The 72,089-nt window shown below is 39.6% G+C and overlaps 3 protein-coding genes across 4 annotated transcripts in view; 2 read left to right on the top strand and 1 right to left on the bottom strand.

The window, feature by feature from the left end:
* LOC104225370 (uncharacterized) overlaps positions 1–7,583 on the bottom strand; it is a 7,877-nt gene extending 294 nt beyond the window's left edge. Inside the window, exons 1-10 of one of the 2 annotated variants that reach the window (XM_009777146.2) lie at positions 6,683–7,583; positions 5,254–6,402; positions 3,972–5,123; positions 3,764–3,805; positions 2,525–2,601; positions 1,540–1,624; positions 1,349–1,432; positions 1,061–1,162; positions 875–973; positions 1–192 (exon numbers count right to left, since the gene is read on the bottom strand). The exon at positions 1–192 is cut by the window's left edge and continues 294 nt beyond it. In XM_009777146.2, the coding sequence (XP_009775448.1) occupies positions 82–192; positions 875–973; positions 1,061–1,162; positions 1,349–1,432; positions 1,540–1,624; positions 2,525–2,601; positions 3,764–3,805; positions 3,972–5,123; positions 5,254–6,402; positions 6,683–7,369 (3,588 nt within the window). In that variant the 5' untranslated portion in view covers positions 7,370–7,583 and the 3' untranslated portion in view covers positions 1–81. The remainder of the gene's footprint in view (positions 193–874; positions 974–1,060; positions 1,163–1,348; positions 1,433–1,539; positions 1,625–2,524; positions 2,602–3,763; positions 3,806–3,971; positions 5,124–5,253; positions 6,403–6,682) is intronic. The other variant, XM_070172318.1, reaches the window with a different exon arrangement.
* Positions 7,584–21,702: 14,119 nt separating this feature from the next.
* LOC138890444 (uncharacterized) lies at positions 21,703–25,182 on the top strand. Its single transcript, XM_070173828.1, has 4 exons — positions 21,703–22,239; positions 22,335–22,490; positions 22,879–23,370; positions 24,910–25,182. The coding sequence occupies exons 1-4, from the start codon at positions 21,703–21,705 to the stop codon at positions 25,180–25,182; spliced, it is 1,458 nt and encodes a 485-aa protein (XP_070029929.1).
* Positions 25,183–29,685: 4,503 nt separating this feature from the next.
* LOC138890443 (uncharacterized) lies at positions 29,686–32,694 on the top strand. Its single transcript, XM_070173827.1, has 5 exons — positions 29,686–29,867; positions 30,122–30,188; positions 30,291–30,436; positions 32,236–32,361; positions 32,415–32,694. The coding sequence occupies exons 1-5, from the start codon at positions 29,686–29,688 to the stop codon at positions 32,692–32,694; spliced, it is 801 nt and encodes a 266-aa protein (XP_070029928.1).
* Positions 32,695–72,089: the final 39,395 nt, after the last annotated feature.

The raw sequence follows: 72,089 nt of genomic DNA, 5'->3' as shown, positions 1-72,089 counted from the left end.
TTACACTATTTGCATGTGGAGAGTGGAGAAAAGGAATGTCAAAACTCCATTATGTCGGTTCTTGTTTATGTACAGCTATCTTCATCTACTAAGAGCTTTCAATTTATGCAAAAATTCTAGTGTCTCTTTATAAGAAGGATCACTTCGGCTCAAAGGCTTGCAGGAATTAATATGATCAGTTGACTCCAAAACCTGCACCAAAATGTGGGCAAAGATGAAAAACTCCACAGGTATAGAAGATAAAGGTCAATGATGGTTAATCAAAACATTGTCTAACACAACTCCATAAGTCAAGATGAATAAAATTGTGCAATAGCCTGGAGGATACATGCTTTCAAACGACTGGCTCATTAGAACAATCTTGCCATCCATTTTCACTATTAAGGACAAGCATCCGACTGTGCCACAGAGATCAGAATCAACTTCCCAATCTCCAAAATTCAGGTTTTATTTTTTTGCTCAACGATTCAAGTTTTATTTTCGCTACTTACAGTAAAACCTTTTCAAAGAGCTTTACTCCCTTTCACCTACTAAAATTTTAGTTACTTCCAAAATAACATAAAGTGACAACCACTTCAATGAGTGGGTCAAATTATCTCTATGAAAGATGAGATAGGAAGTTCCATGTTTTCTTTATCATATTTATTTCTATACTAAACTGCCAAAAAATCGTTAGGCCCCGATAATTGAGAAAAGAATGCTCTAACTAATATGATCGCGTTACCAAAAAAAAATCTAGAAAAGAATAAGAAAAATAACAGCCCCACTGATGTGATCTGTATGCTCAACCACAAAGTGCAAGCAATCGAAATGATAACTGCAAACTATTGCAACAAATATATGTGCCTGGTAATCATCAATTTGAGCAACTTACAACTAATTCTCCAAATCCGGGATATGCCGACTCCAATGGTACAATTTCCATTCGAAAAGCCCAGCCTCCATAGCCTTCAACAATTGGAGTTACCTTGGTCTACGAAAGGATCATCAGTCAATTTTTAGAACGGCAACCACAGAAGTGAATTTTTTCAAAGGCAACTCAAGGGTGGAAAAATATTACCTCACAGAAACTGAGGACCTCAAGCATCCCTTTTTTGTGAAGCTGCCGCATAAAATCATTTAGCTCAACCAATCTTGGAGATCCACTTCTCAGCTCCCCAATCTAGCAATGGCAGGAAGTAGTATTTATCAAATTTCACACCCAAGTGCACCCGCAACAAAAATCTCAAGTCTCATGTGCATATTTCTAAATAAGAATAAGAAACTTAAGTACTCTTGGGAAAAACATAAGTAGAAAAGAGAAATAAGATAACAAGGTAAATAAAGGAAGCAGGAAAATTCTACTAACAGTGGGGGCAGGGCGGAAAACAAGACCCATTCTCCAAGGCATGTCTGCAAGTTTGCTGCCAAAATGAGGACAGCTGTAGAATACCTGACCCAATCATTTTTAAGAAAACTAATGAATAAGTGAATTTAAAAAGTATAAAAATAGGTCAAATGTCTTGTAATTCATCATCTGATAGGAAGCAGCACACATACGACTCCAATTGTATTCTTGACAAGGTCATCCTTCTTTTCTGCTTTTGCTTGATACAACATCTGCTTGACAACCAGGCCGCCCATGCTGCCAAATTGCAACCAAAAGTGTGGTTTCGTGTCAGTAAACATGTATAGCTATGGGGTATCAGCTTGAATAGATGCTTAAACTAGATTTAAGAACTGATGCAAAAGGGTTCTGGTGCCATTACTAATAGGAAGATAAAATAGTTATGACACCATTACTAAGATAATAGTTAACAACTAAGTTGCTCCGACATGGTAGTTTAGGTGCCGTACCCGTGTCGCCATGACACTAGTATGGGTGTGGGTATGGGATCCATATCGGATTTGGTCAAACAATTTTGGATACTTTGACCACATCAGACAGAAAAGTTCAAGGCAAGATACAATTTGATTCCCGAAATCAAAACTAAAACTAGGGTAAATCTAAAGAAAATAGCATACCTTATCTAGAAAATTTATGCTTTACTTATCTACAACTTGACAATAAAGAAATTCATACTTTACAAGCTAAGTATTCCACAAAATTTCTCATAATTTAGAGATTTTTTTATTTTTTTGAATTATTTTTAGCCAGATCCTCCCACCTGTATCCATACGAGGATCCATATCCCCGAATCTTAGAATTTACATCTCGAAGGATCCGACCTCTAGATCCACACCCGTGTCCGTGTCCGAGCAACTTAGGTTAACAATGTATCATATGAGCTAGAGCGAAAATGTGCAGCGCCAAACAAAATAATTTTTGCAATCCTAGGTGGAGGATACAAAAAGAGTTTCTTGAAAAGAGTAACAGAGGATGCTACATAACATGAACTAAAACTTCCTCCCAATGGGAAGTGGTTAATTTTAGAACCACCCAAGAATGGAAAGTATAATGAAGGGAGTTCCAATTAATGGACCAGATAATCACAAGCTCCAAGTAATCTAACAGCAGAGAATATGCGGTTTGATTCGGACCAACCTATGGGAAATGAATACAACTGGTCGATCGCCAATGCCTGCAGCAACAAGCTTCTCCAACAGCATGGCACTTACTTCCTGCGGGTTTAAAGCAATGAAATGAATAATACATCTAATGCCACTGAATTGCATGCACACCAAGTTATTTTTATAAGGAAATGCAGAACAGATTAAAGGACCAAGAGCAACAAAACACGCCCAGGTTCTGCACAATAGAACTCTTCAAGATGAAGAAACCTGTTCTAACTATAAACAGCTGTAATCATCCCATTAGTTAGGATCTTAGTTTTGGAGAAGTTTGGTTTTGAGAGGCTTAGCCTAATTTTAAAGCTTCTATGTGGGGATTGATCTCATCTTCATCTTCTTGAACTTCAACTTGAATTTTTAGGGTAAGATCTTTTGTATGAGTTCATCTCTTCTCCATCATGTTTCTTTTCTTTCTCTTGATTGATATTACATCTCTTCCTTTGTGTTGAGCCTAATTGGATTATTAATTAGTGGGCTCTTGCATATTTATTTGAAATTGACAAATAATATTCTTTATCTAATTCCATTTCAAATAGTATATATATTCTTTATCTAATTCTTTCTTTGATTCTACTACTATTGTCTTTGAGTTGGATCATTGTTAGTGATAACAAGGATTCAAGTTACATTAAATACTTGAGTTTGTGTTATTATATTTCATATAATTCTACCCTATCCTGTATTCTTTCTTATTATTCATTGGCAAATTTGTTTGCTTCCAATATTGCAACGCTATCACCATTCCTTTGCTCCTTTTTTTGGATAATGGTGGGATCCGCGCCATCGTGCATACACCTCGACTAATCCACCGTGTACCTGCTGCCTTCCACCAGCACAATACAGGGTAACTTCTCACCGTTAAAAGCTTAGACAAATGAGAAGAAACTACCTAGCCTTTTCCTCTCTATTGTGATTTGAATTTCAGTTTCTAATGGTCCATTCAGCTTGTAGCGAGTGCTAGGTCATACCCTTGAGTGCAACATCCTTTCTATTTTCTTTTCAGGTGTAGAATGGTATAGAGAAGTTGAATAATCTCACATTCCCTTCATTAGTGGATGAACTATATGTGGCAATGTATAGACATTTCTTGAAAGCTTTAGGATAGATAAACTAGTCTCCAACGATTGAAAAGGGCAGTCCAGTGCTTTGCATGATACTATGACCAACCTCAAACACACACGATAATTTGACAGAAGTTAAGAAAAATGCAAACCTGAAGAGGTAGGCTCGCTCCAGACCACTGGGTTAGATTTGTCTGCATAAAATTCCATGTTTAAAGTCAGACGACAAGGTAAACCTTTTTCATGCAAGACCTCATCATTTGCAAGACCTTTTTTAAAATAAAAAAAGGCTACACATGAGGAGAAAGATGATTGAATATTCGATAAGATTTTAAAAGGATAGACAGATTATGTACCAACCTTGTACTTCAGACTAAACAGACGGGCATGAGGGAAATCAGATGCCAGCCATTCACCAGGCCAAAATGTTCCTTCCCGTCCAGCCTCTTCATCAATTTTCTCAACCAGGCCAGATTTGGTTGATGACTTGTCATCTGACAACCGCCAAGTTTTGAAGGGTCCCCCACGCAAACCATGTATAAAGACAACATCAACTGAAGGTATTTCGGACTCTGATATATTCTCAAATTCACTTGCAGATGTCGATGATATATCATTACTGGTATCTTCATCTGTTGTATGCTCACTCTCAGCAGAATCATTGGCACCTGAAGATGACGACCCATCCAATGACTTTGGCGTTATCTTTTCCATACATTTCCAGTGGGGTAATTCAGGATTTATCAGGAGGATCATATCAGCATAACGAGGGCAAGTATGTGCTTTGTTAGAAGGATTTCCATGAAGTACATCACCATTTACAGAATCTTCACCAGTTTGGTCATCACAGAATATGTTCAACAGTGTTGCCCTCGCATAACTTCGAATTTTAGGGTCATTGCAACCAGGAATCCTTCCACTAGCACATTCTTCAAGCCATTCACACCACTCTTTATCTCCAACTAGTCCTTTCTTGACTTTTGGAAGAACTGAAAGTACAGTTAGCAACCGTGCTGCATGCTTCCGAATATGACCTGTAGGCGGAACACGTAGACTGGATGCATCATTGGAATTCGCAGTAGTAGAAGCTTCGCCATGAACAGTTGGCACCCGTTCCTGTCCCTCCAATGCTCGTGATGCATCATATGCTTCTATTGCAGCAAGCTGTTCATAATCATCATCCAGTAACAAGCGCCTAAGCAAATTGAGGACTCCAAAATCAGCTATTTTGTTCAGACAAAGAGTATCTTCGACACATATTTCTGTCAGCGCTTTGATCCCTTTAAGCGTGGCCACTGCAGAATCTGCAGCATTGATCTTAGGCAGTTTGTCTTTCTTAAGACTTTTTAGCGCCACAGCAAAAGGTTCCAGGGAGAGAAGATCTGCCAAGGGATGTGTATCATCAGCATTGGCAACTCCTCCCAGTTGCATTCCTACTAAATTGACAACTGCTCCTGCCAATTGACTAGCAATTTGTGTGGCAGAAACTACATTTGCTTGATCAACTTGGGTCTGCAAAATTAAGATTCTTCATGAACCACAGAGAAACCAAGGAGACACGAGATGTTTCTACTTACAAATAAAAAAGACTACTTCCACACCATCCCAAAACAAAACAAAAAAAGATTATAGTGTGACAAACCTTCACTTTATCACTGTTTGGTTGGTTATTTCCTTTGCTTAATGCTGTTTTCTTGGATTCCAGAACATCACTTAGCATAATAGTTAACCATCCTTGAGAAATTGGTATGGAGGATGGTCCATAATCTTCAAGAATGCGTGAAAGGATACTTATTGCTGATGATCGTATTGCATCAGAGGATAGCTGTCCAAAGACCCAAGGGAGCAGAACACCAGACCAATGCTGGCTTTCTTCCAGTGACATATGCCATTCCCTAGCACAGAGCAACTCCAAAGCCTTAGCCAATGCTTCTTGCACCGAAGAATGCTTAGTGGTCTGTTTAGCAGCCTCTCTCATCAAATGAAGACCCTTTTCCACTGCTACCTCCTGTGCCGAAGGGCTTCGCTCAAGAGAAACCAAAAATGCAGACAATGCCATCTGAGCTAGGGGGATGTCCTGAGTTTTACTTGCATGCGAAACAGTAGACAGAAGACTAGAAGTCCAATCAGAAACAGAAGTACTTAGCGGCAGATTGTGGTCTTCTAGAAGCAATTTAGCTATCAGACTTCCATGCCATTTCACAGATCTCTCCGGTGCCACTAAAGCGGCCATGACTGCATGCCCCTCTTGATCCAATTCTTGAATATGATACCTATTAACTTCCGAAGCCGTTGCCCAATTTGCTAATGCCCAAGCAGCAAAAGGAACAGCAACTTGTTCAGAATGCAAATCATCCCAAAGGCCAGGAACCACAGCAGAAGACAAATTTGATCGGGCTGACGAACTATCATTTATTTTGTTAAACAAGAGATTACTAGGGGTATATCTGACTGTCTGGCTAGTGTTAGGAGGCCCCATCTCAACAAGCGCATTAGTTCTTGAAAGTCCTATAGCAGTCGTACCTTCAAGAATCTTCATCCCAATACCCTTCATCCCTTCTCCGCCATCATCATCCTCCTCATGTGGCTCATCCCAATGCATACCACCTTCCTCGATTATTTCAATCGCTGCGGCAATATCTCTCATCTCAGCATCTTTGGGTAGTGTAGGCTTGAACAAAACCTTGTCTGCACTTTCACAATGGGACGTGACAATATCCATAATTGCTGCAACCAGCATGCTCCTACCTTTCAAAGAATCAGAATAATCGAATGAACTACGTCTTGTATTCTGCTTCCAACAAAAATTCAACATTTCCATGTCAACAAAAAATAATAATTCTTCCAAAAATGTAAAAAATGATGTAACAATTTAATAAATTTCAATAGCCTGGCCACAAAGAACTTAATCTATCTCATTTCATGCCATTCATAATTTTCTGAGTATCTTCAAGGGCTTGCTTGAGGCACTATTAAGTCCTGAAGTTAAACATTGCACTAAATTTTAACTATTTTATACAATTTCTTCCATACAGTAATTTATTTAAAAATTTAATGGAAAAAGGCCTCACCTTTTTTGATTGTCGAGGCTGAGCAGAGAAAATAAACCTAAGAAGATAGGGAACAGCATGAGGCCTCGCGAGAACATCCTCACACACATTAGAATCAGAGATCAAGTAAGCCAAAGCCCTAGCGGACTCAGCCTGGGTCCCGCAATTCTCCCCTGATGTCCCCACCGTCTCCAGAAGCCAATCAATTACCGCGCCACCGCCTGCGGCAACGAGCGCCGCCCTCCGACTCTCGCTGGCGGCGGCAATGTCAGCTAACAACGCCGCAACCCTAATCTCAAACCCGACCCGAACCTCGTGATTCGCCGAAGACATAACCGACCTCAACGACTTCCATAGCACAGAAGCTGCTGCCCCTGTCTTCTTCATCCTATTTACAATCCTCATCAACGACTCGTTCGATTTTTCCAGCACATTCTCAATTTCATCATCGCGAGTTAAAATTACAGCGCAGGAAGCAACAATGGCGGATAATAGGGTTGCCGATAGAGCAAATACAGAGTAACGAGAGGGGTGGGTGGGTTCGGGAATTGGAGGATAGGTAGGGGAAGGGACAAGATGGGGATTTTTTATATTGTTAAGGATATCGACAGAATCCTCGGGATTACGATTTGAAGATGAAGAGAGGGAGCGACGGCGAGGTAAACGGGTACAACACCGGCGGCTTGTTCTACAAAGAAGGCGAAGCATAATTCAGTTAACTTATTCCAAAAGAAATTGATGTGTTTAACTAATACTAAAAAGAAGATAGTAATAAATTTTTGGATTAGTGGCGAAGGCGAAAATGGAGGAAGAAAGGGGTGGATTATGAATTTGGACTTTGGAGGAACAAGAAGAATGGTGAAGAAAGAGAGGGAATTTTAGAGGTAATAGGCGGAATCTTGAACTAGTTGGTTGACAGGTACGTAATGTCAATTGTCAAACTATAGTCTAATACTCTAATCCATGACTTCAAATGGATATTGATGGTGAAGGTGCAGATTAATAATTAATCTTACTATTATTTAGGTCAAATTAAACAAATGCTCCTAAATACACGTAACGGAATAGTCACGTGCATATAGAGGGAATCTAGGATTTGAAGCTTTAAGAGGTTGTTTGGTATGGTATATAAGAAGAAATAATCATGGTATTGGAAAGTTATGATAGTTATTCAATGTTTGGTATATATATTTCTAGTGATGTATAATTAATCCTTATATAAAGTTATACATCAATTTTGATAAAACTTTCTACCACTATCAATATGGAATAACTAATTCATACTATATAACTTATATATGGATAAATGTGATGACCTGCCATGTCATCATGCCACATAGGCGTCATTTGGCATATATTAATGCCATGTGGAAGCTTACATAGGAAGAAGGCTAGCATTTGTGAGAAGATTCTAGAGAGGTATGAACATTTCCTTAGGAAGAACCTAGATCCTTATGGATTTGCTAAGAAAGTCCTTGGAATCTTCTAGGCTTGTAGAGAATTCTAGAGAAAGCCCTTATCTTGTAAATATCAAGGACTTGTATAATAATTAATATTTACACACTAGCCCCTAGGAGACTAGTATATAAAGGGAGTCATTCATTTGTAATTCATCAAGCAAACAATTCAAGTTCTCTCTAATATAAAGCTTCCTTTAATAATTCTCTTGTGTTCTTTCTTCCATTCTCTTAGCGACCTTGAGTATAGTAAGGGTGACTTGACATAGCTAGAACGTGAGCAAGTTGTGCAAGATCGTGAGCGAATTGTCAAGTGTCGCACGTGTACTTAGTTAACAACTAAGGACGTGACATAAAACACCAAAAGGATAAAACTATCCTTCTGTCTTTCCCCTAGAAGTCTGTGAAAGACAAGTATTCAAAAATATAATTGTAAACTCATAGCATTTTAGTTTAAAAAATAAATAAATATTTTAAATGACATATTGTATATTTAATTTTAGTGCAATGAATGAAACGTATAACAAGAAATGATCTCTGCATTACTAATCCATATATTACTAATTCATGTATTATCAATCCTTGCATTACTAATTTATGTATAATTTTTTTGAACCAAACGACGTCGAAGAGTTTAGAATTCTCATCATTTTAAGTTGTTGGCACTAAATTAATTACTCATACATATTAAATAATTTTTTTACTAAATATAAAGTTTGCGTCAAAGTTATTAGGTTCCGCCAAACCTGTACTTTGTTAGTGAGTCCCTAGTAATGTTTGACCAAAAAGTGTAACTTTCGGCTAAAACAGTTGTATTTATATAATGATAGGTTAAACTTAGTTAATAATAATATCTCTAGGTGTGAGTTCTGAAAACGTGACTAACATTAGGCAGATCTGATGTGGAATGACAACAACATGCATTAACTATTCCAAAAAGTATGAGCAATAATGGAGAAACAACTAGCAATAAATAACAATAAATGACATTTGAGTAAATAGGAGGAGTGGTTCACCCAATAAAAGATGAATTAGATGATTGTCCATCCTGACAATGATGAGTGACAGACAAATCCTAGAATGTTCGAATTATTTTCGGATCTGATGGAAAAGTGTGGAACAATATGAATCAGAATCTTGATGGAAAGGTAGCGTTTGTATCTTCTTAAGAGAGAGAAAGAATCTTTTAACAAAAGTCTATTTTTATTGAACAAGTGTCGCATGCCCTCATTCATTGTCTTTTTTCCTATTTATATGGGACATATTCCTAACAAACCCTAATAATACAAGTGCAGAGAATATTTACTAGAATATTTCTTTTAATATCCTATCTAAAAACTAGCCATTACAGCCCTTTCCGCGGTGCTCGACCTCAACCATTATTGACATCTCGACCATGAGTCTTACTATTTCCTGGTCGCCCTCGACTGATTCTTCCCTCAATGCTTTCTTGTCCTAAATATTCTGGGGCAGCTTTCAAACCATACAGTTAGTCCTCCACTAATTGAGGCGGGCCTCGGACGACCTTGATGAGCGGATTCTGTTTGTTGTGGTCGAGAAGAATGGACGAGTGGGCCGGGTAGTGATGTTTGGGACGAGCTGACAACGTGGCCTTTCGTGAGCCACAATTTTTTGGGGGTTACGTCGTTTCTACACCAAAGTGACATCATGATGCCATGCGTCATTATGGCGCATTTTCCCGATGTTTTGCGTCGTTTCCCATGTATCTGTCAGTTGGATCTGCCGTTTCGATTCCAATGCTGAGTAATAATGGCATAATTTCTTGGATTTGATGCCTAAGTTCTTATAAGTAGGGATGTGAGGGCCTTCATTCGTTCTTTAAGTATTTTTCACATCGAATCCTTATGCCTCCTTCTCCTTACTACATTGTTGTGTGTCTTCTTTCCTGGTTCCAGTGACTCCAGTTGCTTTTAACCCTTCTTTACTTAAATATCCTTTCTTTTGTCAGAACTATGGCTAACGTGTCCTTTGATTCCGGCGAGGGAAATAACCATGTCCCCTTGGCGGTGATTATGCCTCCTCGTGTTGATGGCGTCTCTATTACCATTGAGGATGAGTACTTTCCTATGGTGGAGTAAATAATTCCTCGTGGGGAGAAAGTCAGGTCTGTTACCGAGCAAGCAGAGCTTAGGGATAAATTCAACATTCCCACTCGCATCGATTTGGTCTCTGCAGGGCGGGATGTGGTACAAATCCACTGCCCCGAGTATTGCGCATTCTACTCATACCCCTTCCAGGTTAGCTACGCCCTTCCCCTTCTCCCATTGGCGAAGGAATTTTGTCGTTACTATGATGTCTACCTAGATCAACTCGCCCCATATATCTACAAACGCATCAGGATGCTTACTAAATTTGCGGAATTGGCTAGGGTCGAGATCACACACCAGCATCTGATGCATCTCTTCGCCCCTAGTTTCTATAAGGGGACAATGTTGAACTTTCGCTATCGAGGGGGTAAATGCATGGTTGTTGAAGATGGACGACAAGGCAAACCGTCAGTTCTGGCATAATTGTTTCTTTGTCAGAACCGAAGATGTGATGGCCAACGTGGACGACTTTCCTGAGACTTCGAATTATACACGTAAGTGTCTAATTTTCTTTGTTAAAACATTTGATTTGCCTGTTTTAGTCATAGGTTCTTAACTCTTGTTCCCTTCTTATGCAGCCAAGACTATGCCCCCTTCTTTGGTCGGGGACATTTCTGATTGGGTTGGCCGGGTTTTGCCTCATATCGTGGGAATTTGCGAGTGGCCGGGCTTTTTTAAGAAGTTCAGGCTTGCTCCTTCCTTGACTGGTGAGTTTGTCTGTTTTCTTTTTGTTTTGGCCTCTTAGTCGCCTATTTCTTATAGTTCACCTTTGATGATAGTGATAACCTTCTTTCGATTCTTTCTTTTCCATCTCGAGGATCTTTGAGGAGGCCGATGGCTCCCCCCTGCATTCCGTAAGAGGAAAGTTGCCTCCTCTTCAACATCTATCCCCGCTACGATCATGGCTGGGCCTACTCGTTCATTCATTTTTATTCCTTTCTCGACCACGACTAGGTCCACTCAGTCTTCGGCCCCATCTACTGCTGCCTCAACATCGGTTTCTTCTCTGCCTGTAAATATTTTGACGGTGGAGCTTCCGGCTTCCCCTTTACTCCGTCTTGTGGACGATGAGGAGGAATTGTCACAAAGCGATGGGAATTTGGTTCCCCACAAGAAAAGGTCAGTGGATGTGTTTGACGGGATTGCCGGGTTGTAGATACTGTGGTGGATGATTTTGTCATCCATGAGAAGACAATCATAATACTTGATGATGACATTGAGCTGGGGTTGGAGGTTCTGATATCGGCCGAGGCCGTAGAGGGTGTATCCCTTCCTTCTATGATGACGGAAATCTAAGGGCCATCTACAAGGGTGTCTAATACTTTGCGGCAAGAGGGGCCATCGACCTCGCGACCGACTGACGGTACTTCTTCGCCGGCTGATGGAAGAGATAAAGGTGTGGCCGAAGATGGCTATCATACATGCTCCGATCTTGACGTCGTAGAGCTGAGGATGATGGAAGAAGGATTTACTCAGCTTGAAGTGAGGCTGGAGGGGTCTATGCGGACCATCGCGATCCCCATGGACCGTGATCTATTAAAAGACACAGTGAACATGGTCCCCGCCTTTGGTCCTCTTTTTTCCAACGTGGAGGGTGAGACCCTTGTGTAGCTGGACAATGTCACCTTATCGAGGAGTATAGCCGGCCTCACTCTGAGGGTAAATTTTTCTAGGATTCTTTTTCTTGTCTACTTTATTCAGAGTTTTGATCTTCGTCTTAGCGCTTCCCCTTGTCAATGGAGGTGTTCTTGCGTTTGACTCCTTCTATTTGCGATTGCAGATCGTGATCTTGGAAATCGAAAGAACCCGAAGGGAAGAGAGGCATAATGCTATCTTCACGAATCTTCAGCGTAAATATTTTGAGTATCGTGTCAAGTATCGGGAAATCCACAAGCATTTTGGCAAAGGCGGCAACTTTTAGGTTCTTCGGGACGAGCTAAAGCGAAAAAATGATGAGCTAGTGAAGGTCATCGAGAAATGTAGTATCCTTGAGGGGACGTTAAGAAATAAAGAAGAAGAGCTTGAGGTCAGTAGAGACGTGGAGGTTCAGTGCGGAGACCTTCAGATACAGGTGGTCGAGTTGCATATGCAATTGGAAGATGTTGTCTGCAGATGGAGGTTCTTCATGGTGAGATCACCGAGAAGCAGAACGAGCTGGAGAGGGCAGAGTTAGCTTAGTCAGAGGCTTCGAGGAAGACGGAGGCCCTTGAAGTGATGATTTGGACCCTTCGTTCTAAGTGGGAGAATGACTTGGAAACAGCAAGTTAAAAAGATGAGTGGCTTGATGAGAGGATCAGAGAGTTGGAGAAAGAGAATTGTGACCTCTACAACTGAGTTGCTACCCTTGAGGCCGAGAAGGCCCAATTACTGGCACGACTGTCCTCTTCTCATACTTCAGACTTTCCTAATGTTCCTTAAGAGTTATACGAGGAATGGATTCATGTCAAGGCCCAGTTGGATGTATTTCAAGATTTACATGCGATGTGATATGTTTCTAGGGCCGCCCTTGTAGATGCTCGTGTGAAGGCACGTAAGGCTCGAGTTACTTGCGGGTATGATCCTGATATGCCAGAAGCCGGGGAGGATGAAGGGGACGAATGTGTAGACCGGCTTGAGCAAGATGCCTGGTATGACGCTGCATATCTTGAGGGCGAAGGCGGCAAGGGCAAGGGTGATGGAGGTCACGTGGGCAATGTGGTTGAGGGCCAGGTTGTCGAGGATGCTGTAGGCGATGAAGGTGGTGGCTAGTAGTTTTCTTTTGTGTCTTTTTTGTGTATCTTTGTGTGTAATTGGTGGCGTCTTCATGAGACTTTGTAAAAATGTTCTAAGTATGAAATGCCAACTTTGTTATTTGCATCTGATTTGTTGATTTCATCGCTTGGTTGCTTTGATTTTCTAGCCGTAACCACTCAGTTCGAATAAGGTCGAACATATCTTATGTTTAACTATGGCCGAGGGTCGATAGGTGTTAGTTCGAACAAGGTCGAACCCAAACCTAAGTTTGATTGTGGTCGAGGGCCGGTAGATGTTAATTCGAATGAGGTCGAACATAGCGCATGTTTAACTATAGCCGAGAGTCGATAGGTGTTAGTTCGAACGAGGACGAACATAATGTATGTTATAGGTGTTAGTCCGAGCAAGGACGAACATAATGTATGTTTAACTATGGCCGAGGGGCGATAGGTGTTAGTTCAAACGAGGTCAGACATAACATATGTTTAACTATGGCTGAGGTCCGGTAGGTGTTAGTTCGAACGAGGTCAAACATAACGTATGTTTAACTATGGCCGAGGGCCGATAGGTGTTAGTTCGAACAAGGTCGAACCTAAACCTAAGTTTAATTATGGTCGAGGGCCGATAGGTGCTAGTTCGAACAAGGTCGAACATACCCTATGTTTAGAAATATATGCTTCTAGGTGCGGAGTTTGTCGACATCGTAAAACTTTAGGCAATGTTTCCTTGGTTGTACATTTGGATAAATAGAAATAAACTTCATGCATTGTTGCTTTTTTCTTACACTTGGAGAAATTTACAAATTTTTGGGCGTTGGCTGGTGTTCCAGTCCCAGTCTCAGTCCCAGTCTATCTAGTCCCTTCATTGGTCGACCTAGAGAAGGTTTGAGAGATCAAGCAATAAACTAGACGTCCTATGCCTATGACTTTGCATACTTCGACTTGAAGTGTCCCCTTCGTCGCCTCGTTAAAAACCTTCATGAGAAAACCCAATTCGGACAAAACTCAAGTGAGGGAAAAAAGTACGACTTGAAGGATGTTTTATCTCTTAAAAGTTGAAGTGCTTGAGGTGGGTAATATTCCAGTTGTTTGGTAGTAGCTTTTCTTCCATTGTTTCTAGTTGGAATGACCCTTTGTTTGTTGTTGTCGTGATTTTGTATGAGTCATCCCAATTTGTTCCCAGTTTGCCTTCCCATGGGTCTTTGCTTGCTTGTGTTTTAGCTTTAACCACATAGTCCCCAACTTTGAGCGGCCTAATCTTTGCCTTTTTGTTATAATAGAGCTCTGCTTGTTGTTTTTGGGAGATCATACTTATGTAGGCCCTGTCTCTTCGTTCTTCGGCTTCGTCTAGCTCTTGCCTTTTGTTTTCATCATTCCTCAGCCCGCTCTTGTGGGAGTATCTTAGGATGGGGTCTCCGACTTCGACGGTATTACTGTGTCAGTCCCATAAACTAAAGAATAAGGTGTCTCTCATGTGCTTGTCTTCGGCATTGTTCGGTAAGCCCAGAGTACTTCTAGTAATATTTCCGGCCACAACCCCTTGCGCCTTCAAGTTTTTTCTTCATGATGTTCAATATCGACTTGTTGGAGGACTCTGCTTGTCCGTTGCTCGCGGGGTGATATGGCGTTGAGTATATTCTTTTCATATTCCATTTCTCAAAAAATTTGGTGACCTTATTTCCTATAAATTGGGTCCATTATCGCAGCCGATCTCTTTAGGGAGACCGAAACGACACATGATGTTTTTTCATATGAAGGCGATCACTTTATGTTCACGTATTTGGCGAATGCTTCTGTTTCTACCCACTTAGAAAAATAGTCAGCTAAAACTAAAAAGAATCCTACGTTACCTCGCCCCGCCGGGAGGGGTCCCAGAGGTGACCGAGTGGAGGCGTTTTCCTGCTTGGTGAATCATTGGGGCATACTTTTGGCATTGCTCGTATTTTTTCACAAAGTCTGCAGCCTCTTTTTTCATGGTGGGCCAGTAATACCCGCCCGTATGAGGCATCTGACTAAAGCTCGATTGCCGGAATGAGCTCCACAATAGCCTTCGTGGACCTCTTCAAGGACGCGTCGCGTCTAATTTGGGCCCAAGCATTTTTTCAGAGGGCTACCATACGTTCTCTTGTACAGGTCGTTATGGATGATGTTGTACTTGGATGCTTGCATTCTAAGTTTCTTAGCCTCTTTTCTATCACCTAGGAGTACGTCGTCCTGCAAATATATAACAATATGGTTACGCCAGTCCCAAGTTAGATTTATGGTTCTTACCTCGATCTAGTATTTTTGTAACCTTTGTTCCTTGATTTGGAAAGTTCTTGTGGCTTGGTTGACAAGAGTTGAGAATCACAGCGTAGTCTTAACAGTTTCGCCCCGTATTTGAGTACTAGCCTTAACCCTACAATTACTACCTCATACTCGGCGTCGTTGTTAGCCATGTATGGGCACCTTATGGAATGGCGAATTACTTCGCCGGTACGAGTCCCAATCGTTAGACGCGCCATCAGTGTACAGAACCCAGAGGTCCTGTGTTTGGGGAGAAGTGTGGACGACTTCTCTTTCAACTTTGCGCATTATTGTTGCGCTGAAGTCGGCGACGAAGTCAGCAAGAACTTGTGACTTTATCATTGTTCGTGGCTGATATGTGATATAGTGCTCGCTTAGTTCGATGGCCCATTTGGCCAATCTACCCGATAGCTCAGGTTTATGCAAGATGGTTCTTAGGGGGAAGTCGTGACAACCAAAATGGGGTGGCATTGAAAATACGGTCTAAGCTTTCGTAGAGCTACGACTCAGGCCAGAGCAGTTTTTTGAGGTGAGGGTATCTCATCTCAGCATCGACGAGTATTTTACTAATGTAATAGATGGGAGACTGTGTACCTTTATTTTTTCGGACCAGGATTACGCTCACAGATACCTTGGATACAGCAAGGTAGACAAGGAGACGTTCCCATAGCTCTGATTTTGAAAGCAATGGTGGCGACGACAAATATGCTTTTAATTCCTTCAGGGCTTGGACGTACTCAGAAGTCCATTGGAGGCCGTTATCCTTCTTGAGTACGCCGAAGAATCTATGACACCTATAAGATGATCGCGAAATGAACCTTGAAAGAGCGGTGATACGACCAGTCATCCTATGAACCTATTTTTTGGTGGTTAGATGTTTTGGTATCCCTCCGATGGCTTTAATTTGATCAGGGTTGAACTGGATCCCTCGTTGTGATACTAGGAAACCTAAAAAATTTCCTAAGGCCACGCCGAATGTACACTTTTCAGGATTCAGTTTCATTCTGTACCATCTGATTATGATGAAGGTTTCTCTTAGATGGTTGATGTGATCTTTTTTCCTTTTGGACTTGACCAGCATGTCGTCTATATAGACTTCCATCATTTTGCTGAGTTGATCTTTGAACATCTTCGTTACTAACCTTTGGTAAGTTGCCCATGCGTTTTTCAGCCCGAAGGGCATAACCCTGTAGTAGTATGTCTCTTGATGGGTGATGAAAGTGGTTTTCTCCTGATCCTCTTCTTCTATGAGGATTTGATTATATCCCGAGTAAGCATCCAAGAAGCTCAGGAGTTCATGCCCGGCGTTGCATCGATGAGTTGGTTGATGTGGGGTAATGGAAATGAATTCTTGGGGCATACTCTGTTCAAATCTGTGAAATCTTCGCACATCCGCCATTTCCCATTCTTCTTTTTCAGCATGACCATGTTGGCCACCTATTTAGGGTATTTAGACTCCCTGACAGAGCCATTTTCCAATAGCTTTTCCACCTCTTCGCGTACTGCGTCATTGATCGCGGAGTTGAACTTACGCCGAACCTGCCTTACTAGGGGGTGGAATGGGTAGACATTCAGCTTGTGCGTGGTAATTTCCTTCGGGATACCTGACATATCTACATGGATGAAAGCAAACACGTCCGCATTAATAGTTAAGAATTGACGGAATTTACCTAGTTCCTGAAGTTTGCAGCGGAGGTCTTCTATGGTCGATCCCGCAGCTTCGACCATATCGGGGGTCTCTGATGATATCTTCGCTATTGCTATATATCGACCTCGACCCTATTGATTGTTACGCCTCTTTTTCTTTGTCCTTCGATTGTTAAGTGACTGTGCAATCTAGGAGAATGCGGTAGCATTCTTGGGATGTGCGTTGTTCCCCTCATATGCTGAATATTCCCCATGGAGTTGGAAATTTGATGACTTGATATAAGCTGGAAGGGATGGCTCTCGTGGTGTATACCCATGGTCGCCCTATTATGGCATTGTACGTTATGCCTTGGTCCATGATGTGGAACATGGTTTCCAGAGTAACGCCACTGGGCAGGACATAGAGTGTAATTTTGCCAGACGTTCGTGCAACTGCATTGTTAAAACCAGTTAGCGTGATGCAACACAACACTATCTTATCTTCGAGTTTCATTTGTGTAAGTACTCGAGGGTGGATAATACATGCGCCGCTCCCATCATCTACCATAATGCGTCTCACATCTGTATCTAAAATTCGTAAAGTGATAACAGGGGCATCATAGTGAGGAAAAAACAAACAGTTGATATTTGACTCATCGAAGATGATACTTTCTTCGAGTTCGTCATATTGTTCGTAGGATGATTGATCGTTTGAGCTTGTGGGTTATGGTGAACTTTACACTATTGATGGAAGCATCGTCGCCGCTACCGATGATCATGTGGACGGTGCGGGTTGGCCAGGGCAGTTTCGGCGGTCCTTGATGTTGTTCATGTCCTCTGGCAAAATTGGTCCTTCCCCGGTCGCTCAGCAACTCTTTAAGGTGTCCCTGTCATAGCATGTTTACGACCTCCTATCTTAGGGCGATGCAATCCTCGATTTTGTGCCCTCTCTCTTGGTGGAACTTGTAAAGGGCATCCGATTTTCTGGTACTCGGGTCTGACCTTATCTTTTGTGGTCACTTTACCTTTGATCTGAGCTTCTCTAAGGTGTATAGACTATTTCTATAGGTGACAAACAAAAGTTGTGAGCGGATAATAAAGGAGGCATACCTCTTTCGTTCTGGTGAGTCCTTGTCCTTGATATGGGTGGGCCCTCTTCGTGGTGGCAGGAGGACGTAATTTCCACTCTAACACATGGTAGATGTTGTTCCCTGTTAGGTTGCGGAGCTACGAGGTCCCTTATAGTATCATTTCTTCGAGATCTCTTATGTACCAAGGTCAGTTGATGAGTTGGTCCATTGAGGCCGTCCTCACTGCTCGGACCTCGGCGCAATACATGTTATGTATTTCATCCCAGGTAGTTAGGGGTACTTCATGAATTGACTTAATAGTTTCCTAGTCGCCCTTGACTCGTCCCTGCTCAGCCCATTCTGGAAGGCTGTGACTGCCATCCCTTCCGACATGTTCGACATGGTCATCCTTACTTGATTGAAATGGGTGAAGAAGTCCCTCAATCTCTCTCCCGGAGACTATTTAATGGCAAATATTTCGTTCACTCTTGCTTTATCTTTCTTGGACCCAGCATGGGCCGTTACGAACTTGTCGGCCATTTCTTTGAAAGTTTCAATGAAACGTGCAGGTAGTTGTGAATACTATGTCTGCGCTCCTCTTGTGAGGGTTTCACCAAATTTCTTCAACAAAATAGAGGATACTTATTCCTTGGCGAGATCATTGCCTTTCACGGAGGTGACGTAGTGAGTCACATGATCTTCAAGGTTGGTCATGCTATCATATATTCGTAGGTAGGGCGGCATTTTAAAAGTTATTGGTATGGCATGTGGGGCGGCGTCATCACTGTACGACTGCTCGATGAATCGACCGACATCTCTCTTCAGCAAGAGCTTAGGAGCGCCTGGTATCTTATCGACCCTTTCTTGGTGTTCTCTCATTTGATCCCGGAGTACTTTGTTCTCATTCTCCATTTCCTCCATCCTTTTCAGAATGGTTGCGAGAGCGTTGTCACCTGCACTATTAATAACATTATGAGTAATACTTGTCGTTGGAGGAGGAGGGGGAGGTAATTGGTTGTGTTGCTCGTCTGCTGGTTATATAATGCAAGACCTCGCATTTTCTGTAGCTGTGTCCCGAGCGGGCTTATGGAGGATGCTGGTTCACGTATCAGTCAGCCAAGCCTCAAAGAGATTTTTTATAGCTGGCGGTGTCTCCTCCACCGCAGATATAGAGGCTCTCTTGCCAAGAGATTTTGTGATGCTGCAGTGAGAAGGAGGTGACCCATCTCGTCTAGGGGGGGCATTGTGTGTTGTGTCTCCGTCCGCTATTTCACAGCTCTCATTGATGACATTCATGAGGTTGGTTGGGAGGTCACTTATTATCTCGTCCTTTCTTATCTATTACCTGCCATATGGGATTCGTGCACACAAAGAAAGGAGATATTCTTTTTTTTTTTACGTTAGCGAACGGTGTTAGTTATAGATCTAGAAGAAACTAAAAATTTAACTAGAAAATTTCCACAAACGGCGCTAAATTGTTTGACCAAAAAGTGTAACTTTCGGGTAAAACAGTTGTATTTATATAATGATGGGACAAAATTAATTAATAATAATATCTTTAGGTATGAGTTCTGAAAACATGACTAACGTTAGGCAGATCTAATGTGAAATGACAACAACATGCGTTAACTATTCCAAAAAGTATGAGCAATAATGGAGAAACAACTAGCAATAAATAACAATAAATGACATTTGAGTAAATAGGAGGAGTGGTTCACCCAATAAAAGATGAATTAGATGATTGTCCATCCTGACAATGATGAGTGACAGACAAATCCTAGAATGTTCGAATTATTTTCGGATCTGATGGAAAGTGTGGAACAATATGAATCAGAATCTTGATGGAAAGGTAGCGTTTGTATCTTCTTAAGAGAGAGAAAGAATCTTTTAACAAAAGTCTATTTTTATTGAACAAGTGTCACATGCCCTCATTCATTGTCTTTTTTCCTATTTATATGGGACATATTCCTAACAAACCCTAATAATACAAGTGCAGAGAATATTTACTAGAATATTTCTTTTAATATCATATTCTAAAAACTAGTCGTTATAGTCTTTTTCGCGGGTGCTCGACCTCGACCATTGTTGACATCTCGACCACGAGTCTCTCTATTTCCTGATCGCCCTTGACTGACTCTTTCCTCAATGCTTTCTTGTCTTAAATATTCCGGGGTAGATTTCGACCTATACAAGTAACCCATAGTCTAGATCAGCCATTGTTCGTGATAATCTGTACATATTTAATAAGTTGATTTAATGTATGCTGAATTATGCAATAAATTCGAAATACAAATCTACATAATCGACATTTTCACTTTTATAATTTTCAATATCCAATTCTAGTAGCTAGTTTCTTAAGCTTGTTTTTAAGTTTTATACAGAATAATTTGCATGTATTATATGTTTTATTTACATCTTGAGATGTGTGTGTGTGTTAAGAACTTCACCAACAAAAAACTCTGTTATTTCATTTAGACTCTAGTTTCGTCGTGCCTGAAATATATGAAACCAAAGAAGGTGGTTCCTTTCCATAAATAGATCCAAATGGAGTCCTTTTTGGTTGTGAAATGAAAACTCAATTTGTAGCAGAAATTCTGCCCAAGAGACAATCATTATACATTTCAAGAAGTAATGCTACTACTAATCTACTATTATGTTAGCCTGTCCATACATGATATAAATATGTAAGCTATGACTTATGAGAAAGATTGAGTTTATTAGGCTAGACTCTAAATGGAGGATTCAGCACCTTTTGGGTAACATCTCAAGATGAGATTAAAGATTCAGCACCGAGAAAAATTTTCGGTGTCTCATACTGTATTGGGATCAGACTAAATTTAGATTCACGTGGGAAATATGATATTTGACGTAAAATACTCCTTAGTAAAGACAACTTCATATTACAAGTAATAATATCTTTCAAAGTACTAGCTAAATGAGCTAAAAAAAGAAAATAGAGATAGTAAAATTAGTATTTCACTAAATATGCCACGGGAAATCAATTGAATTTCGATGAAGAATTACATGTTGCACTATGAAGAATACCCAAAAATATACGATCGTACGGGCACTTCAGGATGGGGCTTAATGATCGTTGAATTGGGATGAAATCATGTGAGATTAAGCGACCTACTGCTTATAAATAACAACTTACTAAAGTGCCCACTAACTATCAAAAAATTCTGAAATCATCCCAAACACTTAACCATATACAAATCAGCCCATATTCTGAAAAATTCTATTCAACTGTTTAAAATGGTAAAGAAAAGGGCGGGGGGAAGTAGGTCGATGCTCTACTAACGACCTAATGTTTGAAAAATATTTTACTTACTAAAATTGCCCACTAACTTACTTAAAATTCTAAATTAGGTGACTCTAATACAAGGTATTTTACAACTATGATAAAGGAAAGGGTCCACACGATCACCAGGAACTACATTCACTTGCAGGTTGTAGACTAACTGATCCGAAAGTTATAAAAGTGGAGATTGTTGATTTCTATAAATTACTGATAGGGACTGTTGCTCACTCACTACCTGCAATATACAAGTTGGTAGTGCAAAAGGGACCAAGGCTTTCACAACAACAGAGAATGAAACTTTGTAAAGATGTAACTGAGGAAGAGATCTATAAAGGACTATGCTCCATTGGAGAAGATCACAGGGAATAGATGGCTACAATGCATGTTTTTTCAAGAAGGCATGACCTGTTATCAAATAGGAATTAATAGAAGCTGTGTTAGATTTCTTTTCTACGAGCAGGATGTACAGAGCTATCAATTGCACTATCATCACATTAGTGCCCAAGACTTCCAGTCCCAAAACTATAAAGGAGTTTCGACCAATTGCCTACTGCACTGTGCTATACAAGATCATCTCTAAATTTCCGGCAGCTCGACTACAAGCTGTCATTCCTATTGTTATCAATGAAGCTAAGGATGGATTCATTCCAGGGAGAAGAATTGCAGACAATATAATCCTAGCTCATGAACTAGTGAAGGCCTACTCTAGAAAACATATTTCACCTCGATGCACAATCAAGCTAGACCTTCAGAAAGCTTATGAATTTGTGGAATGGCTATATATAAGACAAGTCATGGAAGAGATGGGGTTCCCTCAGTTATTTTTCTCATGGATAATGGAATGTATTCAAACTGTCAACTACTCCATCATTGTTAGTAGGGAGCCAACAACTCCCTTTAATGCTGCTAAAGGATTAAGACAAGGTGATCCAATATCACCTTTTTTATTTGCGATTGTAATGGAGTTCCTGAGCAAAAATCTTAATTATCTTAAGGAAGTTAGAGATTTCAAATATCACCCTAGATGTGTTAAGTTAGAGATAACTCACCTTAACTTCGCTGATGACAACAGAGATTTCTACAATTCACTCAGGTATCTAGATTGCAGGCAAACATGAACAAGAATGAAGTCTATTTTGGTGGAGTTCCTACAGTGCATAAGCAACAGATTTTGCAGCATTTAGGATTCACAGCTGGAGAATTATCCTTCAAGTATCTTGGAGTTCCATTATCTACAAAGAAACTCAATGTACTGCAGTGGTAACCCTTTATAGACAAAATGACTGCAAGGATCACTTCTTGGACTGCAAAGATATTGTCCTATGCAGGGAGGGTATACTTAGTATATAGTGTATTATTTAGAACTCAGGTTTTCTAGGCTCAACTGTTTGTGATGCCCACCAAGGTAGTTAAGTTGATTGAAGGAATATGCAAATCACATATCTGGTAAGGTGGTAATTTAATCACAAAAAAGTTTTGGTTGTATGGGATAGAATAGGTCTGCTCAAGGCTGGAGGTGGACTCAATATCACCAACCTAAGGATTTGGAATCGTGCAGCAAAGCCAAAACTTGTTGGGACTTGGCACATAAGCAGGATAAACTGTGGATTCGATGGATTCCCACATACTATATCCAGGGGCAGAAGTTCACCAATTGGACAATACCACAACAAGCTTGTTGGATGGTCAGAAAAGTATTTGAGGCTAACGAAGTTCTAGAAAATCAACAGTATATGCAGTCACACAAGAAAAGTTTAATCAGACAAATATACTTGACCCTGATTGGTGATTACAGTCGAGTGGAATGGAAAGGCTTATTGTTTAGCAATGCAGAGCGACCAAAAGCTAAATTCTCAATGTGGCTCATGATGCATGAAAAGCTATTAATTTCTGATAGGTTGTATAAATGGGGACTCAATTTGGATACACAATGTGTACTTTGTCAAAGACAGGAGGAAAATAGAGAACACTTATTTACGAAGTGTGAGTACACTAAAAAAGTGTTTGAAACAAACTACTTCAATGGATGCAAATTCAATGCCTTAGAACCAGAGATTAGGCAACAACATAACCAGTGGATCATCACATGTTCAAAACGCAAATCTCAGCAGGCACAAGTATTCAAGATGGTATTTGCAGAAGATGGTATTTGTTTCAGATTTGAATTATTGCGAAGGAGGTGGCTTATATATGCAGCGCACGAGTGCTACCTGGATCCAGAACCTATCTACATAGTCTCCAGTTTGAATAGGTTATTTTGTCTTTCTAGCAATTTTTTAGTAGATAGTTGTTAGAACCTAGTTGATAATAGATGTGTAGTATCATGTAGTGACTTAATGAGACAGCTAGCTGTGTGAGCTTAGCTATGAGAATGTAAATATTTTTTTGGTGATTAATAATATTAAGTTAGTTACCAAATTTTATTTTTAAAATTTGGCCCAAACTTTCCACCATATGTAAGTCGGCCTATAATTCTAAAATTTCTTTCGGGAAAAGGGGACATCAAAGTAGGTCGTCGATTCTATAGCCTACATAATGTTAACCACTAACTAACTAAAAATTTAAATTCGGCCCAAAATTTCAAAAAATCTATTCAAATGTTTAAAACAAAAATTAAAAAAAGAGAGAGCGGAACAGAAGAGCGCCTTTCCAATTGGCGGCCTACTGTTCACTAAAAAACAACTTAGTAAAAGTGTCCACTGACTTACTAAAAATTGTAAATTCTACCCAAACTTTTCCACCACATGATATAACTCAAAAAGCCCTTTTACTATATCCGTTCGCTGTCTGATTTAGACAAAAAAGAGATGACACACATAAAAGAGTGTGTGTGAGGGAGAGACAGAGGAATGCGGTGGAACAGAGAGCAAATCGATTCGGTAACGTTAAATTCAATTATGAGTTATTGGTATTTTTGTCTTTAAATACTAGTTTAATCATGCATTACTAATACACATAGTCTTATTTTATATTCTATTGTTACACCCCGTAAGTTTAACAACCGTGATACCGTTATATATATATATATATATATATATATTTGATATGATATTTTGAGTGGAACATTTTTGTAAAAAAATAGTTTGAAAAATATAATTTTATATAGTTATTAATATTACTACTTTCGAATATGCTCTAAATTATACATATAATATGAGAAAGTTTATGAAATTTTCTTTATTGCAAGGATATAAATTATTTTTTTTTCACAAGAAAAGAAGGTTATCTTTTTACCATTTTAAGAATTAAGTGTACCAAAATTTGTACTCTTTAGATGAGATTAGGAAAATTAGAAGTTAAGAAAATATATGTATTTTTTTACACAAATATTTTAACGAAATAATAGTGTATATATTAATTTTATATGGTACCACATAATCATAATAGTAAGGTGTATAAAGTGTATTACAAATGAGTAGTATTTTAAGTAATTTGAGACAATTCTTAATTAGGCGGGTAATTGATTAATTATCGATAACGAAATATTATCTAATTAACTAATAAATTGGATAAGATTAAAATTTCTCTTCCCCTCCCCTATCCCCACGTGGCAGCACCCCTCTAATCCTATGAATGACTCTTAAGTCATTAGTCTAGGTGGCATGATCAAATGGATCTCGGTACTTGATGAGTTTTACGCAATTGTGATCTATATAAATTCAATGTAGGAAAATACTCCAGAATTTTCCAAACAACATACTAATCTTCAAGATGGGCCTATCACTGCTGCTGTGGAAGAACGTGAGATGAAAGTAACTGTTGAAAGGGAACTTGCGTCTCAAGCAGAGAAAGAAGACATGGAGGCTCTTTTAGGCACGTATGTGACCTCTTTTCTTTCTTGTATTGACATTGGATTATCTAAGCTTTGGCTCAAAGTGCTTATGTCTGCATTAACAAGCCATCATCGGCACAATTATGAGAACATTTGGATTATGCAGTAGTAATTAGGGGCTTTAGGAGTGTTAACAACTGAAAAAGATCGATTTCCCGCGGACTCGAGTAGGAGCAATGTTTTTAAGAGAGAATATCATAAGGATTTTTTTCTTATTTTGATCCGGTGTTATGTGTTCTTCGTAAAAGACGTGTGCTAGAAAGATTGTCAAGAGAACTGGTCCTGGTATGTTAAGGTTATCCCTTCTTTCTTTTGGCATGATCCAAGTAACATAATGTTATTTCATAAGTATTTCTAATCTTAGAAGTTAAGGATGCCTATGTTATTCATTCCCGTAAAGTGATATTCAAGCATGTCTAAGTATGTATCAAATTCCCTATTGAGGTATTTGATAAAGACGTTAATGTTTATAATATAGTAATAATGCATCTTCATGCATATTCATTTACCACCGAGCTACAACCGATCGGGAAGTCATGCATTTACCACCGAGCTATGGCCAGTTGGAAGGTTACATATTTACCACCGTGCTACGGCCGGTTGGGCAGACATGCATTTACCATCGGGCTATGGTCGGTCGGGTAGTTACCACCGATTAGCAGTTATGTATCATTATTTACCACTAGTTGGGCAGTCATACATTTACCACCGTGCGACGGCCGGTCAGGCAGTTACTCATAACTAAGGATTATGATGCATTTTACACTCCTTCTTACTTGAGTTTTGATTAGAAATGTGTAAAAAAATAGTCCCAAAGGCTTACATGTTGTACTTGATAGCAGGATTTGGTCAACAAGGTGACAATTCATAAAAACCAGCTCAAAAAGGAGTGAAAAATGCACAAGTACCAAGGACAAGTCCAAGCACAGTGTAACAGGACCAATGCGTCTGCACTCCATTCTGTGCGGTCCGCAAAGAGGAAGTTCAGAGAGGTGATATTTTGGAGACTCAAGCATTGCGGCCGCAAAGCAATTTGTGCGGATCGCAATGGACTTAATGCGACCGCACTTGATATTGTGCTATCCGCAAAAGCTGGAGTTCAGAGAGCTGCAAATTTGGGGAATATTGCCAATGCGGTCCGCGGTCCTTTTTGTGCGGACCGCAATAGAAGCCATCGCGGCCGCTGTGCATTTTGTGCGGCCCACGGTGGCCAAGTTCAGAGAGCAGAAGTTTTAAGCCAAGAGCCTCAGTGCGGCTGCACTTGATTTTGTGCGGACCGCACAACCCCGCAGGGGTATTTTTGTCTAGAAAATTTGGCATAGTATAAATAGTTTCTTTTCCCATTTTTAGGTCATCAATTGTAGTTTTAAGCAAAGCTGCGCTCGTGAATAGTGTCCCTTTACTATTTTGAGTCATTTTACAATAGTTTTATCATTGAATTTTCAAGTTTTAGCTTGTAATTAAATATTATGGGTTTTTTTCATCTATTTCTTTATTTTCTTCTATTATCATGAGTAGCTAAACCCATTAGCTAGGGTTGTGGCTCAACCCTAGTGTGGGTATTTGATTGGTCTTGTGTTTTAAGGCTTGAATGTCTATGGGTGTTTGATATTTGGACTAATTTATGGTTTAATGTTGAATTAGTGGTTGCAAACACTAATTTGTACCTATTTGACTTGGGCTCTTCTTGAGAAAGAGAGCCTAAGTCTAGGAAAATTAGTCTATCAAGGAATTGGGACATATTCAAGAGATTGATAGCCCCAATTAAAGGGTTAAACCTAGAGATAGTAATACCTGACTTGAACCTCAATTGCTTGCAAAAATTATCATACCCAATTGGTCTTTAGAAAATCAATTAGGGCAATCACTCAAACTACCGAGAGGTATAAAGTGAGTAGTATCATGCAATGGTTATATCGTAATCACCAACATGACAACCTAGCTTTAGACTCGAGAACCCGTCAAGTGTCCACCTAGGAGAAAGTCACTTCCCTAGTGCCTTTTAACTATTTAGATAACCTTCAATAGTTTACTCTTAGCTTAATTTAGCATTTTATTAGTATATATTTATAATTAATATCAAAACCAATTATGATTAGAAGTGCAATTAGGAGCAATTACGCATCTCTAATTTAGATAGAAACTCAATTCCTATTTCTAGCTCCCAGTGGAAATCGATCCCGATCTTCTCGGGTAAAAGCTGCTTCGACCACTCTCGCTACTTTGTAGTAGTGCAGAGTTGGCTTTGATCATTTTTTGGCACCGTTGTTGGGGAGCTAACGGTCTTGGCTATCTATCTAAATAGTTTTGTGTATTGTTCTTCTTTCCTTCTGTATTACTAATTTGTGTGTGTCACAACTTCAGGTACTAAATGGCAGCAAACAACGCACCTCTTGGAGATATTCCGCCGGGGGAGGAGGTAGATGACAATATTGATGATGAGGTTCTTGTAGTACCTCAATCTCAAAGGAGAGGCCGACAGGCCAATGATAATATACCAGACCCTCCCTCGCCACCTCCAAGAGTGGCTCCTCGAGTGCTTCCAAACCAAGGCTAGGCAAGTGCAATTGTCTCACCCCAGATCCGGGCGGAAAATTTTCAAATTACCAATGTGATGCTAAGATTGGTGGAGCACCGTGGGTATTTTACGAGCGCGGCCAATCAAAATGCTTACAAACATCTCAACGGTTTCGTGGATACCTGTTAGGGGAGCAAGCAAATAAATGTGTCTGAGGATGCACTTCGGTTGAGACTCTTCCCTTTCTCACTTAGAGGGAAAACATTGGATTGGATCGAGCGACTTCCCAACCATTCCATCACTATTTGGGATGAGTTGTAAGACAAGTTCATTGCAAAGTTTTTCTCACCGGGGCACATGGCAACATTGAGAAATGAAATCTTAGCTTTCAAGCAGGAGCCCACCGAACCATTACATGAGATTTGGGAGCGATATAGAATAATGGTCAAAGAATGCCCCAACAATGATATGACTGAGGCAATGATCCAACAGACTTTCTACCAGGGCACTAACACAACAAACCAATTCATAGTGAACCAACTTGCTGGGGCAATTTTATGAAGCTGTCATATGATGAGGCTTGTGCCAATCTTGACGAGATAGTTGACACTTCCTTCGCTTGGCAAAGTAGAGCCAATGTACCCCAGGGTGACCCCACGGTCACTCACTTGCACAAAGAGCTACATGACCATGGGCAGGCTATAGCAGAACTGACAACAATAATGAACCAGCTAGCAAAGACACAATTACAACAAGTTCAAAATTCGCGCCAAGTGAATGCTATGGAGGGTGTCAACATGCTAGTGAACAAAAGAAGACAAAGAGATCAACAGAACCAAGGGAGTTCAGATCAATTTTACAATGATTGTGGTAGATTCCAAGATGATGGTTATGATGTGCAGAATAAAGAAGTGCAGCACGTGAACAATTATCAAGGCCAAGGGGCAATTCTTCCAACCAACAACAATGGAGACCCCAAGGAAATTGGGGTAATCAACAACAAGAAGGCAATGGTAATTGGGGGAACAACAACTAAAATTCCAATTAGGGTAATCAGAACAATCAGGGTAATTGGAATGGTAACAACAACAACTGGGGTGATAATAACAATCAGGGAGGTTGGAATAATGGCAATCAAGGAAATCGGGGGCAAGGCTTTCAAAGGCCCCCAATGTATCAACAACCGAACAATCCACCCCCATTTCCATCCCAAGGTCCTAGCTCTTCTAATAACGAAATGGGGAGAATTGAAATGATGTTTGAACAGATGATGAAAAAGAATGCGGACTCTGATGCTCAATTGGCTTCCCACAATACCTCAATCAGAAACTTGGAGGTTCAATTAAGCCAAATCTCACAATCCTTGAATACCCATCCTAAGGGGGCTCTACCAAGTGATACGGTAGTTAACCCGGAGGGTGAGAACAATCATATTATGGCGGTAACTACAAGAAATACTAGAGGCGGTGATGTGAATGCCTCTAAGCAAAAGGCAATTTTGAGTGACGAAGTTGAGTTGCAACAAGATGAGATTCCTTTGGTGGTTGAAAATGTGATTGATGAGAATGTGAATAAAGAAGTGAGGATTGCTATTCAAGATGCCGAGGTGGAGACTCAAAATGACGTGAACCTGTCTAGGGAATACGTAATAGACATGCTAGAGCCGGTTGTGCCTAAAGCCAAGGCTCCTTTGCCAAGGCCACCTCCACCTTATCTTTAAAGGCTCGAGAAGCAGAAAAATGAGAATCAGTTTAAAAAGTTTATTGATATGATGAAGACTTTATCCATTAATGTGCCTTTCGTGGAGGCTCTTAAGCAAATGTCGGGCTATGCTAAATTCATGAAGGACTTGGTGACAAAGAAAAATCCATGGATTGTGAAACTATAAAGATGACCCACCAAGTTAGTGCAATAGTGCATTCAATGGCCCCGAAGCTTGAAGACCCCGGTGCTTTCACCATTCCTTGCACCATTGGGAGTGTGGATTTTGCTAAAGCTCTATCTGATTTAGGGGCAAGTATCAACTTGATGCCCTACTCAGTTTTCAAGACTTTGGGTATTAGGCAACCGAGGCCAACTCCCATGAGATTGCAAATGGCAGATAGAACGATGAAGAGACCATTAGGTATTATTGATGATGTTCTTGTCCGGGTGGACAAATTTATCTTGCCAGCTGATTTTGTGATCTTGGACTGTGAGGTAGATTATGATGTCCCAATCATATTGGGTAAACCTTTCCTTGCTACAGGAAAGACCTTAGTTGATGTGGAAGCAGGGTAACTCACCTTCCGGGTGGGTGATGAGAAAGTGGTCTTTCATGTGTGCAAGTCAATGAAGCAACCCAATAGTTCTGAGGTGTGCTCTTTTTTAGATCTTGTCACGGCAGTGATAGTTGATGATACAAGTGCAATGATCAATGTGAAGGACCCTCTAGAGTCCGTATTGTTGAATCTTGATGTAAATGATGATGAAGGCCGAGTGGAGTGTGTGAATGTTTTACATGGGATGGGCTCTACTCTTATTAGCCTAGGAAACTATCTTTGGACCTTGATAATAGGAAGACTCCACCAACAAAATCTTCAATTGAGGAACCACTGGTGCTGGAGTTGAAGCCGCTGCCTCCACACCTCAGGTGTGAGTTCTTAGGCCATAGTTCTACTTTGCCAATTATTCTTTTTTCTTGTCTTACTAACATGCAGGTTAATGCCACATTGGAGGTGCTTCAAAAGCAAAAGAAGGCAATTGGATGGACCTTAGCTGATATTCAGGGAATAAGCCTCGCATTCTGTATGCACAAGATTATTCTAGAAGATGATGCAAAGCCCTTCTTGGAACATCAAAGGAGGTTGAATGAAGCAATGCAATAAGTTATGAAAAAGGAGGTGATCAAGTAGTTGGATGCCGGGGTTGTGTACCCCATCTCTGATAGCTCTTGAACTTCGCCAGTGCAATGTGTACCGAAGAAGGGTGGCATGACCGTGGTTGCAAATTTGCAAAATGAGTTGATTCCTACTGGGACCGTCACTGGTTGGAGGGTATGCATGGACTACCGCAAGTTGAATAAAGTGACCCGCAATGATCACTTTCCATTGCATTTTCTTGATCAGATGTTAGATCGACTTGCTGGATGTGCCTTCTACTGTTTCTTGGATGGGTATTCTAGGTACAACCAAATCTTGATTGCTCTGAAAGATTAGGAGAAGACCACATTCACTTGTTCATATGACAACTTTGCCTTTTCTAGGATGTCTTTTTGGTTGTGTAATGCACCGGCTACATTTCAGCGGTGTATGATGGCTATTTTTACCGATATGGTGGAAGATATTTTGGAGGTGTTGATGGACGACTTTAGTGTTGTGGGTGATTCATTTGAGGAATGTTTGAAAAATCTTGATAGAGTGTTGGCCCGTTGTGAAGAAACCGATCTTGTTCTTAATTGGGAGAAATGCCACTTCATGGTGGAAGAAGACATAGTTCTTGGGCATAAAATTTTAAAGCATGGTATAGAGGTGGACAAAGCAAAAATTGATGTGATTTCAAGGCTCCCTCCCCCACCTCTGTCAAGGGAGTTATAAGTTTTCTTGAGCATGCGGGGTTCTACCGGAGATTTATCAAAGACTTTTCGAAGGTAGTGAATACCTTATGCAAGTTATTGAAAAAAGATGACAAGTTTGTATTCGATGAGAGATGTATGCAAGCCTTTGAAATTCTCAAGCACAAGTTGACCACCACTCCTATTATTACCGCACCTAATTGGAGTTTGCCTTTCGAGCTCATGTGTGATGCGAGTGATGTTGCGGTTGGGGCGGTTTTGGGTCAAAGAGTAAATTAAATGTTTCATCCGGTGTACTATGCGAGCAAGACAATAAATGATGCTCAAGTGAACTACACGGTGACTAAGAAAGAGCTTTTGGCTATTGTGTTCGCGATGGAAAAATTTCAGCCATATCTTATGGGTGCCAAGGTCATAGTCCATACCGATCATTCCGCACTCCGGTACTTGATGACGAAGAAGGATTCCAAATCTAGACTGATGCGATGGGTCTTGTTACTTCAAGAGTTTGATTTGGGGATTGTGGACCGGAATGGTAGTGAAAACCAAGTGGCGGACCACTTGTCCCGCTTGGAGGAGGAGGGGAGGCCTCGTGATGGCCTAGAGATCAATGATTCATTTCCCTACGAACAACTCCTTTCATTGTCAATGAATGGTATGCCATGGTTTGCGGATGTTGCTAATTTCCTTGTGACTGGTATAATCCCTTGTGAGCTCTCTTCTAACCAAAGGAAGAAGCTCAAACGGGATAGTTTGGATTTCTATTGGGATGAGCCGTACTTGTTCAAGATTTGCAAGGATGGTGTGATCTGAAGGTGTGTCCCGGAGGAGGATCAATTGAGTATCTTGGAGGCTTGTCATTTTTTTCCCTATGGTGGCCATCATGGCGGGGCGAGGACGGCTTCCAAAGTTCTTAGTTGTGGGTTTTATTGGCCAACTTTGTACAAAGATGCAAGTGAACTTGTGAAGAGGTGTGACGAATGTCAAAGAGCGGGTGGAATTTCGAAGAAAGATGAAATGCCTCTCAATACCATTCTTGAAGTTGATATTTTTGATATATGAGGCGTTGATTTTATGTGCCTGTTTGTTAGCTCGTGTGGAAACACATACATTCTTGTGGCGGTTGACTATGTTTCAAAGTGGGTTGAAGCTGTGGCTTTACCCAATAATGAGGCCCAAAGTATTATTGTGTTTCTCAAGAAGAGTATTTTTACAAGGTTTGGCACTCCTCGTGCAATCATAAGCGATGGGGGTCTCATTTTTGCAATAGAGCTTTTGACACTTTGCTTGCAAAGTATGGTGTCAACCACAAAGTTTCTACTCCTTATCATTCTCAAGTGAGTGTCCAAGTTGAAGTCTCAAATAGGGAAATCAAGAGTATATTGTCAAAGACGGTCAATGCAAATAGGACTGATTTGTCAAAAAAGTTGGATGATGCTCTATGGGCTTATAGGACTACTTACAAGACTCCGATTAGTATGTCTCTGTACCAGTTGGTGTTTGGGAAAGCTTACCATCTACCAGTTGAGTTAGAGCACAAAGCCATGTGAGCTTTGAGGAAGCTGAATCTTGAATGGGATGTGACAACAAATCTTCGTGTGGAGCAGCTTAATGAACTTGATGAATTCTGATTCCATGCCTACTTCAGTTCATCCTTGTACAAGGACAAGATAAAGTACCTTCATGATAAATATGCTCGTGGCAAGGAGTTCAAAGTGGGTGATTTGGTTCTCTTGTTCAACTCTCGGTTACGTCTATTTTTGGGAAAGCTTAAGTCAAAATGGAGTGGATCTTTTGAAGTGGTGTTTGTGACTCCGTTTGGTGCACTTGACTTGAAGAACAAAAATGGAGAGGTTTTCAGAGTGAATGGTCATAGGGTCAAGCACTACCTGGGCAAGATTGATGACAGCCAGGTGGTGACACTTCTTCATCTAAAGTGATTTGATGGTAACCTGTGTCGTGCCGCGACATTAAATCAGGCGCTTCTTGGGAGGCAACCCATGTGTCTTTCTTTTTGTTTTTTCTTTGATTTTCTTTGTAGTGTAGGATTTATTTTTGGACTGACTTGTTGTGAGATGCTGTAGGATTGTGTTGATGCAATGCAGGACCGAGTTTTTGGGAAATGATCACTCTATGAAGTTTGCAATGCGGACCACACTTCATTTTGTGCGACCGCAAAGGCCTTTGTGCGGGGGGCAAGTAATCAATGCGAACCGTAGAGTGATTTGTCAAAAGTGAGGAGTCTCTGAAGTTTTCCACCACGACCGCATTGCATTTTGTGCGGTCCGCGGTAGACCACTACGGCCGCACTGGATTTCTTGCGGTCCGCAGTGGCCAACCTCTCAGTGCTTCATGTTTTTGAGCACCGCGGTGCCATTTTGTGCAGTCCACGGTGGGTAGGTGAGATGGGGCCTATGACCTTTTTCTATAAATAGGACCTGAGGGCCTCAGTTTGAACTTTTCGACCTTTTTACTCTTAGAGATTAAAAAAAATTACTGTTCATCACTCTAATTGCACGAATTCAATTGCTTAGTCTCGATTAATCATCAGTGCATCTCATTTCTGGTAACTTTAATCCCTTCTTAGTTTTTTAATTTTGCTATTTTCATTTGACTTTCATTTTCTCTTAGTTTTTCTTCTTTTCTTCCCCGTTTTTCTTTTAATTCTGAAGCATAGGTTCATTTAATCCTGTTTTAATTAGGAATAATTAGTTACAACACTGATGCAACACCTAGGGAATCATTAATAAATGCAAATTTGGACTAAAAATGTGATAAACTTGAACCCTAGGTTGGTATTACTATTGGGCACTCACCACGGACCGCGGAGGATTTTGTGCGGTCCGTGGAGCTCCTGTGCGGTCCGCAAAGCTATTTTGTGTGGACCGCGATGGTAAATGTTCTGAAAGCTATCAAGTAAGGACCGCGGCCGCAATGGATTTTGTGCGGTCCGCGGTGCCTCAATGCAGACTACAATGCATTTTGTGCGGTCCGCGATGCATAGATTTAGAGAGTGGGCAGTCTGAACCCCACCTCACTGCAATGCATTTGTGCGGTCTGCGGTATCCTCTTTGCGGCCGCACTTTATTTTATGCGGTCCGCATTCTACAATTTTTAACTGTCTGCAATGATTTTCCTGCAACTCTGAATTTCACTGATTTTGCTAATACTAACAAGGCAAAACTGAATGTTGCTTGCAGACAATGGTTCAATCACGAGGCGGTGGTAGAAAACAACAAGTCAAAGGAGAATTCTCCCGGGGTAGAGGAAAGGGCATGATAAAATTGACCCCGCAAGCCCGGCAAAACATTAAAAACACTAGGAGGCTCATAAAGGCTGCTGACAGAGCCATTAACCAATTGGGAAGTGAGTATGCACCTTCCCGGGAGGCATCATCAGACTCCGTGCCAGAGTATGTTCCTAACTGGCCGGAGAGGAACAGGTTGAGGGATACACCTTCAGTCTCTACCACTGCCCAAACATCAGTGCGTATATCTTCTGAGTCGTCTGAGGGCTCAGCTGCAGACAGTGGCAATGAATATTCCACCTCTCCTAGAGCTTCACTATTCGGGGAGGGGCCTGTAGAAGAAGAAGGGGAAGAAGTAGAAGGGGGTAAGCCCCAAGTAGGAGGGGTAGAGAGAACCAGAAATCCGGAGGCATGGCAGGACTGGTTTGTGAGTGAGGTTGCCTATCACAAGTTCAGAGAGTGGTGGCCCGAGAGGAAGCTAATACCCGAGCGTAAATTCATCACCCGGGACCTTTTGCCTCACAACCCCAATGTGTTGAGGCAGTTCAGAGAGGGAGCTGGATGTGATTATTTCATAGGCCACGTGGAGTATGCCAATGAGCACTTGGTGAAGGAGTTTTACACGAATGTTGCCCATATCAAAAAGGGCACCACAGTGACCAAAGTATGAAACTTGAAGGTGAAATTTGATAGCAGGACAATAAATGATTACTTGGGCTTCCCGGAGGTGGATGAGTCATTGTATTTGGAGAAGGTGGCATTGGGTGAGGCTGCTCGTCCTTGGTTGGCAGAGTACTTGGCAATCCCAGGTACCACCCCAGATTGGTTAACGGTGAGAGTGAAGATTCTGAGGAGAACATTGAACTTTAAAGCTAAAGGGTGGGAAACATTTGTGTGCAGCAGGCTAGACCCCACCACTCACGACAACTCACTCCCTATCCCCTGAGCTATATTGGTGGCATCGATCATGGTAGGGTACCTGATTAATATCGAGAATGTGATGTCCCGGGCAATTACCCCGGTGGTGAACGAAGGTAACAAATCTTATCCCTTCCCCAACTTCTTGATCATGTACCTTGAGGACTTAGATGTGGAGAAGCGGAAATTTGATATGAAAGTGAAGGCGAAGGCACCGTTCTCCTGGTACAGCCTATAGGGTGATGACAACCCTAAAAGGAAGAACTTCTAGGGCAAAGCCACTACTTCAGTTGGTCAGTCTGAAGAGTTAGTAGTGGTAGTGGCTCCTACTCAGCCTCTTTCCACCACAACAGACATGGTCCCAGGACCCTCTACTTCTTCAGCTCCAGAGATTCCATCATCCACTGCATACCCCTTGACTGCCCACCACCTGAGCCAGACCCTCGCCCGCATCAACAACTGCATGCAGATAACTATTTCTAAGCTATCTATATTATCTTCTACGGTGGCAACCGAGATAGCACCTCCTCCGCCACAGGTCCCATATCCGTTGAGGACACTTTGAAGGAGATTCTGGATAACCAGAAGAAGCTCATAAATGTTGTTGACTCTCATGGAAAGGCATTGAAGGAGCTTGCTAGGGAGGCGAAGAAAATAAAAAAGACTCGGGCTTCAAAAAAGTCGGTGAAGGAGCTACGGATGGAAGTAGAGAGGTTGAAGGCGGATCACCTGCCTCCGGATTTATTATTGCATGACCCGTCGCCAGCAGCCCAGCCCCAGCCAGAGCAGGAGTCAGAGAGGCCACCCAAGAGGAAGAGGGTGATTCCCCGTTCTGACGATGCGGTCATACAGTTGGAGGAGCCGTAGGGAGGTCCCTCCAGCCAGCCCCAGGACTTAGCCCAGGTCCAAGCCCAGGTCCCAGTGGAGCCATAGATCACAGGGAGTCAGTCATAGGTTCCCGAGCAGATAGAGGACCCAGGGACCCAGACTTAGGATCCTATGCAGACGAAGGGCTCATAGGGAGTTTCTTTTTCCTCTCTTCTTTATTTTGTGCTTATTTTGGTTAGTTGGCATTGAGGACAATGCCAGCTTTAATTTGAGGGGGTAGCACTATTTGGATGACTGTATATATGATAGTATTTTTTTCTTCTTTATGCTTTTTTTACCTTTTGTATTCATATAACTTTATCATTTCATTGCACTTTTCATACTTTTTACTTTTGGGTCTGTATATAAAGTTACATTCTTTCCCTATTGTATAATCGATTAAATCCTCTCTTGTACATATTCATTTTACTTTATGCATTTTTTTTTCTTAGCTTCTTATTTTATGTTCGTAGATTCTTGTTTTGAGTTTTCGCAATAAGCCTTTGGTTTTCTTAATGTCACGGTTCTTTTCAAAGGTGGAATTTGTGTGAACCGGGTGGCTTTTATCGATGATAGATGACATGACAACCTTCTTAAGGGTTTGAGTCTATTTTCTTTTTGATTTTTAGTAGTTAGTTGGTAAGGGTGCCTCAAGCAAAGCTTCACTTGGGCATAACACGTTTGCCTTTGATCCTATGGTTAAAAATAAATCATTGTGTATAAGATGGTGATAGTTGTGACCTTGAGACTATTGTATTGGTCGATAATTATCAAGTGGTTTTTTCGGGGACCACTGTTTTGCTCAACTTAGCTAAAGTTATTGTGGGCCCCCAACTCTGTGTCTTTAGCAATCCCATAGCTTGTGTGGTGAGAATTTGAATTACAAGTCCAAGTCCCGAGCCATTGGTCTAGAACTTGCCCTGAATGTTTGTCTAGGCGAAATCCTAAGTGTAATTTGACTTGAGATGTGATTATAGGCTCTCCTTGATCCGAATAATATCTTGAACACTTCCATAGCCTACCAATGTTAAAATCCCTAGTCAACCCTTTTGAGCAATAGACCTTTTTCTTTCAAAAACCATGATACAAGCCTTTACCTGTTCTAAAATACCCTCTCTTGGCACCCGATCTTTCCTTAGCACAAGGCAAAAGCATAAGTTTGGGGGAGAGACGAGGAATGCAAAAAAGTGGAAAAAGGTACAAAATGAAGAAAAGGAAAGGCAATGAAAAAGGAAGAAAATCAAAAAGACAAAAAGAATGTTCAATGTAGAAAAGAATGAAGGGATTCAATAAAAGTAAAAAGATGAAAGGTGTGGAAAGTTGAAAAAGGAGAAAAAGATTTGAAATGAACAAGAAAGAGTGACAATGTGTCTCTCTAACCCCTTAGAAAGAAGTTAAAGGACTTTAAAAGTCAAGAGAATATGTGCCAAAATGAAGCAAAAAAAGTGCTAAAGGGAAGATGGAACCTACTTAGACCAAATATTTCCTATCCTGAACCAAAAGCCTTCACTATGTCTCCACAAAAGCCCTATATAATCTTGAGTTGAATGAAGATTACATTAGTGGTGACTCACATAAGGGGCAAGTATATGGTACTTAGAGCCGGACTTGTGACTTTTTCTTGAGATAGATGAGTATATTTCCATTAACCTCGTTCTAAGTGCTACAATCCTAAAGGTGAGGTTTACTTAGGGAGAGTTGAGGATGTGTGAGTTTGGGTTCCACAATGACCAAAGTAATAGAAAGAGTTTCTTTGATGTATTGAGTCAACTCTTGATGCTCTTGTGTCGCACTAAATCCATGGTGCTTAAAAGAGTGAATGTTGTTAATGATTCATTTGAATTGATGGCAATTGTTATTCTCAATTGATGCTAGATGAGGTCACTTTAGGTCAGCTGAATTTTCTAGGATTTACTCTTAAGGGGCGGGTCTTATTTTATTTGCTTGAGGACAAGAAAAAGCTTAAGTTTGGGGAAGTTGATAGGATTATGATGCATTTTACACTCATTCTTACTTGAGTTTTGATTAGAAATGTGTACAAAATAGTCCCAAAGGCTTACATGTTGTACTTGATTGCAGGGTTTGGTCAACAAGGTGAAAATTCGTCAAAACCAGCTCAAAAAGGAGGGAAATATGCACAAGTACCAAGAACAAGTCCAAGCACAGTGTAACAAGACAAATGCGGCCGCACTCCATTCTGTGCGGTCCGCAAAGAGAAAGTTCATAGAGGTGCTATTTTGGAGACTCAAGCATTGCAGTCGCAAAGCATTTTGTGCAAACCGCAATAGACTTAATGCGGCCGCACTCAATATTGTGTGGTCCGCAAAAGCTGGAGTTTAGAGAGTTGCAAATTTGAGGAATATTGCCAATGAGGTTCGCGGTCCTTTTTGTGCGGACTGCAATAGAAGCCACCGCGGCCCGCGGTGGCCAAGTTCAGATAGCAGAAGTTTTAAGCCAAGAGCCTCAGTGCGGCCACACTCGATTTTGTGCGGACCGCACTACCCCCGTAGGGGTATTTTGTCCAGAAAATTCGGCCTGGTATAAATAGTTTCTTTTTCCATTTTTAGGTCATCAGTTGTAGTTTTAAGTAGAGTTGCGCTCGTGAACAGTGTCCCTTTACTATTTTGAGTCATTTTACAATAGTTTTATAATTGAATCTTCAAGTTTTAGCTTGTAATTAAATATGGGTTTTTCTTCATCTATTTCTTTGTTTTCTTCTATTATCATTAGTAGATAAACCCATTAGCTAGGATTGTGGCTCAACTCTAGTGTGGGTATTTGATGGGTCTTGTGTTTTAAGGCTTGAATGTCTATGGGTGTTTGATATTTGGACTAATTTATGGTTTCAATGTTGAATTAGTGGTTGCAAACACTAATTTGTGCCTATTTGTCTTGGGTTCTTCTTGAAAAAGAGAGCCTAAGTCTAGGAAAATTAGTCCAACAAGGAATTGGGGCGTATTCAAGAGATTGATAGCCCCAATTAAAGGGTTAAACCTAGAGATAGTGCTACCTGACTTGAACCTCAATTGTTTGCAAATTATTATGCCCAATTGGTTTTGAGAAAGTTAGTTAGGGCAAAATCACTCAAACTACCGAGAGGTATAGAGTGAGTAGTATTGTGCAATGTTTATATCGTAATCCCCAACATGACAACCTAGTCTTAGACTCGAGAACCTGCCAAGTATTCACCTAGGAGAAAGTCACTTCCCTAGTGCCTTTTAACTATTTAGATAACCTTCAATAGTTTACTCTTAGCTTAACTTAACTTAATTTAGCATCTTATTAGTATAAATTTAGAAGTAATATCAAAACCAATTATGATTAGAAGTGCAATTAGGAGAAATTACGCATCTCTAATTTAGATAGAAACTCAATTCTCATTCCTAGCTCCCTGTGGAAATCGATCCCGACCTTCTCGGGTAAAAGCTGCTTTGACCACTTTCGCTACTTTATAGTAGTGCAGGGTTGGCCTTGATCAGTTACCAATAATCAAATGGGCAGTCATGCATCATAAGATATGGATAATAGTTTCAAAGAGAAGCACGTATATATATGAGTATGATAAGTATGCAGATAAGGTGGCGCTTTTGAGATTCTGGTTGATTCTTATATGTCATTAATTAATGTTGACTTACTATTATGTTCCAGTTCTTCCTTACATACTCAATAGTTATTCGTACGGACGTCCTTTTGTTGGGGACGCTGCATTTATGCCTGCAGATATAGATAATCAGTTTGACGAGCCCTCATAGTAGACGAGATTGGCATTCTGCAAAGGATCAGTAAGACTCTACCACATTTGGAGTGCAGTTGAGTCTATGAGTCATCGTGTCAGAGTTTTGCTAAAGACTTATGGGTAAGCTGGTACCCTATCCCATTTAATGTCAAACAATCTTAGAGGCTTTGTAGACGGAGGTTCATTTTGTACAGTATTTCAGAGGCCTTGACGCCTCATATGTATTCAGGTTTTAAGAAAAATGATTCAGTGATACAGTGCTTTCCACTTACAGTTGTACATTACGAGTTGTGGCCATGTTGGCTCATGATAGTTGGAAGAAAAAAAATGTTGAGTTACAGAGTGGTTCGCTCGAGCCAGCTCAACACCGATGCCAGCCACACCTCCCCAGGTTTGAGGCGTGACAAAGTGGTATCAGAGCGGGTCGTGTCCTAGGAAGTCTACAAAGTCGTGCCTAGTAGAGTCTCACTTATGGGTGTATTGCGCGCCACATTTATAATTGAGAGACTATGGCCGGTCAGGCAGTTACCACCTGTTGGACAGTTATGCATCATTATTTACCACCGGTTGGGCAGTCATACATTTACCACCGTGCAACGACCGGTCGGACAGTTACCACTGATCAGTTGGGCAGTCATGCATCATAGGATATGGATAATAGTCTCAAAGAGAAGCACTGTATATAAATGAGTATGATAAGTATGCAAATAAGGTGGGCACTTCAGAGATTCAGGTTGATTCTTATATGTCGTTAATTAATGTTGACTTACTGTTCTGTTTCAGTTCTTCCTTACATACTCAGTATATTATTCGTATTGACGTCCTTTTGTTGGGGACGCTGCATTTATGCCTGCAGGTATAGATAATCAGTTTGACAAGCCCTCATAGTAGACGAGATTGGCATTCAGCAAAGGATCGGTAAGACTCCACCTCATTCGGAGTGCAGTCGAATCTATGAGTCATCGTGTTAGAGTTTTGCTAAAGACTTATAGGTAAGCTGGTACCCTATCCCATTTGATGTCAAACAATCTTAGAGGTTTTGTAGACGGGGGTTCATTTTGTATAGTATGTCAGATGCCTTGATGGGCCCATATGTATTCAGGTTCTAAGAAAAATGATTCAGTGATACTTGTTTTCCACTTACAGTTGTACATTACGAGTTGTGGTCATGTTATCCCATGATAGTTGGAAGAAAAAAGGGATGAGTTACAGAGTGGTTCGCTGAGGCCAGCTCGGCACCGGGTGTCAGCCACGTCTCCCCAGGTTTGGGGCATGACATCTATCTTGCATATAATATATAAATTCTCATATAATTTATTGCGAGTGTTTCCTAATATCATCAACCAAATAATGTATTATCTTATGGTAATTATATTTATTATGTGATTAACTCTTTTTATGTTTAATTTCCAACCAAACAGTGTACTATTACATACAAAGTGTTATTATGAGATTATATCGGATCATTATCTCAGAAAGCCAAATCAAATGAAGCCAAAGGGTGAAAAAACACGTCTGCGGTGAAATCTTTTTATTCATGCTCGGTAGTAGTATGAAATATATATAAATCAGTGTAGAAATAAAATATTATCTTTCCTTGCATAATATTTTTTCTGGAAATTGACAAAAGAAAGTGATGTAAGTTCTAATGAACCTTGGACTATGGACATGGCTTGTCACTTTTGGACACACAAATAGTTTCCTCATCTTTCTCCATACACTCTGAAGTATCTGCAAAGCGACGCTGACATTCAGCGGTACAAAATGGATTCCATGGAATACAAGGACCATGACAATCACCCACACAAAATGGATATTCTGCTTCACATGAGCATTTGCTGGAAAAACTTGGGTCAGTGCGATCATGATTGCAAATGAAGTAGTATAAGAGTTTATAATAGTAAAGTTGTATTATTATAATTCATGTAAAAATTCAACTCAATGACATCAGATTTTGTGGAATAATATGTGTATGTGTTAAAAAAGGTCTTATATTTTACTTGGAACTATTAAGATCAAAAGTCATATGGAGGTACTAGTTGTTAGTATATTGTATTCAAAACCAAAAAATCAGAAAATGCTAGTTTAAGAAAAACTAAAACAGAAAATTCCAAACCAACAAATTTCTTGTGTGTCCTTAAGGAATTTAATCTCCTCACAGTTGCCCAAGATTTCAGATTAATTCTTCTCAGGATAGAATGGAATAACTATTTTGTTATAGCGGCACTCCAAATTACAGAACTTCGACGAACTCAGATGGCGGAGCAAATCACACAAAATGCTTACTTTTTTATTTGAAAATCAATGCAGAATGCAGAAGAGAGAGGTGGGATATTTTCAGATTCGATGATGAAAAATGAGGCTGAGCTTTCTATTTATAGCGTTGAGTCCCAACAGGTGCAAAGATGCTTATTCGTTTGATGAGGTATCTATTCGGCAGAAATTATTTGAATTTCTGTTAAACAGAATGTCTGGTCGCGAATTTGACCGTTGGAAAATAATACCACGAATTTAATATTTTTTTCGCGCAGAAAATATTATGGAAAAGAGCCGAAGCCGAGCGAGCGACGACGATGACGGCACGAGACTTGCTTTCTTCTCAACTCTTTAAAAGCTAGAAGAAGTGCTTCTATATATAAGCACGAAAATTTTCCTCTTCCTATCTAATGAGGGACAAAGTTCCTTTGTAAAATGGACTAATTCAAATTTTATTCCCCCAATTTTTTCCCACCATTTTCTATTCACGCCTCTTTTGTTTTAATTAATTAAACCCAACACTAATTGAGCAGTTCAAATCCTGGGTTGCCTCTGGACTTATGATATCTGTGCAATAGAGAAAAAAGGAGCAACTGGAGGAGGCACACCCCCTTTATGCATTTCCAAGATGAATATCCATTCTATTTGTTTTTAGATTTTGTACTAGTTTAAATAGAAAAACAAAGCGTCGCTTAATGGAGTATATGTTTTCTTCTTTAGACCCACTAGAATGAAATAATAAATATAATTTATAGGTGCTTATTGAGAAAGTCAACTGCTTGTCCAATATATAATTAGAGGAGGATTTACTTGTCAACTCAATATGAAGAACATGGAAAACTATTAATTTCAATATAATAATACAAATATAATATAGTATAAAAATTCCATTTTTAGGTAAATATTACTTCCGGGGAGAAATTTTTTCTTTGAACAATATGTATTTTTTAGTAATTGTAGCATATTCAATTAGCAAACAAATGAATTACGGATTTTTGGAAGTTTTGATGATATAAATTTCAGTGAGTCATTTAATTAGTTACGACCAATATTCTACCAAGAGTTTGTTTGCAGAAAAGGAAGGCTGTAAATGTAGTTGTAATATATTTCAAAAATTGCAAATAAAAGTACAACTTAGTGAAGAATATTGAAATAGCAGTAGCAGTTAATAGGTTAATAACGAGATACTCCTGTGTAGGGGTGTACATGGACCGGGTAGGCAAAACCGAACCAAACCAACTATATCGGTTAGGATTGGTTCGGTTTTGTCAGGTTTTTCGGGTTTTTGGGTTTTTTTGTTACATGAATATTATTTCAATCTTACTTTATTAAAATTATAGATACGGCTTTGATAAGTGAATATATGTTTAGTAAATATGGAAAATATTTGACAAACATATGATCTATTAATATATTCTAATGGGAGAATTTTTTTAGTAATACATGATAGTTATTTTCTTAGTCGTCTAACAATAATTTTTCGTTAATTTACGCTTTCAAGGTTAATACATGAGAGAATCCCAAATATTTTCACTATAAAGTTTTAAAAATATAAATAAAATTTATATATTTATATGACGGTTTGGTTCGGATTTTTTTACTCAATACCAAACCAAGTCAAACCAAACCTAGTCAGGGTTTTTAATCGATTTGGTTTGATTTTTTAATTTGATGCGATTTTCCGGTTCAGTTTGAACACCCCTGCTCCCATGCTTGATTAGGCTATGATCTTTCTAAAGCAAACGCTTGGATAAGTCTAAATAGAACAAACTCCAACTATACAAAGTTAATAATCTATCTACGATTTTAGAAGTAAGTTAAGCAGTGATTGGTAATATAGTGCAGATTAATAATGAAAATAATGTGATATTTGTTATGATAAAAATCAAAATATGGTGGATGTCTACTCTTCCTCCATGATCTTTCTCTCAAATGGTTAATGACATATTCAATGACATATTTTCTATGTTCAATGACATATTCCATGACATATTTTCTTCACTTTTCATGCCTATATAAAGGCCTTGTAATAGATAGGAAAATACACACAATTGAAGAAGAAAATCTCTTCCTTCTCTCTATCTCTATTTCTTGTTCATGTTTTACTAAATTGCTTTTATTTCTTGTTCATGTTTTACTAAATTGCTTTTATTCCATAACACGTTATCAGCACGAGTCTCTAACCAATTATATATATATATATATATATCTACAAAATTTTTCTATATATATATATATATACACACAAAAAATTTCCTACATCCAGAAAGATTACAATTAGAAGTCATACATATCATCACATGGTTAAATGTAAAGAGAAACTACATATGTAAGTAATGAAATGTAAGAAGGTATGATTATTTTATACTTGTCATTCCTTTAAAATCTCATATGCACACAACTTCGTACTACACCTGTATTGCATAAGCACATATTAATATTACATCTTTTATGTCACATGAATGGAATAAAATTTTTGAAGTTCTATATGTTAAAATCATAGTAGCAGTTAATTGTTGATATGATGCATGTCATGGTAACCAAGGATATTTTACATAAATTGTCTTATGCATATTTATGTGTTAACTATCTTCAATCTGTCCTGCCGTTTTTAACATTTTCTTTTACTTGGATGAATATTTTTTTTCTTTTGGATTTTTACACTTGCATATATTACCAAAAAAAGGAATAAAAAATAAAATAAAATTGGTCATACTGATTAAAAGCATAAATCATCTTGAAGAAAACAAGAAATACTTCACATCTTTATCTAGGTTGATTAATTACTTCAAAAGCTATTGAGAAAGTATACTTCATAATTTATGGTCGTATCATTTGAAAGCAAACAATGATTAGTATGACTACTAGAAGAGGTATTTTTGAGTATCCATGACCTACTTGATGCTTGCTACTGACTTACCATTTTTAAGTATTTTATATGAATGATGCACAAGCTACAACTGGTAAGTTGTTACCTATAATGTCACTTTTCAGGTAATATAAATATTGAATTTATGTATTAGTACTATATATGTGTTGTTACCTATATGGTGTACTTTTGATAAATTTATTCACTAATTGCTTGGTTGAATTGAGTGAACGAAAGTCATGGCGTTAAATCAAATCCAATAGGTAGGGTATACCCCGAAAACAACAATATTTTTGAGAGAGACTCAATAAATATTATGACAATGATTTTATGATCCTTTTAAACTCTAATAGAATTTAGAAGAAATATTCTGACTACAAACGATTGTATTTCATATAGATGCTACAAATAATTAATAAAGTTTTACGCTGATTTGAGATTTGTACACTTATTTAAGAAAGCAAATTTGATTTGCTAAGTTGCAAATTAGTTGTGTATAACTTTCTTGGCATGTGATTGAAATTAAGGCTTGAGAATGAATCTCAATATTGTTTAGCCTATTATGCCATTGATTGGGGATAAGACATCTGGATCAAGTCCTGATGCTACATAATGATAAGAGTTGGGTTTGAGTCCCAATTTATTATGGCCTAACATGCCTTTATATTGGTAAGACATTGGGTTTGAGTCCCAATGTACCATATTGATGATATAATGATGACTAAAGAAAAATAATATATTTTTCATGAAAAGGCATGAAAAATGTCCCACTTGATTTGCTCCATTCTTGAAGTGAATGTGATAGCAGTGCATAATAAGTTTCAGTGAAGACAAGTGGTTGAACAATGAACGTGGGCGTTCCAAATATCAAAATAATAATAATAATCACTATGATTATAAAAGGAGAACAATAAGCGTTCTCAAAATAGTCCTTCAAAATGTGAAGGCAATGCTTACCATTAAATTGATATGAAAATAATAAAGCACGTCGCTGATTATGATCCATTCCTTGAAGAGAATGTGACTTGTGATAAGCATTGAGAATGCAAACCCATTCCTAAAGTTGAATGTGGCAATATGTGATAAAAGCAATGAATAAAGACATGCAATTCATGATTATATGAATACCACACAACTCACCTCTAAGGGAGATTTGAGTAAAATAAAGAGAATAAATATTATTGTGTGGTTACATGAATATGTCATCGGTCGCGTACATGTGATATGCCAAATATTATTTTGTCATGCCTTATAAAAGTTATTAAAGGCAAAATTAAAGCAAGAAATAATTTTGCTTATGATGATTTTGACCATGACAATTTATTATGATATAATTTTCTCCGTGAAGGAGACATTTACCATATGAATGGTATGATAAAAGATCTTGTAGTACAAAAGTTGTTAAGAACTCCGGAAAAACTAATTTGTTACTACCCGGATGAATAAACTTATTCATGACATTGATATTGTAAAGTCTCAAAAGAAACTTTTTGAGTTTCAAATATATAAGTCAAAGTGATTGGCATATTGAGACTATAAATGAAAGGAAGATTGAATATCTTCATATTTCTATAATCATACCGGGTAAATATGAAAGGTTACCCGATCTTCTTTCTATTTGTACTACACAAATATAAGCATGATGCTGGAATCATATGCCACAAGTAAACTAGAGATTTACTAAAATAAATATTAATTGGCATGACCGGTTGACCATATCGGTTCAATTATGATGCGAAAAATTAATTAAGAATTACATTGACACATATTGAAGAATAGAAGATTCTTCAAGAATTCTCTTGTGCTGCTTATTCTCATGATATACCAGTTAAAGGTTGGGATTGAATCCTTTGATTTCTGGAAGGAATAAAAGGTGATATATATATATATATATATATATATATATATATATATGGTCCCAGTCACCTGCCATGTGAACCGTTTACTATTATATAATTTTAATAGATGCATCTATTTTATGGTCACATGTGCATTTGTTATCAACTTGCAGTTTGGTTTTTGCAAGATTGTTTGCTCAAATTATTAGAGCACAATTCCAGAATATAAATTATGATGATCTATCATAATAATACTGGTTTAAATCCAAGTTGGTTTAGCAGAAATTGTATGCCTCCAATTATAGCTGAATCATTGGTTATGAGAACAAAACTCTCAAAAACGAAATTTGGTATGAGATTTATTATTTAATATACAGCAGCACGTGTACGCATCTAGCCAAGTTATAAAAATTTCTCCCTATCACAATCGGTTCAGGGTCAGGAACCAAATAATTTCTATATAGAAATATGGATGTGCTATATGATTTAATTATGCCACCAAAATGCACAAAGATGAGTTCCCAAAGATGGTTGGGAAATGTGTTGGTGATCCCAACATTAGGGGGAGAAAATGGGCAGCTGAGAAAGTGATACGTGAAATGAATTATTATGAATACATATAGATCCTCGTACAAGAAAATATAAACTTGAAGTTCAAGTGATAATTCATTTACAAATTATTGTCAGACGCATTTGCTGACCCAAAGCTAAATATTATATTTCAGCTACTAATGCTCCAAATAGAATAAAGTCCATGAGGGACAGAGTCTATGGCACGCATAAAGTGTAACAGACCAATCGGTTCCAAAGATAAAACTCCTTGAAGAATGAGAGGGGCAAATATTCAAAATGGTCATAATAAGGAGGCAAGTGCCCTAGAAGAGCACCACGACATAACACTTCATAAGACCTCATGGGAGAGGCTCAGGTACCTGAAAATAATGAAATAAAGAGATCTCAATAAGTTATGTCTTTATTGGGTAATAATGGAACCGACATAAAATGATTGTCGACGATATTGTTAATATAATGTAGCGCTCAATATGATTAATATTGACGAGGATCTTGAGATCAAATCTGTCATGAAATTTGGACGGATAAAAGATTGGCCAAATAAAAAATACGCAATGAAATTGACTTCACTTGAAAAATGTGAAGTTGGACGGATAGTCCAACACCTGAAAGTATAAAGTCAATTGAGGTATAAATGTGTTCTTGTGCGAAAGGTTCAAGTCGATAGACATAAAGACGACTTGTGGCACAAGAAAATTAGTAAATATCCTCACATTGATTATATGGAGACATGTTCTCTTATAGTGGATATAGTCACTTCAGGTTTTAATCTGGCAATATATGAAAAACTTGATATGCGTATTGTGGATATCATTGAAAGATTTAAATTGTCTTGGAGCATATTAAGGTTTCCAAGAAATTTATTAAATAAGCTTCAAAAATCCTTATACGGATTGAAACAATCAGGGCCCATGTGGTATAATCGCCCGAGAGAATACTTGTTGAAAGAAGGGTATAAGAATAATTCAATTTGTCCTTGTGTCCTTATAAAAGGATATGGATTTGAATTTGTTATAATCGCCATGTATGTTGATGATTCAAATATCATTAGAACTCCCGGAGAGCTTCCTAAAGCAGTAGACTGTTTAAAGAAAGAATTTGAAATGAAAGATCTTGGAAAGACAAAATTTTGTCTTGGTCTACAAATTGAATATATGAAAGATAGAATTTTTGTCCTTCAATCAGCATACACTAAAAAGATTTTAAAGAGCTTCTATGTGGATAAAGCACATCCATTAAGTACCCCGATGGTTGTGAGATTACTCGATATAAATAAAGATCCACTCCGACCTCATGAAAATAATGAAGAGCTTCTTGGTCCTAAAGTACCATATCTTAATGCAATTGGTGCGCTAATATATCTTGCTAACACTACAAGGCATGACATAACTTTTTCAGTTAATGTCTTAGCAAGATATAGCTCCACTCAAGGAGAAATTGGAATGAAATCAAGCACATATTGCGTTATCTAAGGGGGATTACCGGTGTGGGCTTATTTTATGGCAATGATTGCAATACCGATCTTGTTGGTTATGTCGATGTGGGGTATTTATCTGATACACAGAAGGCTTGATCTCAAACATGTTATGTGTTTACATGTGTGGCACTGTCATATCTTGGCGATCGACTAAGCAATCAATCGTGGATACTTCTTCTAATCATGCTGAGATAATTGCTATTCATGAAGCACGTCAAGAATGTGTATGGTTGAGGTCTACTATACATCTTATTCGAGATAAATGTGGTTTGAAGTGTGATAAACTACCCACAGTTTTGTATGAAGAAAATACAACATGCATAGCCCAATTAAAGGAAGGATTCATAAAGGAGTTAGGACAAAGCACATTTCACCTAAATTATTGTTCACACATGATCTTCAAAAGAATGGTGATATTAATGTGCAACGGATCCGTTCAAGTGATAATATGGCTGATTTGTTCACCAAATATCTACCGGCGTCAACCTTCAAGAAACTAGTGTACAAGATTGGGATACGAAGGCTCAACGATGTGAACTGATGATCTCATCAGGGGGAGTTAATACGCGTTGTACTCTTTTTCCCTTACAAGGTTTTGTCCCATTGGGTTTTCCTTGCAAGGTTTTTAACGAGGCAACCAAAAGGCGTATTTCTAAATATGTGTACTCTTTTTCCTTCATTAGGATTTTTTTCCCATAGGGTTTTTTCCTAATAAGGTTTTAACGAGGCACATTATTTATGGACATCCAAGGGGGAGTGTTATGATAAAAATCAAAATATGGTGGATGTCTACTCTTCCTCCATGATCTTTCTCTCAAATGGTTAATGACATATTCAATGACATATTTTCTATGTTCAATGACATATTCCATGACATATTTTCTTCACTTTTCATGCCTATATAAAGGCCTTGTAATAGATAGGAAAATACACACAATTGAAGAAGAAAATCTCTTCCTTCTCTCTATCTCTATTTCGTGTTCATGTTTTACTAAATTGCTTTTATTTCTTGTTCATGTTTTACTAAATTGCTTTTATTCCATAACAATATTAACAATAAAAATGTATTGTTATGTGACTATTATTAATGTAAAGAATGTTATCATTAATTAATTATTCTAAAAGGGCATGCCTATGAGCCAACCAATCCACAATAGTGGACGGTCCCGTGTAGTTTTGCGTTGACGGGTCCACTTTCATCATCCTTATTTCATCTCTTTTATCTTATGATCTTTTGTTTTAAATAGTTTAATCCTTGCATTACTATTACACATATTCTCATTCCATGTTATATCATGTACAAATAACAGTCGTACATAAATTTTAATATAATTTAATGTGAGTATTATTTAATATCATGAACCACATAATATAATAGCATGTTATATGAAAATCTTTTATGTGATTAATCATTTTTATATCCAAACAAAACACTGCACTCTATTATTCTGTGCGACATGTTTCTATTCCCTGACCAAATGACCTCAACGGGTGTAAACCTCAAACTCCGCATGTGGTAAAATTTTATTCGTTCATGCTCGGTAGTATCATCAAATCATTCATGCTCGGTAGTATCATCAAATAAAAATACAATCTTTTCTTTGCATAACATTTCTTTTGGGAAGTGATAAAAGAAAGTGATGCAAAGTTCTAATGAATCTTTGGCTGTGGACATGGCTTGTCACTTTTGTAGAAGCACACACAAACAGTTTCATGATTTTTCTCTACACATTTTGAAGTAACAAAATTCGGTCCAAAACGATTCTGACAATCACCGGTACAAAATGGATTCCATGGAACACAAGGACCAGGATATTCTGCTTCACATAACGCGTTCTGAGCATTTATTGGAAGAACCTGAGTCATTACGAACATAACTACAAATAAAACATTACAAAATCGTTATAAAAGTATGATATTATAATTTATATGTAAAAGTTCAATTCAATGACATCACATATTCACTAGTGGGTCTTAAGAAGAAAATGATTATAATTTGCATATTTATTCTTTTCAGAAATTATAGAACACGATTGTGATATACCTTCTCCTTTTGTTTTGGACATAACTTACAACAGTAATGTTATCGGCTTGTTCGTACCCCGAATAATTTTGTCTAACAAAGCTTAGACATATATGAAGAAATTGTACAATGCATTTTTGTTTCTTGTAAGATTTGAACCAGATCTATGGTTCCATCCTACTTTATTGACTATTAGGTGATACTTTATTTTTCTTCGTTACAAAATCTAAAAACAAAAAGAATGAATATTCCTCTTGGGAATGCATATCGTGTGCCTCCCCTTTACCTTACACAAATGACATAACATAACAAACAAAACAAAAATGAAAGAGAAAAAAAATTGTATGTTTTGTCGAAAACGCAAATAGCAATTCTAGTTGCATACATACCACAAGTGTAAGCAATAAGGAAAATGAAATAGCGGAGGAATGCACCAAAGTTTTCCATCGACGAAGAATTTAGTGAAAAAAGTAGTCACTTCAATAATATTTTATACTACGATTAGAATTTAACAGATTGAAGTAATAGACATAATTTATAGGTACTTCTTGATGAAAGTCAGCCTCACATCATATTATTATCTTGATAAATATACAATTAGAGGAGGATTTACTTGCCAATATCATAATGAAGAACATGAAAAACTATTAATTATAACACCAATCTTATATATAGTGTAAAAGTTCCATTTACTTTTGGAGAGAAACTTTATCATCTTACAATAATGTACTTATTAATAATTGTTACATTCAATTAAGGGTGTCAAATGATTTAACTTTTTTTTTTAAATTTCGACGAGTTAAATTTGGCCAAATTTTAATTAGTTCCGACTAATATTCTACCCAAAATTTATTTTGAGTTACCATCCAAACTTGTGATTTAATTATATCAGTGTAAAATTATTGACATAATAAATATGAGTTAGATTTACACTCTCCTCTTTGTTTGACCAAAAAATATGAACCTTTGGTTAAACTAATTAATTTATTTATAAGGGGTTAATCCTAGTTAAAGATAATAACTTCGGATCTAAAATCGGCATACATGGGTGATGTAAAATAGTGTCGGAACAGATTTAATGTAACGTGTATTTATGTTTCAAGGTCAATAATGGGATGAGAATAACAAGCATTAAATAACAATAAATGGCACTAAATGTAAATAAGGAGAATGATTCACCCAATATTGAATGAGGTTGATGATTGTTCTTTTTGATACTGATGAGTGACAAACAACTATAAGAATAGTGGACACTTTCTCGGATTTGATGGGAAAAATATAGAATAATCAACAAATTGAATCTCTTTACAAAGATGGTGTTTGTATTTATCTAGAGAGTCTGCTTTTCAAGAGAGTTCTTATCACAGTATTACATGCCTTTCACCTATCTCTTTCTATTTGTATGGTACATACCCCTCATCAATCCTAAAAGTACAAGTACAGAGAATATTCAATGGAATATTCTCCTACATAGCCTATTACAAAATTAGCCGTTACTGTTGCTCTTGACATTTGACTTTAGCCATGATCGACTGCTCGGCGGTGAGTTCCATTAGTCATTAGTCGACCTCGGCCAAATTACTTCTAATAATACCTCTTCGTGCCGAATATCCTTAGCCAGATTTTGACCCATACAGTTAGTCCCTCCGCTTATCAAGTCGTCTCTAGGACGACCTTGATGAGCGGACTTCGCTAGTCATAGTTGAGAGATTTAGGTGGGCAGGTCGAATAATAACGCTTATGACGAGGTGTTAACATGGCGCTTTGTGAGCTATAAATTACCGTTACGTCGGTTCAGAATGAGTCATGACATCATGCATCATTATTACACGTTTTTTCAATGCGTTACGTCGTTTCTCGTGCCTCTACCATTTCGATATTAGTGTAGCGACAATTTGTATTCTCGATTAAGGTGCCTTGATTTCTTATAAATAGGGATAGAAAACCCTTTATTTGGTCCTTTGTGTTTTCAAGCTTTCGAACCTCTATATCTTTCTCTCTTCTTCCCATAGTGTCCTTTACATCCATGTCTTTCCTAATTTCAGCAACTTCTGTTGTTCACACTTCCTCTATGTTTGCAATTTCCTCACATATAAACAACCAAAGATGGTTAATACATCTTCTAACCTTGGTGGGGGGGGGGATCTGACCCGATTACATTGACAGTGAGCATGCCCCCTCATGACCATGGGGCTACCATTGTTGCAGAGGATGAGAGCTTTCCTACTATAGAAGAAATAATTCCTCGCAAAGAAAAAGCTAGGTTGGACTTCTCGAAGTGGCCCGAGGACGATCCTGAGGCCGTGGAGTCTGAAATGGACGTGGTTGCTGCCCTTGCTGAATTCCGGCCAAGTTTAAGATCCCACCTCACATTGACCTGGTCCCGCCCGATCGTAATGTGGTGTAGATTCACTGCCCTGGATATTGCACATTCTATGCGTATCCATTTTATGTGGGCTATTCTTTTCCCATTCCCTTATTGGCGGAGGAGTTCTGCCGCTACTACGACGTTTGCCCAGCCCAGATTTCCCCTTACATCTACAAGCTCATCCTCATACTGACAAAGTACGCAGAACTGGCCGGCTGAGGAATCTCTATTCGCTACCTGATGCATCTCTTTGCGCCCATTTCTCATAGGGGGACGATGTTACACCTTCGTCACCATGGAAGTAAGTGTCTGGTAGTGAAGATGGACGATAAAGCCAATCGTCAGTTCTGGTTGAACTTCTTCTACGTTAAGACCGAGGACGTAGTGACAAATGCTAATGGATTTCAGGGGGCATGGAATTATGGCCTTAAGTACTGCTGAGTTCTTATTTCACTTATTTCGGCAATAGCGTAATCATTCTATGTTTTTCTTTATTCAGCTGATACCGACCCCTCTCCATTGGTTGCAGACATTCATGACTAGGTTAGCCAGGTCTTGCATCATACGGTGGGGATCCGTGAATGGTCGGCCTTTCACAAGAAGTTTGGGCCCAAGCCCTCTACGACTGGTGAGTTTTTAGTTGCTTCGGCCTTCAGGTTGTTATTTATCGTATCGTGAGGGGTTGACTTAACCTTGTTTTTATTGTTAGGCCGGAGAGCTTCGAGGAGGGTGAGGGCTCTTACTCATGCATTTCGCCAAATGAGTGTCGCTATGGGATCTGCCCTTGCTGCGACTACGGATAAACCCGCTCAGCCGACCATTTCTTCTAAACCCCCGGCATTGAGTAGATCTAGTCAACCATCGGCAGCTCCAGCAGCAGAGACTCCGACTTCTCCCCTTCTGCACTTGAAAGATGAGTCGTCACCGAGTGAGGGAGATTTGGTTCCCCACAAAAGGAGGGTGGTGGATGTAGGTGACGACTACCGGAGCAGTGAATTTTTCGAGGGCCGACTATGGGCCAACCACTGATGTGTTGGAAAGTGGCGTCGTCCCTCCATTTGAAATCCCGCCGTCGACAGGGGCCGTGGAAGGTGCGCCCTTACCTGAGACTGGGGTTGGAGTTGGCGGGTAGGAAGTCACGGACACTGCGTCAAGAGATGAGCCGTCGTCTTCGAGGCCAGTCGACGTTACTTCCACGTCCACTCATGAGAGAGATGAAGGGGTCGTCGAGGGTGGCTATGAGACATGGTCCGATCTAGATCCTGACGAGGTTCGGATGCTGAGAGAGGGGTTCACTCGCATCGAGGTTAGGTTGGACGGGTCCTCGAGGACCATAGTAGTTCCTATGGATCGGGACTTGTTGGTAAATATGGAAGATGTAGTCCCCTCCTTAGGTCCCCTTTGCTCCGATGTGGAGGGAAAGACCCTCGGGACGTTGGACGACGTCGCCCTATCACGGGCATAACCGGTCTCGCCCTTAGGGTAAATTTTCTGACCTTTCTGATTTTCAAACCTTGTATTTTACTCTAATTTTAACTGATTTTCTTCTTTTTCCTCCTTTCCTTTCAAACTATTATTCTGGATAATGAGAGTTCTCGCCGAGAGGAGAGGCGCATGACTATTTTCAATAAGATAGAGATTGAGAGTTCTTCGACAAAGTGATATGTCTGTTACATAGTATGAGATGTGGTTCTCCGAGTTGGCTCGTCATGCGGTCTTGTTGGTTCCCACAGACAGAGAGAGGATCCGGAGGTTTATAGATGGCCTCAGTTTTTAGCTTCAGTTGCTTATGACCAGGGAAAGGGTGTATGGTGCCACTTTTGATGAGGTGGTCAACATTGCTCGAAATATTGAGATGGTTCATAGTTAGGAGAGGGTTAAGAGGGAGGCCAAGAGGCCTTGTGGTCAGGGTGGATTCAGTGGTGCCCCTATGGGGGTCAGTTTCAGCACGGCAGAGGCCGTCCATTCAGACATTGTCACTCAGCTCGCCCAGTTCATCGTGGGGCATCATCGGGCCATGGTTCTCACAGTTCGCACCAGGGCCATTCATCACTTAGTGCCCTTCCAGTCCAGAGTTCGTCCCGTGATCCATCTGTTCAGGGCTCTTCCATGCCAGGTTCTTCTACTAGTCATCCCAGTGCTAGGGGTTCCCTTCAGTCCCCCTCTCCTGCACCAGGGGTTGTTATTGTTGATACCCAATTTTTTTCTATAATATTTTTCAAATGCATGAATGCCTTCAAAATTATGCATTAGCATCAATTGATATTTATCCATAATTTCTACATTTTTAGGGATTTGTAATTAATTTATCCAATATTTTATTTATATAAATAAGTACAAATTGCATCATAGAGGACTTTATAACAATTTCACGGCTTAATATTGCCATTTATATTTATATTAGGCTCAAATTATTGCACAAATAACCACATTTTATATTTTGGGTTACAATTACAATAACTTTGCAATTATAGCCCATGCATGCATTATTACATTATTTTATCAAAAAATAGCTCATTGTATTTTTAAGATATTTAGTAATTATTTTGAAGCATTTTTATGCATGAAAATTATTTTTTATAAGCTGTTAATTATTTTAAAAATTATTTTTTTCAATTAAATGGGTATTTAACAGATGTCCCTTTTTTTTTATTTCGGACCTAGTCTAATTAAATGGCCCAATTTCAACTCCAAATCCCTAACCCACTAAGAGCAGGCCCGAATCGAATTAAAACCCGGACCCCAAACCATTCAATCCTGGCCGTTGATCACAGAGATGAACGGCCACCGTTCACTCTTACCATTTTTAACCTGAATGACCCCCTAACCTAATTCATTCTTATCAAACATCCACCTTAGAATCCATAATCCTCTCCATCTCTCTGAGATCTAATCCTAACCTAACTGCCGCCACCCAAAACCAGCCCTAATCCATTTGATTCCTATTCGATCCACGGATTTCTATGGCTGTTTGAGATTTCTACTTGCCTCCCTGTCTCATGGTTGCTCGTTCTTGCGATCTCATGGAAAGATCTTGAAGAGATCTAGTCCAAATCTTGTCCAAGACTCCCCGAGAGTCTGCCTATGGTCTGTGAGTGCTTTTCTATCGATGTTTTACGGTGCAATCTCTGGTTCAAGGCCAGATTCTCTTTACTCTTTCTTTTTTCTTCAAAACTCTAATGTATAGACTTGAATCTGTCCAGATCTTTGTTGATCTGGGATGATTCTGAGTTCATCACTGATTTTTCTTTAAGATTCTCTTATTTCTCTACTGCTAACTCATTTTTACCACTATGTTACGAAGGGTTTTGTTTTCCTTGTTATTGTTTGAATCTCTGCATATTTGAAGTGTTTCAAGTTTCCATGGTTGTTTTCTTTAAGGGTCCTCATATTTTCCCACTGTTAATCAACTTCAGGTATTTTTTAAATTAGGGTTTTGGCTTCGCAAAAGGTTTTAGTAGATCCTTATGTTTTGTTTAATCTTTCTCGTATGATTATGTTTCTGGTTTAATTGACTGACTATGCATTGTTTGATTTCAAACTCTTGTCCGTTATTGTTTGAATAATTGACTGACTAGCCTAATTATCTAAGGTTTCATTTGTTTACTGAAGTAATTTACTGATTTCTATTTGTTTCCCTTAATCCTGAGGTTCTTAATTTATGTCTCTTGCCTATTTATAGGTTAATTGACCCTTGATTGGTCTCTGATTACCCGTGTTGCCTTATGTGTGAAATTGATTGCTTGATTTAAGGGTTCTAACCCTAATTGACTGATAAACCCATTTCTTGCCTTATTTAAAATTCAATCAGAGTTATTTATGGGTATAACTCCCTAATTTTCTGTCCCCTATCAAGCTTGACTGATTATTTGATTATTTCCTTACCTTATTATGCAATGTTAATTTGCGTTGCCTTATTTACTTATATTATTTGACTCTTATATATACACACTCTTATTCTGCCTTATAGACACGAACAGTAGTTCAAAACACACACACACACACATAAAAACTTTCTCTCATCTCTTTTTCTACTACTTGTGCTTATTGCTTGTCTAGCCAGCTGAAAGCCAAGGCTAGACTGTGGAATCTTGCTCACTTTACTTTCTGCTTTTGCTTCCTTAACCGGTATGTTTCCATGCCTAATATCATTCATTATGTTATGAAGCTTAAACCTATGTGCTTTCTTGCCTGTTGCTTTACTTCTGTTGAATCCATGACTTTTCTGTATTTCAATTAGCATAAGTACTTATGGGCTTCAATTAGTATGGCTACTTTGTGATTGAATTTTTGTGATCCTTCTTGTATTCTTCAGCATGATTGCCTCTGTATCCAGACTTATGTCTCACTGTGTTTAGCCAACATGTTTATTACAGTGCTTCAGTCTTGTGTGTTGTTAAATAGCATGCTTATCACTAAGTATGATTGTAATCAGTATTCCTGCTTGCTCTGTGTCTCTATTTACTAACATGACTGCCTTCACCCTCCTTCTCATGTATCCTGCTTCAAGTGCCTTGTGTTTCCCAACCCCGCTCCCTTTTGTGTAACTGTTTGTACATCTAGAACTAATTGATAAAGTGAAGTTAAAACTGGGCAATATGATGCTTTTTGTGACTATGTTATTGTTTGCTGAACCTTCCTTTCCCTTAAAAGGTTTTCAACATATTTTTCACTCCTTATATGTTTCTCCAAACTATTACTACTCCAAAGTATTCTCACTCCTAAAGATTTTACCTTTATACTGTTTTCAAAAGAAAATCAACTATGTCAAGCACTCTCACTTCTACTCCTAGATTACTTAAGTTCTGCTCCTCCAGTGTGTGTACTGCCTAGGGATCCATGAGATTCCTCCAAACTCTAGCACACTTCATATAAATACTCTTCTATTTTAAAAGGATCTTGGTGTGAGCATTGCCCGGGGTCCCTGAGGCCCTTGGGAACTTTGACGCATCAGGATACCCTTATTGGACATCATGAGACTATGGCATCTAGGACTGGTTGAAGGCCTGGTATTTCCAAGTGCACTTTGGACCTATTTTAGGCTACCTATAATATAACTTTTATTCATTATGTAATTCATTTATGGTCTGTAATAATCCTTGTAAACAGATATTGGGGAAATTAGTAAAAGGGGAGGGAATTATTATATGATTTTTGTGAGGGAAATCGGGTAGAAATCATACCTTTAGGTTTATTATGTTTATTTGCATTAGAAATCATGCCTTATGTTTACTTGCTTTAGAAACCATGCTCTAGGATTGTTTGGCATACTAGAAAATATGTTATAGGCTCATCACCTCATTTGTTACGAAATTCTGCTTCTGCATAATCATGATCACCTAGAAATTCTGTTATTAAATTACTGCTATAATCCTACTTAACAAAACTTCCATTCGTCATGTGCATTAGAGATCTTGCTTTAGGAATGTTATTACATTCACTTTAAAACCATGTCTACATCGCATAAATCACTAACTATCCTGTTTAAAAGCCATTCCAATAGCTAGATATCATGTTCTAGGATTAAATGTATGTAAACCAGCTCTGTAATGTTTAGCACCTAGACCAGCATGCCTATGAGACTTAATAAATTCAATTTGTTTTAAACTGATTCCAGAATTCTGAGTGCATTTAGACAACATGTTTATAGGGTATTACAGATCCACGCCTAGGCAAGCCTATAGGTAATCAATGTCTAATAAAACTGTAAAACTATGCTTTGCTTGTGACTACCCAGATTCAACAGGTTCTAAAAAATTCATAAGGCAAACTGAATAGGACTTTAACATTTTTGCCTTAACTCAATATTGCATATTTCCTGCTCGTCATGCTCACCTAGATATCCTGTTCTAGGGCTCTTCTTAAATATCTGAAATCTGTTGTTTGAGACGTGCACTTACTTGCTCTATCTGTGGAGGTAAAATGTGAGCCTTTTAATTGTTCTATCTTTAGTCCAGTCCTATATGTTTTGTATGTCGCCTAGAGTTTTCTCCTTTTAATTACTGTAGGAGAGTCTAGATCCACCTTAACTAGAAGTCCTAAACACCTCCGAGACTATATAAGTAAAGGGACGGGTAATGCACGCATATGATACATCTTAAGGTTGCTAGAATGCTTTAGGTTATGGCCAAGGGGAGGGTAATTGGGTAGTAAAGGATATGATGACCTGTGTGCCAATACCACGCGTAATCCCTCTAGTTAAGGAAGGCTTACCGAGTATTGTACAGATGTGATCCTATAGGCTAACAAACCTAGGACTTCCCTCACCTTATTTACATGTGTGTGCTTAGACTGCCTATCTATTAAATTTCCTTTATTTATATATGTGTGCTTAGCCTGCCTATCTGTTAAATGACTAATTCACATAATTGAGTTCGATCAGGACCCACCGTTGTGGACCGCGAGGGGTGCCTAACACCTTCCCCTAAAGGTTATTTTGAGCCCTTACCCAATCTCTGGTAATTTAAACCGGTTTATGAGTTACTTGCTTTAGGTGCCCTAACGCACCTTAAATCTGTTAGGTGGCGACTCTTCAAAATTCAAATACCCAATTACCAAAAGGAAATGAGTTGTTCCTAATGATTGTCGAAACCCGGACTCCACGAGGAAAAAGGGGGCGGGACAGTTATGAGTGTGGAGAGTTGAGGCATATGTGGAGGTAGTATCCTCGTCGTCATGGGGGTCCGCCTTAGTAGAGGAGTCAGCCATCGACTTCAGCACCAGTTACTTCACCACCCACCCAGTCAGCTAGGGGTGGTGGACAGTCAGCTAGAGGTCGCCCCATAGGGGGAGGTCGATCAGGTGGTGGTCAGGCCCGTTTCTATGCACTCCTAGTTAGACCAGATGATATTGCTTTAGATGCCATGATCACACGTATTGTCTTAGTTTGCCACAGAGATGCCTCTGTATTATTTTATCCTGGTTCCACTTTTTCATATGTGTCATCATATTTTGCTCGTTATTTGGATACGCCCCGTAAGTCTCTTATTTAATCTGTTCGTGTATCTACTTCGGTGGGCGATATTATTGTTGTGGACCGTGTATATCGGTTGTGTGTGGTGACTATTGCGGGTTTGGAGACCCGAGTGGACCTTCTGTTGCTTTGTATGGTTGATTTTGATGTGATATTGGGCATTGACTGGTTGTCTCTGTGTCATGCTATTTTGGACTGTCATACTAAGACAGTGATGTTGGCTATGCCGGGGGTGCCACAGATTGAGTGGCGAGGTTCGACGAATTATGTTCCCAGTAGAGTGGTTTTATTTTTGAAGGCCCACCGAATGGTTGGGAAGGGTTGTATTTCTTATTTGGCCTTCGTGAGGGATGTCAGTGCAGAGATTCCTACCATTGACTCAGTTCCGGTAGTAAGGGATTTTCCGGATGTGTTTTATGTAAACCTGTCGTGCATGCCACTGGACATGGATATTGACTTTGGTATTGATTTGGTGCCGGGCACTCAGCCTATTTCTATTCCACCATATCGTATGGCCCTGGCGAAGTTAAATGAGTTGAAGGAGTAGCTTCAGGAACTCCTTGATAACGGGTTTATTAGGCCTAGTATGTCGCCTAGGGGTGCACCTGTCTTATTTATGAAGAAGAAGGATGACAAATGAGGATGTGCATTGATTACAGCCAATTGAACAAAGTCACAATCAAGAACAAGTATCCTTTGCCTCGTATTGATGATTTATTCGACCAGCTTCAGGGAGCGAGAGTGCTCTCCAAGATTGATCTCAGGTCAGGGTATCACCAGTTGAAGATCAGGGACTCAGGCATTCTTAAGACAACTTTCACAACCCAATATGGTCATTATGAGTTCTTTGTGATGTCTTTTGGGATGACCAATGCCCCAACATCGTTCATGCATTTAATGAACAACGTGTTTCAGACTTATCTTGACTCGTTTGTTATTGTATTCATTGATGATATTCTAGTGTACTCGCATAGTCAGGAGGAGCACGCCGAGCATTTGAGAGTTATATTGCAACGGTTGAGGGAGGAGAAGCTTTATGCAAAGTTCTCCAAGTGTTAGTTTTGGATCAGTTTGGTGGCTTTCTTGGGGAACGTGATGTCCAATAATGGTATTCAGGTCGATCCAAAGAAGATAGAGGCGGTTTAGAGTTGGCCCAGACCATCCCCAACCACAGAGATTCGCAGCTTTCTTGGTTTGGCGGGTTATTGCCGTCGGTTCATTCAGGGATTTTCATCTATAGCATCACCCTTGACCAAATTGACCCAAAAGGGTGCTCCTTTCAGGTAGTCGGATGAGTGTGAGGTGAGCTTTCAGAAGTTCAAGACTGCCTTGGCCACAACTCCAGTGTTAGTTTTGTCATTAGCTTCAGGTTCTTTTACGGTATATTGTGATGTTTCTTGAGTTGGTATTGGGTATGTGTGTTGATGCAGGAGGGTATAGTGATTGCTTATGCTTCTCGTCAGTTGAAGCCTCATGCGAAGAACTACCCTATTCATGATTTGGAGTTAGCTGCCATTGTTAACGCGTTGAAGATTTGGAGGCATTATCTCTATGGTGTGTCTTGTGAGGTGTTTACTGATCATTGTAGCCTCTAACACTTGTTCAAGCAGAAGGATCTCAATTTGAGGCAGCGAAGATGGTTGGAGCTGCTAAAGGACTATGATATTACTATTTCGTACCATCCGGGAAAGGCCAATGTGTTGGCCGATGCTTTGAGTAGGAAAGCGGTGAGTATGGGCAGTCTTGCATTTAATCATGTTGGGGAGAGACCTCTTGCAGTTGATGTTCAGGCCTTGGCCAATCGGTTTGTGAGGTTGGCTATTTCGGAGCCCCGTTGGATCTTAGCTTGTGTGGTTTCTCGGTCTTCCTTGTTTGATTGCATCATAGAGCGCCAGTATGATGATCTTTATTTGCTTGTCCTCAAGGACAGAGTTCAGCACAATGACGCCAGAAATGTGACTATTGGTGATGATGAGATATTGAGGATGTAGGGCTAATATGTGTGCCCAATGTAGATGGGCTTCGAGAGTTGATTCTGGAGGAGGCCCATAGATCACGGTATTCCATCCATCCGAGTGTCGCGAAGATGTATCAGGATTTGAGACAGCACTACTGGTGGAGAAGAATGAAGAAAGATATAGTGGGATTTGTAGCTCGGTGTCTCAATAGTCAGCAGGTGAAATATGAGCATTAGAGACCGGGTAACTTGCTTCAGCAGATGGATATTCTAGAGTGGAAGTGGGAGTGGATCACCATAGATTTCGTAGTTGGACTTCCACGGACTTTGAGGAAGTTCGACGCTATTTGGGTGATTGTGGATCGGCTGACCAAGTCCGCGCATTTCATTCCTATGTGTACTACCTATTCCTCAGAGCGGTTAGCTGAGATTTATATCCGATAGATTGTTCGCCTGCATGGTGTCCCAGTGTCCATCATTTCAAATAGAGGTACTCAGTTCACATCGTAGTTTTGGAGAGCCGTGCAACGAGAGTTGGGTACTCAGGTTGAGATGAGCACAACTCTTCACCCTCATATGGACAGTCCGAGCGCACTATTCAGATATTGGAGGACATGTTGCGCGCTTGTGTCATTGATTTTGGGGGTTCATGGGACCAGTTTCTACCGCTTGCATAGTTTGCATATAACAAAAATTATCAGTCGAGTATTCAGATGGCTCCATATGGGGCTTTATATGGGAGGCAGTGTAGATCTCCAATAGGTTGGTTTGAGCTGGGCAAGGCCAGACTTTTGGGTACAGACTTGGTACAAGATGCTCTGGACAAGGTGAAGGTGATTCAGGAGCGACTTCGAACAGCTCAGTCGAGGCAAAAGAATTATGCTGACAGGAAGGTCCGTGATGTGTCTTACATGGTTTGGGAGAGGGTTCTACTGAAGGTTTACCCATGAAGGGTGTTATGAGATTTGGGAAGAAGGGCAAGTTGAGCCCTCGGTTCATTGGGCCTTTTGAGGTGCTTGAGAGGATTGAGGAGGTGGCTTGTGAGCTTGCTTTGCCACCTAGCTTGTCGAGTGTGCATCCGGTATTTCATGTTTCTATGCTCCGGAAGTATATTGGCAATCCGTATCATGTTTCGAATTTTAGTACGGTTCAGTTAGACGGTGATTTGACTTATAATGTGGAGCTAGTGGCTATTTTGGAGCGGCATGTCCGAAAGTTGAGATCAAAAGATATAACTTCGGTGAAAGTGCAGTGGAGAGGTCAGCCTATGGTGGAGGCTACTTGGGAGACCGAGCGAGAGGTGCAGAGCAGATATCCACATCTATTTGAGGCTCCAGGTATGTTTTTAAACTCGTTCGAGGATGAACGTTTGTTTAAGAGGGGAAGGATGTAACGACCCGGCCGGTCGTTTCATGAATTATAGCCTGGCTTCCCCCATTTTTGCTTCTTATTGTGTTTTTCAACTGTATTGTGTGGTATCAGGTTCGGAGTAGTTTTGGAGAGTAATGAGACACTTAGTCTCTTATTTAGAAGTTTAAGTTGGAAAAGTCAACCGAATGTTGACTTATGTGTAAAAGATCTCAGATGTGAGTTATAATGGTTTGGTTAGCTTCGTTAGGTGATTTTGGACTTGGGAGCATGTTTGAAATGCAATTTGGAGGTCCGTGGTAGAATTAGGCTTGAATTGGCAAAATTGGAAATTCGGCGTTTTTCGGTCGGCAGTGGAAATCTTGATATCGGGGTCGGAATAGAATTCTGAAAATTGGAGTAGGTTCGTAGTGTCATTTGTGATGTGTGTGCAAAATTTCAGGTCATTCAGAGGTGATTTAATAAGTTTTGGCATCGTTTGTGAAATTTGAAAGTTTATAAGTTCTTAAACTTGAATCCGTGGTTGAATTGGTGTTTTGGTGTTGTTTTAAGTGATTCGAAGGCTCGACTAAGTTTGAATGATGTTATGGGATGTGTTGGAATGTTTGGTTGAGGTTTCGAGGGCCTCGGGTGAGTTTCAGGTGGTTAACAGATCAATTCTTGGTTTTGGAAGTTGGCAGATTTTTTGTTATTTTGTTGCAGAGAATTCCTTCATCGCGTTCATGAGAGGGCTCTCGCGTTCACGAAGGGATTTTGAAGGGGGTAACTGAGTTGTTCTTCACGTTCGCGTAGAGTGTCCCGCGTTCCCAAAGGTGAAAACTTAAAGCTACGCATTCGCGAGGTCTGTTCCGCGTTCGCGTAGGGTTAGCCAGCTAAGGCTTCGCGTTCGCGAGAGGGTCCTCGCATTCGCGAAGAAGGAACTTTTGGTCTGAGGCAGCTTGTGCTTCGTGAACGCGAGGGCAGTATCGCGTTCTGGGCAGAATGTTTAAGTTCAAAAAACGAGGGTTTGAGTTCATAATTCCAAAATTCAATAGAGAGCTCGGGAGAAGGCGATTTTAGAGGGGATTTTTAGAGAAGTGATTGGGGTAAGTGTTCTTCACTTGATTTTGGTTAAATTTCATGATTGTGAATTGATTTTTATCATCTAAATTGGAAAATTGGGGTGAAAATTGGGAGGAAATGGAAGAGAATTGAAGAGTTGATTTTGGGGATTTGAATGGTCATTTGATGTCGGATTTTGATGAATTTGATATGGGTAGACTCGTGAGTGAATGGGCTTTCTAGTTTTGTAAATTTTATCGGATTATGAGATGTGGGCTTGGGGCCGGGTTTGAGCCAAATTCGGGATTTTTGGTCTAATTTGATAATTTTTATGTGGAATTCATTCCTTTAGAGTATATTGATGTCAATGTACTGATTTTGGTTAGATTCAGAGTATTTGGAGGCCGATTCGAGAGTCAAGGGCATCGCGAGTTAGAGTTTTGTCCGATTTGAGGTAAGTAATGATTGTAAATCTTGTCCTGAGGGTATGAAGCCCCGGATTTCACATTGTTTCACTATTTTGAGGTGACACACATGCTAGATGACGAGCGTGTGGTATTCACCATTGGGGATTGTGACTTGGTCCAACCCGTGGCAACTATTAAGTTGTGTATTTAACTGGAAACTATATAATACTTTGGGAATTTCCATAATGTGGGTTGAATGCCATATTTGGGCCTCGTGCCAAGCTGTTTGGACCCTTAGGGGCCTTTTTCTTATTATTTCTTCACTATTTTGACTTAAGATATGTACTCATTCAATGCTATGTTTTACTGATTTCATAACTCGGTATTTATTACTCCGTTTGATGCATAAAATGATATTTCACCCTGTTTTACTGATAGCCCGAGTGGCTTGAGAGGTTTCTGACTGAGTGAGTCCGAGGGCCTGTGTTGTGAGGATATTATGGGATCGGGTTGCATGGCGCAACATGTTGTTACTTACATATGATATATGAGAGGCCGAGGGCCTGATTGATTATTCCACGAGGTAGCTTGTTATAGTGCTTGGGCTGTAAGAGTCTTTTCGAAGTCTGTACACCCCCAATGAGCGCAGGTACCCTGAGTGAGTGATATGATATTTCCCGAGGGGTTATTCTTGATTCATGTTGTGCATGAGAGGCTGATTACGAGTGATTGTGAGGTTGCCCGAGGGGCTGATTCTGAGTGATGTTTTGTCGAGGGGCTATTTATGACTTTCATCACTTTTACTTTAAACTTCATTGAATCTCTATCGAAACTATTGAAAAATATCTTGAAATGATTTTTACCGAAATTGGATTTTAAACAAGATGATTTGACTTATATAGTGATTTGAAAGCATGATGTATTTACTGAGATTTCATGACGTGGAATTTTGTGTTTCTTACTGCTCAGTTTTTATTTACTGTTATTACTTACTGAGTTGGCATACTCACATTACTCCCTGCACCTTGTATGCAAATCCAGGGGTTGTTAGATGTTATAGCGAGCGCTGATTCTTCCATCCGTCGCAGATATTCGGAGTTGGCAAGGTAGCTGCATGGCGACTGCAGCCTTGCTCTTCTCCCTCCTATCTTACTTTAGACTATATTAGTGATTTCCAAACTATATTAGTCTTAGTGTTTTCAGACAATTATTAGTAGACGCTCATGACTTGTGACACCCCGATGTCGGGCTTTTGTTTCTTTCCGCACTTTGTTATTTAGACTTATGCTGTGAAGTTTTTATTAATTAATAGCTCAAAAATATCTTTATTATGAAATGTCAAATTAGTTTGGGAAATGTGTCGGCTGGCCTAGTTTCATGATAAGCGCCATCACTATCGGGTTGGTTTTGGGGTCGTGACAAGAATACTGCGGCAAGTATCGCGAGATCCGTAGGCGGTTCGGCAAGAACGACAACTTCCAGGCCATCAAGGACGAGCTCAAGCAGAAAGACAACGAGCTGATGAGAGTCACCGGCAAGTGCAGCGTCCTTGAAGGGGCGTTGAAGGACGAAGAAGAGGAGCTCGAAGTGAGCAAGGGGGTTGAGGCCGAATGTGCGGACCTTCAGGTCTAGGTGGTATCTCTGCGGGCCGAACTTGAGCAAAATTTGGTTAGGGCCGATGCCTTGAGTGATGAGATCGCCGAGAAGACGACAGATTTGGAGAAGGACGAGTTGGCTTGTTTGGCGGCTTCGACAAAAGTGGAAGCTTTGGAGGATGCAATCCGCGTTCTTCGATCTGAGCGGGCAAACGATCTGGAGATAGCTAAGCTCATGGAGGCTCGGCTTGACGAACAGATAGGGGAGCTAGAGAAAGAGGTTTCTAACCTTGAAGATCAAGTTGTCGTTCTCAAAGACGAAAAGCCCCGGCTATTGGATCAACCATCCTCCTCTCATGCTTCTTCCTTTCCTAATGTCCTGCGGAATTTATACGAGAAGTGGATCCATGTCGAGGCCCAGCTGGACATATTCAGAGATTTGATGATGGAGGGGGGTCCTTGAGGCTGATTTTTAGGATGCTCGTTCTAAGGCGCGTGCAGCTCGGATCACCTGTGGCTATAACCCCGCTACACAAGGGACTGACGACAGTGAGGAGGATTTGGATGGGATCGAGTAGGACTCTTGGTACGAGGATGAATATCCTCATGGGAATGATGGAGATGGCACTGCTGGGTTGGGTGACGAGTAGTTTTTCCTTTGGTTTGTAATTTTTGTGCACATTTTGTGGGCGTCTGTTTAGCCCTTGTAAAGGATATTTTTTAAGTAAGAAATACTATTTTTGCTTGTTCGTCTTTAAATCTTCTTTGTTTGGTCTTGTGTGCTTCTATCGTTTGGTCGCATTAATCATAATAATTTTGGTTTTGGCCATGGTTGAGGCTGGTAAGTGTTAATCCGAATAAGGTCGAAAGTAAGTTAATTTGAACTAGGTCGCATGTAAGTTAATTCGAGTGAGGTCGAATGTCATTTCAGTTAATCTGAACGAGGTCGAATGTCACTTCAATTAATTCGAATGTGAGTTGATTCGAATGAGGTCGAATGTTTATTTAATTTGAATGAGGTCGTACGGTTAGTTAATTTGAATGAGGTCGAATGTGTGTTGATTCAAACGAGGTCAAATGTTTAGTTAATTCGAACAAGGTCGAATGTTTAGCTAATTCAAACGAGGTGGAATGTTTAGTTAATTCAAACGAGGTCAAATGTTTAGTTAATTTGAACGAGGTTGAACGTGTATTGATTCGAATAAGGTCGAATGTTTAGTTAATTCGAATGAGGTCGAATGTGTGTTGATTCAAACGAGGTCAAATGTTTAGTTAATTCAAATGATGCTGAATGTTTAGCTAATTCAAACGAGGTCGAGTGTTTAGTTAATTCGAACGAGGTTGAATGTTTAGTTAATTCGAACGAGGTCGAATGTTTAGTTAATTCGAATGAGGTTGTATGTGTGTTTTGCTTGATTGATGCAATGTTGTTTTGGCAAAAACTTGGGCGAACTTCATGCACTTGTGCTTTGCTTATATATTGGAGAAATTTACATGTTTTCAAGGCTAGAATTCCAGTCCCAGTCTATCTAGTCCATTCGTTGGTCAAACTGGAGAAGTATTTGAGAGGTTGTGCAATAAACTAATCGATCTGTGTCCTTGTCTATTCGTACTTTAGCCTGAAACGTTCTCCTTATATCTTCATTAAAAACCTTCCCGAGAAAAATCTAATTGGGACAAAACTCAGGTGAAGGAAAAAGAGTACGACACGGAGAACATTTTTCCTTAGAAGTTAAAGTACTTGAGATGAGAGATGTTCCAGTTGTTTGGTAATAGTTCTCCTTCCATCGTTTCTAGTTGAAATGACCCTTTGTTTGCCATTGCCATGATTTTGTATGGGCCATCCCAGTTCGTTCCTAGTTTGCCCTCCTGCGGGTCTTTGTTTGCCTGTGTTTTGGCCTTGAGTATGTTGTCCCCGACTTTGAGTGGCCTGGCGTTGGCTTTTTTGTTGTAGTAGCGTTCTGCCTGTTGTTTTTGGGTGATCAACCTTATGTAGGCCATATCTCTCTGTTCTTCTACTTCGTTGAGGTCCTGCCTTCTGCTTTCGTCATTCTTTGACCTGCTTTTGCGGGAATATCTCAGACTTGGTTCTTCGACCTCGATTGGTATTACTGCATTAGTCCTATAGACTAATGAGTAGGGTGTCTCTCCTGTGCTCGTTTTTGGCGTTGTGTTGTATGCCCATAGCACTTCTGGCAGTAGTTCTGGCTATAGTCCCATGGCATTCTCGAGCTTTTTCTTCATAATGTTCAGTATTGATTTATCGGAGGACTCCGCTTGTCCATTGCCCATGGGATGGTTTGGGGTGGAGAGTATTCTTTTGATATGCCACTTCTCGAAGAATTCAGCGACTTTTTTCCCGGTGAATTGAGGTTTGTTATCATAACTGATTTCTTTGGGGAGGCCGAACTGACACACAATATTTTTCCATATGAAGGTGATCATTTCTTGTTCGCGTATCCGGGCGAATGCTCCTACTTCTACCCATTTAGAAAAATAGTCAGTTAAAACTAAAAAAAATCATACATTATCTCGCCCTACAGGGAGGGGGGCAACGATGTCCATACCCCACTTGATGAAAGGCCAAGGTGAGGTGACCGAGTGCAGGTGCTCTCCCGCTTGGTGTATCATAGGGGCATACTTTTGGCATTGTTCGCATTTTCTCACGAAGTTAGCGACCTCTTTTTTCATAGTGGGTCAGTAGTAGCCTGTACGTATGAGACATCTAACTAGAGTCTGATTGCTGGAATGAGCTCCGTAGTGGCCTTCGTAGAGTTCTTCTAGAACGCGCCATTTCTGATTTGGGCCTAAGCATTTTTCTAGGGGGGTCATCATACGTCCTTTTGTATAGGTCATTGTCTATGACGTTGTACCTAGGCGCTTGCATTCAAAGCTTCTTGGCTTCTTTTTTATCATCTGGGAGCACACCGTCTTGCAGGTATGTAACAATATGGTTGTGGCAGTCCCAAGTTAGGTTTACAGTCCTTACCTCGATTTGATCGATCGATGAGTGGAGGATGGTGACCACGTTTTCTTCTCCAGTTACGCTTTTAGTGGATGCCGATAGTTTGGCGAGGTGTCACGACCCAAAATCCCTCCGAAGGAGTCCCGATGGCACCTAGTGTTTAAACTAGGTAAGCCTAGCATTTACTGAAATAACATTAGCATTTACTGACTTCAAATTAAATAACTCTCAATAAATCACAATTCCCCAAAACCGGTGGTACAAGTCATAAGTCTTTCTAAGAGTAGTTATATAAAATAAATACAACACTGTTCCAGAATGAGAAGGAATCAATGGAACGTAAATACAAACGAAGGTGACTCCGAGGCCTGCGAACGCAATAACAGGTTACCGTAAGTCTCCACCGCGACCATCCACGTAGCTACTATCGATCAATAACTGGATCTGTACACAAAAATGTACAGAAGTATAGTATGAGCACACCACGGTGGTGCCTAGTAAGTATCAAGACTAACCTCGGTGGGTTAGTGACGAGGAACAGTCAAGACACCTACTGGTCAAATGAAATGAACAAGATATGCTAGTGAAATATCGAGATAAAGATAACGAGATAATATCAACAGCGGAGAGAAATCAAAATACAAATAGTAGGAACAATAAATGGAGAACACGGGTAGTAACGAACGATAACCAAGTAAATCAGATAACCGGGTAAATCAGATAACCAAGGAAATCAGATAACCAAGTAAATCAACACTGATATAACAGGAACAGAGACAAGTAAGAATGTATTCAAATAAAAAAGGCAATACCAACTCAATCAATCACATCATGTCTAATACACAATCTCGACCATCTCAATCCTCGGTTTCTCATATCATAATCCAACTTCTGAACCTTCAGCACACATGGCATCTTGTGCCCCCATAATTTCCATCTCACTTTTAACAACAAAATCCACATGCTATACAATACATAATGTCTGTACAAATGTACTCAAGATGTTCAAGAAATCTCATTTACCTAATATAAGTAAATTACAATTTCTAAATTAATTAGGAAAGCCAACGAGAAAAGATGCAGTTGTTTCTTTTGGAATCATTTGAGAAAAGAAGGTGCCCCTTTCAATTAAAATACAACATCTAATGGATATTACCTTTAACATGGGAGTTAATAACTTAAAGCTTAGTAGAAATTCTTTTTTAAGTAAAATACAATCTCAGGCGGTTTAAGGGGATATAATTGAGAAACTAATTGAATTAAAGATGTAATAATTATTGAAGTTTGAATTATTGGAATGGATATATATAAATATGGAGAGGTATTGAAAACACTGTATGTTCCAACATAAAGGATCACAATAATAAAGGGATTTAAACAGTTAAAGCACTTGAATTGATAACAACAAATAAACACAGCAACTAGAAAGTGCACGATATTACCCTTCGTGCTTTTACTCTCGTTCTCACCATAAGAATCATTATTAACTTTTATTCTTTCATGTTGCGGTGTGCAACCCGACCTAAATCATATAATACCGTTGCGCAGTGCAACCCGATCTCATTTCACATAATACTGTTGCAGTGTGCAACCCGATCCCATTTCACATAATACCGTTGCGGCGCGCAACGTGATCCCATTTTATATAATATCGTTGCGGTGTGCAACCCGGTCCCATTTCACATAATACCGTTGTGGCGTGCAACCCGAGCCCATTTCACATAATACCGTTGTGGCGTGCAACCCGAGCCCATTTCATATAATACCATTGCGGCGTGCAACCCGATCCCCAAATACAATTCAACATCAAGCATAAAAGAATCCCGACAAAGGAACAAGAGTATAAAAACAACATCCCGGCAAGGGAGACAATATCGTAAACAATAACATCCCGGTAAGGGAACCAACAAGTACATCATAAGGGTCTCGAAAAAAAATCCAAGAAGCACGATAACCCCAACAAAATAACAAGACATAATAAGCACATGATACTACACCGATAACCACAACAATTGGACATGTAACATATTTGCACGAAGTCATAGAAGAACTCACAATCAAGAAGTATCCAAAACAATAAGGGAGGCAATCACTTCAATTAAGGTAATTAAGGGTCACTGTAACACGTAGGAATTAGAGGAAAGTTAACAACATCATATGAAGCATATAGAGGTAATTCAAGCAATTATTAAACTCAATCATAACATGATACTTTACACATAATAGACATAAGGACCTAAGCACCCTAGAGGCAAATTTTCCACAAATAAATTCGAGCACACACTAGTCACCTCGCGTGCACGGACTACAATTAGCATAGAAGACTCAAATCCTAAGGGAAAGTCCCCCACACAAAGTTAGGCAAGATACTTACCTCAATCCGGCCAATTCAATACTCAATTTATCTTTTTCTTTACCAATTCATCAACGCTCGGCTCAATCTAGCCAAAAATGACTTGAATACATC

This window comes from Nicotiana sylvestris, chromosome 4, assembly GCF_000393655.2.
Source record: "Nicotiana sylvestris chromosome 4, ASM39365v2, whole genome shotgun sequence".
NCBI lineage: Eukaryota > Viridiplantae > Streptophyta > Magnoliopsida > Solanales > Solanaceae > Nicotiana > Nicotiana sylvestris.
Note: the sequence above shows the minus strand (reverse complement) of the source record. Positions and strands in the feature narration are given on the sequence as shown.

What these genes read in the sequence shown, in the direction of transcription:
- LOC138890444 (XM_070173828.1), top strand. Translation starts at nt 21,703, where the DNA reads ATGTACAGAGCTATCAATTGCACTATCATCACATTAGTGCCCAAGACT. An exon ending in ATCTTAATTATCTTAAGGAA is followed by an intron (nt 22,240 to 22,334) that starts GTTAGAGATTTC and finishes CAATTCACTCAG; the next exon opens with GTATCTAGATTGCAGGCAAA. An exon ending in TATCTACAAAGAAACTCAAT is followed by an intron (nt 22,491 to 22,878) that starts GTACTGCAGTGG and finishes TACTATATCCAG; the next exon opens with GGGCAGAAGTTCACCAATTG.
- LOC138890443 (XM_070173827.1), top strand. Translation starts at nt 29,686, where the DNA reads ATGGCAGATAGAACGATGAAGAGACCATTAGGTATTATTGATGATGTT. An exon ending in TTAGTTGATGTGGAAGCAGG is followed by an intron (nt 29,868 to 30,121) that starts GTAACTCACCTT and finishes TTATTAGCCTAG; the next exon opens with GAAACTATCTTTGGACCTTG. An exon ending in TTCTTGGAACATCAAAGGAG is followed by an intron (nt 30,437 to 32,235) that starts GTTGAATGAAGC and finishes CCTGTTTGTTAG; the next exon opens with CTCGTGTGGAAACACATACA.